The sequence below is a fragment of the Spinacia oleracea genome, chromosome 6 (genome assembly GCF_020520425.1).
Source record: "Spinacia oleracea cultivar Varoflay chromosome 6, BTI_SOV_V1, whole genome shotgun sequence".
Lineage (NCBI taxonomy): Eukaryota > Viridiplantae > Streptophyta > Magnoliopsida > Caryophyllales > Amaranthaceae > Spinacia > Spinacia oleracea.
Genome location: NC_079492.1, coordinates 43525288 through 43597376, shown reverse-complemented (window position 1 = coordinate 43597376; position 72089 = coordinate 43525288). Strand labels below are relative to the sequence as shown.

The 72089-nt window shown below is 37.5% G+C and overlaps 2 protein-coding genes and 1 long non-coding RNA gene across 4 annotated transcripts; 2 read left to right on the top strand and 1 right to left on the bottom strand.

Moving 5' to 3' along the window:
- Positions 1 to 13335: 13335 nt before the first annotated feature.
- Positions 13336 to 23658, bottom strand: LOC110788550 (subtilisin-like protease SBT1.4). Its single transcript, XM_056832144.1, has 3 exons — positions 23045 to 23658; positions 18132 to 18727; positions 13336 to 14635 (listed from the first exon to the last, which is right to left on the bottom strand). Exons 1-3 carry the CDS (start codon positions 23641 to 23643, stop codon positions 13461 to 13463), a joined length of 2370 nt encoding a protein of 789 aa, XP_056688122.1. The 5' UTR covers positions 23644 to 23658; the 3' UTR covers positions 13336 to 13460.
- A 379-nt stretch (positions 23659 to 24037) lies between these two features.
- On the top strand, positions 24038 to 28184 carry LOC110788546 (uncharacterized). Its single transcript, XR_002533388.2, has 4 exons — positions 24038 to 24106; positions 26597 to 26799; positions 26877 to 26972; positions 27971 to 28184. It is a non-coding gene; the product is annotated as an uncharacterized lncRNA (long non-coding RNA).
- Positions 28185 to 29953: 1769 nt separating this feature from the next.
- On the top strand, positions 29954 to 37038 carry LOC110788545 (probable amidase At4g34880). Of its 2 annotated transcripts, none has more exons than XM_056833375.1 (5): positions 29954 to 30619; positions 35618 to 35832; positions 35949 to 36182; positions 36294 to 36486; positions 36569 to 37038. In XM_056833375.1, exons 1-5 carry the CDS (start codon positions 30071 to 30073, stop codon positions 36917 to 36919), a joined length of 1542 nt encoding a protein of 513 aa, XP_056689353.1. In that variant the 5' UTR covers positions 29954 to 30070; the 3' UTR covers positions 36920 to 37038. The 2 variants fall into 2 exon arrangements, with proteins under 2 accessions (XP_056689353.1, XP_021848872.1); XM_021993180.2 differs by having other exon boundaries at positions 29955 to 30619; positions 35937 to 36182.
- The last annotated feature ends 35051 nt before the right edge of the window (positions 37039 to 72089 follow it).

Sequence of the window (72089 nt, the reverse complement as noted above, 5' to 3'; positions counted from 1 at the left end):
TTGGATCCAGGCCAACAGGGATGTCAAATGTGTGATGCTTGCATCCATGAGTCCCGAACTTTAGAAAACGTTCATTAACACGGATGCTTACCAAATCATCTCGGAGTTGAAGAACATGTTTCAAGACCAAGCCAGAATCGAAAGATTCGAGACTCAGAGGTTGATCCTTGAGACTAAGCTCAAGAAAGGAGAACTAGCTCTTAAAATGATTGAACTCTTTGAGAACATGAGAGCTCTAGATTCTGACGTCTCAAATGAAATGGTTATTGACATCATTCTTCATTCGCTTCATAGTGGATATGATCAGTTCAAGTTGAATAACAACATGAATATCATGGAGAAAACTCTTACTGAGCTTCACGGTATGCTGAAAACCGCTGAAAAGACGCTCAGGCAAGAGAATAAGCACAATGTGCTTATGTTGCGTAAGGGCAAGAACTTCAAGAAATCAGGCAAGAATAAGGGCAAGAAGGGTAAGGGCAAGGCTACGCCCTCATCCAAGTCCAACGGCACCAGTTCTGGTAAACAGAAGAGGGTGACTCGTCCTCCTGCCGACTTTGAATGCTTCTACTACAAGAAGAAGGGGAATTGGAAAAGGGATTGCTTGAAGAGAAAGGAAGATGAGAAGAACGGGAACGTTGCTTCTACTTCAGGTATATATGTTATACATTGTAATCTAGCTAATTCTACTTCTTGGGTATTAGATACTGGTTGTGGCTCACACTTATGTTCCAATTCGCAGGGACTAAGGAGAAGTAGAAGGCTTGATAAAGGCGAGATGGATCTACGCGTGGGAAATGGAGCACGGATTGCTGCATTAGCCGTAGGATCTTATTTTATTTCTTTGCCTAGTGGTTTTGTTCTGGAACTAGAAAACTATTACTATGTTCCTAGTATCACCAGAAACATTATTCCCGTTTCAAGTTTGGATTCTAAAGGTTTTAGTTTTCAATTTAAAGACAATAGCTGTTCTTTTTCTTTAAATGGAATGTTTTATGGTTCAGCACAACAAGAAAATGGTCTATATGTGCTAGATACGAGCAAACACATTTATAACATAAATACCAAAAAGGCTAAAACTGGTGATTCGGATCTCACATTTCTGTGGCATTGTCGATTAGGCCATATAAACACAAAGCGCATGGAATTACTTCAACAGAAAGGAATTCTAGAATCATTCGACTTAGAGAAGATTGATCAATGTGAATCTTGTTTACTTGGCAAAATGACAAAGCAACCTTTCTCAAACGTGGGAGAAAGAGCAACCGAACTACTAGGGCTAATACATACGGACATATGTGGGTCTATGAGTACGAAAGCTAGAGGTGAGTTTAGCTATTTCATAACGTTTACGGACGATTTTAGTAGATATGGCTATATTTACTTAATGAAATACAAGTCTGAATCGTTTGAGAAATTCCGAGAATTTCAAAATGAAGTAGAGAATCAACATGGCAAGAAAATCAAATCTCTAAGATCGGATCGAGGAGGTGAATATCTTAGCCACGAGTTTGATGACCATCTAAGAGAATGCGGTATTCTTTCTGAATTGACTGCTCCGGGAACACCTCAATGGAATGGAGTATCGGAACGGAGAAACAGGACCTTACTCGATATGGTCAGGTCAATGATGGGTCAGGCCGAACACTAGTAGAAAAAACCCCTGTTGCAACCCCCTTGTTGCAGCGTACATGTATTAATACGCTTCAACAAGCAGTCGGTCAACGCGGGTTAAACCCTTTAAAGGGTTGTTGCAACGTACAAATTAATTGTTCCCTGCAAAAAAGTTTATTGCAGCGTACGTTGTAAAAGCCCCCTGCAATAGCCCGTTACTGTTGCAGCGTACATTATAAAAGCCCCCTGCAATAACACATTGTAAAAGTTTTTCGCTGCAACCCAACCAGGTTTAGCAGGTTAGTTCAATTTAGACCAAAATAATCTCAAAACTCTAGACCAAAAATTTCATACTCCCGCCTCCCGCGCTCAACTCCCTTCTTCTTCCCTCAGCTTTCCTGCGTCGCAATCAATGTAGCCTTCCTCGTCGGTGGTCCTCCTCTCCAGTCGCCAGTGGGTCCTCTTTTCTCGCCTCCTCGTCAGTCGCCCTAGGGCTGAACTTAGAATATTTTCAATCTGATCTTCTTCCCTCAGATCTCCTCTACGGACCGGCAAGCACCACACTCAGTGGCGGACGTGAGGGCATACCCAGACGACCACGCACACTTCTTTTTCTCTCTCCTCTCACCTATACCGGAAAAGAAAACCCTAGAAGTCATGGGGCTGTTCCCGTGTTTCAATTGCTCAATATTCTGACAAATTCGTTCCAAAGTTGGAGTTGGGGTTTCAGAAAATTGGAGTTGGGGTTCCCATCTGCTGCAAAAGAAATGCATTGATTGATTTTGAGGAAAGAACAAGCGCAAATGAGGTATAATCTTGTTTGATTTGTTAAATTTATGCAATTATTGAAAACTTTGTTGGATTTGTTGTTTAAATATTATGGTAAATGTGGTTTGTAATAAATTTAATTAGTTCATTTACTTATGCATATGGTTCATGTAGTTAATTTCTTTGTTTAATTGATTGATGAATCTGAATTTGAGTTTGAATCTGTATGAAATAATCTGGGGTTCAGAAAACTAGGGTTACGAACATAAAGCAGCTTGTTACGGTAGAATTTCAAATTGGAGCCTAAAATAAGATTAGGATAGCTGGTACAATTCGATATCTCATACAATCAATAATTTATAGGTTGCAAAATTATAAACTGGCTCGCAAGTTTGATGGTTTAGGATTCTCTTATGTTGAATTGGATGGAAATTCTATAGCTTGTGAAATTTCAAAGTATAATTGGATGGCTTCTCCGGCATTGTTCCTAGATATTCGACTTCTTTTGTTTTTCACTGATTTCACATTTCGGATAGTTTACTTGTTTAGGCTGGGAGTTCGGCTGCTCACTTCCGTTTTCTAAATAAGCTTTTATTCTTCACTTTGCAGCCTTATTATCTTCTGTAGTTGGGTAGTATTGGTGGCAGTCACATGAAACATAGCTTCCTTTTACAGTGAACAAAATTACTTTCTCACCCATATATGGTTTGGTTTGGTGTCGGGTCTGAGTTTATGCCTGTTTTGGCTGTTTCTGTGCGCTTATCTTAATTCATGTAGCCGCGATGAAAAAGAAATTATAATCATGCCGCTGGAAAGCAACAAGGGTGTATGTTAAGGCCTTTCATGATTTTCATGCTTTTTGTACAGCTTGTAACTCGCCTAGTTTTTTAGCAAGGCAGCACCGAAGCAGCTGAAAATGTAGCAGATATCATGTCTATTGATTTTGTTCAAGAAGTTATCTCAGCATGTGTACCTCATGTTTATCCTTTACGGTGTGGCCATGGTTGGGCTTGTCTTCCATTGGTTGCATCCAGTGCCAAGATTAGCCTTGCAAGTCATTTACCGACATCTTCTGCTAGAGGGACTTCTGCAAGTGATGCCAACAGTTCCTTGGCTTCAGCTGGTATTGCTCAGTACCATCTTCAGTTAGACATAATAAAGCATTTGGTCAAAATTTCACCAGTTAGAGTTGTACTAGCATGTATCTTCGGAGCAGTATATTATACAGTAGTAATGAGTCATCCATCCTCAGTCCCTTGAATGAAGAGCTGCTGCATTCACCTGATACTGACAGGATATTCTTTGAATTCGCTCTTGATCAGTCAGAGAGGTATGCAATGTTAAGTTGTTGTATACTTGTATATGTCACAATAACTGACACAGTTTGTTTAGGCTTAATAATTGACTGTTTTTGTTTGCAGATTTCGAACTTTGAACCGATAGATTCAGATGCAGACTAATCTTCACCGAGTTTCTGAGATTGCTGTAACACCCAAGGATACAGATGATGCTGGTGGGATACAGAACAACAGGAAATCATCTGTTAAACGATCTCGAGAGAATGAAATTGCGAACAACAGAGAATGATTTTGATTTTCGAATGGATCCAAGTGACGAAAAAGTGAAAATCTACATAAGTGAATTGCGAACAACGAAGGTTAGTTGTAATATTTTAATTTGGAGTTGTATACTTGTATTAGCGATTTTATGTTTTTAATTTGATAATTTTATTGCATTTTGATTTACAGAGAATATATATGGAAAATTAATATGGTGAAGAACCCTAATTCGCAATTTAATTGGTTACTGGATTTGGATTGATTTTGGACAAAATGGTCAGATTTGGATTCAGATTTTTTTTATTATGTTATTGTAATAACTTTTGATTCAATCTCTTAGATTTTCGTATAAATTTGTATGAAAAAGGAACAGTCTTCTAAGCTATTGATTGGTTTAATCTCTGCCATTGTTGTGATTATATGTTTGTTTTTCTGTCATATCTTAATGTCAATTGTTTGTTTGAAATCGGCATAAACAGATCCTAATGTTGTTAGATTGCGTAATCATTTGATAAACTAGCTCATTTTCTTCCGTGAGTGGTAGGTAGAAAAGTGTAGTTTGCTGATTTTTCCTTCCCTGCTACTTTTTTCTTATTAAATTCCAGAGGTTTAGGGTTTTTTATGCTCAAATTTCATGTATTTCTTGCACATTTGATAGTATTGCTTGACGATTAGTTTAAATTGGTTGGAGATTTGATCGATTTTTTGCAATTATGCTTTTGTATGAATCATTTCGATTGAAGTTTTCTTTTGTCTGAATTTGTTATATTCAAATTCAGAGAAAAGCATAATTGCAAAAATTCGATCAAATCTCAGGTTCTTACCAGATGAGCTTCTATTTGGATGTTGTATCTGTGTGGTGTACGCCTGGCACCGTTCTAATGTGAAAATGTTCTCAAGCTCATATCGTTAAATAGTTCTTGTTATTGCATGCTACTTGGTCGAATTCTGATTAAAATTGCATGACATTTTGGCACTTCTTTGGTTCCCATCAATGTAGTTTTCTTTTGATTGGCCCTCTTAAAAGATCAAAAAAGTAAACAAATATGATGGTAGTAAAATAGTGAAAAGGGTGAGAAAACCTCTTGCTGCTGTATGATGTGTAATCATTTACATGTCAATGTGTAATCATTTACATGTCAATTGATTGGCCCTCTTGCTACTTTGCTTGATATTTAATCGTACTGTCGTCTATCGGTTACAATCAGTTTCAACCTTCGTTATGCCGACTGCAATTCGGGTTTATTTTGTTTATCAACTTATATTGTGGAATATTATGTTGGATGGCTAGATGCACTCCAATACAAAATTGTAAAAGGGGTCTGCAATTCTGCATGCAAAATATAAGTTATATTTTGCAAAATGAGGCATTGAGGAATATGATATTAACCAGCAAGAGAAAGCCCATCAACTGGTAATGGTAATATGAGGCATTGAGGAATATGACAAATTCTTTATCTTAATATGTTCTCATCATCTCATCCCATCAACTGGTAATCATTTTTTTTATTTACATTTGACATCATTCGATGTTTCAGGTACGGAAGCAATTGAAAGATATTTTCGTTCAGATGGGGTGGGATCTCATTCTTCTCTCTTATTTTTTGCTGTGTTGTAATTCTTTATTTTCATCTAAGATTTTGCACCTCATCTTCATTGATTATTCTTGGCCCCTTATATTTGTCTTGGTTTGCGTGCAGCTTTGAAGAAATGCCTACAAACAGTTTTGCTGAAAGCAGGTATTTTTGTTCTTTCATTTGATAATCATGTCTACCTGTTCAACAATTTGACTAGCTAAAATACACAGACATACAGTTGGTGCCTTATAAAATTTAATATCCCAGTGCTTTTTTTTCCATGCAAATGTTATTCATGCAGTAATATGTGCTATTGTTAAAGAAGTAAAAATCTGTTTGACTTGCTGAATTTAAAGGAAGACTTTCAAATCCGCAATTTCTTTTTGTATATATTAGAGCTTAAATAACATTTTCGCTCCCAACTTTGAACTAAAGAACCTAAGGACTCATTTGATTCTTATTACATGGTTAATATGCATAGTTTGAACTATCTTAAACTAATTCCAATCTATTTATGCACATTAAAAGCTCATTAGATCGCTATATGTCATATTTAGAGCTTAAATGACATTTCCGCTCCCAACTCTGAACTAAAGAACCTAAGGACTAATTTTATTCTTATTAAATGATTAATATACATAGTATTAACTTTCTGAAACTCATTCCAATCTATTTATGCACATTTAAAGCTCATTAGATCTTTATAGGTCATATTTAGAGCTAAAATAACATTTACGCTCCCAACTTTGAACTAAAAAACCTAAGGACTCATTTGATTCTTATTAAATGATTAATGTGCATATTTTTAACTTTCTAAAACTCATTCCAATCTATGTATGCACATTTAAAGCTCATTGTTTCGTTATTGGTCATATTTAGAGCTAAAATGACATTTCTGCTCCCAACTTTGAACTAAAGAACCTAAGGACTCATTTGATTCTTATTAAATGATTAATATGCATAGTTTAACTTTCTAAAACTCATTCTAATCTGTGTATGCACATTTAAGGCTCATTGGGTCGTTATAGGTCATATTTAGAGCTAAAATGACATTTACGCTCCCAACTTTGAACTAAAGAACCTATGGACTCATTTGATTCTTATTACATGATTAATATGCATAGTTTTAACTTTCTTAAACTAATTCCAATCTATCTATGCACATTTAAGGCTCATTAGATGGCTAGAGGCCATATTTAGAGCTTAAATCACATTTCCGCTCCCAACTTTGAACTAAAGAACCTAATGACTCATTTGATTCTTATTACATGATTAATATGCATAGTTTTAACTATCTTAAACTAATTCTAATCTATTTATGCACATTTAAGGCTCATTAGATCGCTATAGGCCATATTTAGAGCTTAAATGACATTTCCTCTCCCAACTTTGAACTAAAGAACCTAAGGACAAATTTTATTCTTATTACATGATTAATATACATAGTATTAACTTTCTGAAACTCATTCCACTCTATTTATGCACATTTAAGGCTCATTAGATCTTTATTGGTCATATTTAGAGCTAAAATAACATTTACCCTCCCAACTTTAACTAAAAAACCAAAGGACTCATTTGATTCTTATTAAATGATTAATGTGCATATTTTTAACTTTCTAAAACTCATTCCAATCTATGTATGCACATTTAAAGCTCATTGGGTCATTATTGGTTATATTTAGAGCTAAAATGACATTTCCGCTCCCAACTTTGAACTAAAGAACCTATGGACTCATTTGATTCTTATTACATGATTAATATGCATAGTTTAACTTTCTAAAACTCATTCTAATCTGCGTATGCACATTTAAGGCTCATTGGGTCGTTATAGGTCATATTTAGAGCTAAAATGACATTTACGCTCCCAACTTTGAACTAAAGAACCTATGGACTCATTTGATTCTTATTACATGATTAATATGCATAGTTTTAACTTTCTTAAACTAATTCCAATCTATTTATGCACATTTAAGGCTCATTAGATCTCTATAGGTCATATTTAGAGCTAAAATGACATTTACGCTCCCAACTTTGAACTAAAGAACCTATGGACTCGTTTTATTCTTATTACATGATTAATATGCATAGTTTGAACTTTCTTAAACTCATTCCAATATATTTATGCACATTTAAGGCTCATTGGATCGTTATAGGTCATATTTGGGCTAAAATGACATTTTCCTTACTCTTGACTCGTATTCTAGACTATTAGGACATTGTCATTAGTTGCTTGAATGTTAAAATGTGATATTTAATTTGCATTTAATCTAATGCTTAATTGAATTTTTTGTTTTTGTAAAGGTCTATATTCTGAGGAATGCGCCTTATGCTAGTGAGGAAATTGATGTGGTTCGTGAGCAATGGGCTAAGTTTTTTACCAGCAAATATTTATTATTGGCCTGAGCGCGCTTGATCGAGTTGGTTTAGATGTTATAGAACAATCTTTTATATTAAAATGTATGCGTACGTTGAAATTGGAACATATATTTAAATGTACGTGCACTTTGGTTTCATGTATACAAAACAACAATTATTGTTTTTATATTTGTTAACAGGTTGGGATATTTTATTATTGTTGTGATAGGTTTTTATATTTGGTGCAAGGCACTCTAGGTATCCCTAAACAAAACTAAAATTTTCCCGCCAAAGGTTCTTTTTTGCAGCGTACATATATATGTGCACGCTGCAACAAGGGTGTAAAATTTGGCAAAATTTCAGACTTGTTACAGCGTACAAAGATGTACCTTACAACAGGTGGGGTCTTTTGCAGCGTACATGAATTTGTACGCTGCAACAAGTCAAGATTTTGGCCAAATTTTTGACACTTGTTGCAGCGTACATGTATATGTACGCTGCAAAAAAGTACTTTTCGCAGCGAACATTGTACGATGCAACAAGTCCAGACTTGTTGCAGGCCCCCCATTTGCAGCATACGATGTACGCTGCAACAGGGGTCTAAAAGCCCGCTGCAACAAGGGTTTTTTCTACTAGTGGAACTTCCTTTACAATTTTGGGGACATGCGTTGCAAACTGCAGCACTCACACTGAATCGTGCTCCGTCAAAAGCTGTTAAAAAGACTCCATACGAATTATGGAATGGGAAACTTCCAAAGTTGTCTTTTCTGAAGATTTGGGGTTGCGAGGCATATGTCAAGCGATTAATTTTGGACAAGCTCGAACCAAAATCTGACAAATGTTTCTTCGTTGGGTATCCAAAAGAAACAAAGGGGTATTATTTCTACAACAAGTCAGACAACAAGGTTTTCGTTGCTCGTGACAATGTCTTTTTGGAAAGAAATCATATTTCCAAATTGATAAGTGGGAGAATAATAGACCTCGAAGAGATTCGAGACGAACAACGAACTCAGAACTCTTTAGAAGCAGTTCAGGTTGATGAACCTCTAAGGTCTTTAGAAGAGCCAGTGGGAATAGTTCCTCAAAACGTTATTGCCCCTCGTAAGTCAAGTAGAACTATATTTTAGCCGGACAGATGGACAGGCGTCCTCTTGACTGAAAACTTAGACGTTCTCATATTGGATAGTGATGAACCTATGACTTACAAGCAAGCGATGACGAGCCCAAGCTCCACTAAATGGTTAAAGGCCATGAAATCCGAAATAGACTCCATGTCTGAAAATCAAGTCTGGGATTTGGTTGATTTGCCGGATGGGTTTACACCTATTGGATGCAAATGGGTCTTCAAGTTGAAGAAAGACAAAGATGGAATTGTATACATATACAAGGCTAGATTGCTAGCAAAAGGTTATAGGCAAGTTCACTGCATTTACTACGTTGAAACCTTTTCTCCAGTCGCGATGCTTAAGTCTATTCGGATAATCCTTGCGATTGCCGCTTTTCATGACTATGAAATATGGAAAATGGATGTCAAAACTGCCTTCTTGAATGGTGTTCTTATGTTTATGACGCAGCCGGAGGGTTTTGTCGATCAAAAGAACCAAGGAAAGGTATGCAAGCTTAAGAAGTCCATCTACGGACTAAAGCTGGCATCAAGGAGTTGGAATAAACGATTTGATGAAGCAGTCAATAAGTTTGGCTTCATCAAGAATCAGGATGAATCTTGTGTATACAAGAAGGTCAGTGGGAGTAAAATTGCATTCCTAGTCTTGTATGTTGATGACATACTGCTTCTTGGAAACGACATTCCTATGTTGGAGTCTGTAAACACTTGGCTTGGAAAGTGTTTCTCAATGAAGGACTTAGGAGAGGCACAGTACATATTGGGCATCAAGATCTATAGGGATAGATCTAAGAGGATGATTGGACTAAGCCAAAGCACTTACATTGACAAAGTGCTAGCTAGGTTCAATATTATAGAAGCCAAGAGAGGCCATCTACCCATGTCACATGGCACATATCTAAGCAAGAATCAGTGTGCTAGAACATCTGATGAGCGTAGAAAGATGAGTGGAATTCCATACGCTTCAGCTATTGGATCCATCATGTATGCTATGATTTGTACAAGGCCGGATGTTTCGTTCGAACTTAGTGCAACGAGCAGGTACCAGTCAGAACCAGGTGAGGCACATTGGACTACTGGCAAGAACATCCTAAAGTACCTGAAAAGGACTAAGGATCAGTTTCTGGTTTATGATGGTACAAATGAGTTGATTGTTAAGGGCTATACGGACGCAAGCTTTCAAACCGACAGAGATGATTTCAGATCACAGTCTGGGTTTGTGTTCTGCATCAACGGTGGGGCAGTAAGCTGGAAAAGTGTTAAGCAAAGCACTATTGCGGATTCTACAACTTAAGCCGAGTACATTGCTACCTCAGAAGCAGCAAAGGAAGCTGTTTGGATTCAGAAGTTTATCGGAGAACTTGGGGTTGTCCCCTCCATTAAAGGACCAGTGGCTTTATATTGCAACAATAGCGGAGCCATTGCCCAGGAAAAGGAGCCTAGGAGCCACCAGAAGTCCAAGCACGTACTGCGGCGATTTCATATACTTTGAGAGATCGTTGAAAGAAAAGAAATCGAGATTTGCAAGGTTGGAACTGGCGACAACGTCGCGGATCCATTGACTAAACAGTTGCCACAAGTGAAACACAACGCACATGTAGCAACCATGGGAATCAAGCATGTTGGAGAATGGCTTTGATTTTCTAAGTATTGTTTTATAACATTTGTTAGATCTATGTTTAAAACAATTGGTTTAACCATTTCATATTTATGAAATTTATTATTTCATATTCATTTAATTTTTGTTTAGTATTAAATGATAAGTCCATGTGATTCAAATCATTCAAATGGGATGTCAAGATGGATTTTTCGACAAAGAAACACCCATAAGTGAACTTGAATATTGAAGTCACAAAGGATCCCTAATCCAGGTCATTGAAAGGTGGACGACCAATGACTAATGAAGATTAGATTGCAAGTAGATTACTTAGTTCTGTTTCTTGAACTAGAGTGACTGGATGTCAAAATCTTTGCATAGATACTTATTGGATCTTGTATCGGATTGACCATGAGAACACTTTAAGAGATTATAGTCATGTCATAGGTAGTTCTCATTAATGGTGATTAGAAACCGTTCCTCAGAACATGAGCGATTATGTCTGCTCGTTTGAGAATTAGTTTGCTTTGATGCTAGCTAAACGTCGCACCGTAAAAGGAGGCTTATAAAAGCAGTTATTGGGCGTACTATGAATCAAAGTGAGTATTCATAGATTGCAATAATGGATTGTCCTCCTATCTTTGATTGGATATGGTTGTTGTGTAACAAGGCCTCTCGGAGAGTTAGACACTATAAAATGCATGGCCGTGCTCATAATGGTTAAGGCTTAACCTTCTGTAAAAGTTTAACAGTTGAGCTCTGTAATCCGAGAAACACTTCTGGACCTAATAAGGATCGGATGGCTTGGATCTTACCTTATTTTCAGTAAGTAACACTAAGTGACAAAGGAATGTGAATGCACACTTATCTGAATGACAAGTGGGAGACTGAAGGAAATATGTCCTTCACCCAAGGTGCATTAAGTCTAATGCCAAGGTTCAGATTAATTGCGAACAATTAATTCAGTGAGATCAAGTGATCGGAACAGCTAGCTGGAGCAATGCTTCCGATCAGTGAGTTCTAATGAATATTAAACTCACAGCTTACTCTTGACTGGACCTACAAGGTCACACCAATGACACGTAACAGATCACCAGATTAAATGAATCGGAAATTCATTTAATAGCTTTTCGGGAATTAGTTGGAAAACGTATTATACGATACGACCTTGCATCGGAATCGTATATCGTATCGCGAATATTCGTAAGCTAGGCGAAACGAATAAATTGTATCGTACGACGGTGATTCGTCGTATACGAAACGATAAATAATATCCGGAACGATATTAAGTCGCAAATACGAAGAGCGGCCCACGAGTCGAGTGCGCGAGGCACTCGAGGCCCATGGGCGCTCGGCACGTAAGCAAGGCAACAACACGGTAGCGCTGGCCCATGGCCGAGCAAGCTGCGCGTGTGTGCACGCGGGCCACAGCAACGACACAGCAACAGCTGCGCGCGGCCCACGGCCCAGCACGTTGTGTGCTCGTGTGTTGTGCGGGCTTGCTGGCCGGTCATGGCCCTTGTGGCTTGGCCGGTTAGCAAGGTTATGTTAATAACCTTCTAACCCAATTTTCCAACAACACAATTCACACATACTCAAACCCTAGAGACTCAGAGAACCCTAATTCTCTCCGTGCCTCCAAAGTGAGTTCTTCCCAAAAACAAACTATCTTGATCGATTGTCTAAGCTACGACAATCAAGACGGATCTGATCGTGTCGGTGAACCAAGTAGAGGAACGACAAGTGGAGTTCTAAGTTCGTGTTCGTTGATAGATTATTGTGGAAAACACACTTCAAATGTAAGTATGCTTAATCTGTGCTTTATACATGCTTCCGGGCTTTGGGGATTGTTTCCGCACATGTTATTATGTTTAACTGTATTCCCCTACACTTGCCTGTAGCTAAAGCGAATTTCCCCTTCGCATCATAGACTCTTGAAATTAAAACCTGAGGGTTTTGATGCATTCGCCACACTTGTTTCATTAAAAATGCTTTATTAAGTATCGATAAATGACGAATACCCAAGCCTCCCATTCCTCTGGGTAAATGTAAAATATTCCTACGAATCCAATGCATTCCCTTTTTCCCCTGTTTTGCCCAGAAGAAAGTAGCAATCATTGAATCAATTTTGTTCGTAATTGTCACTGGAATTTCCAAGCTCATCATAACATGAGAGACAATAGCAACGACGATGGTATTAATTAAAACCAACTTTTGTACCTGGGGTAGCAACACCTCATTCCATAAAGTTATCAAATCCGAAACCTTGTCTATCAAATAATTAAAATGTGAACGTTTTGAGCCCATACAATCAATGGGTACACCTAAATGTTGCCCAAACTGTGAAACTTGTGTCATTCGGAATATTGATTTGAAAAGTTGTTGCTGCGGAAGAGATGTATTTGGACTGAACTTAATAAATGATTTAGCTAGATTTAGCTGCTGACCTGAAATTCGACAGTAGCGATCCAGAATACTTCTTATATTTGTGCAACGACGATGGTCAACAATATTGTTAATGTGTGAGTTAGTTGGTTTTTGCATTTAGTTCATTAACTTAGTCGTGATAATATGGTTCACTAGTTACAGTTATTGCTAAAATAAGACCTATATTTGTGTTATTGTTCAATTTGATTGAAGCAATACAAATATCATATTAATTGTTAATTTTTTCTCCCTGACTCGTCAATATTAAAACTTCAAGACGCTCAAGATGAATGATGATTAAGCAGAAAATTCATGTATTATTTAAGAAGCAATTGTTTAAAATACATACTAAGATAGATCATAGATATGTGTTAAACAAAGGTGAATTGCTATGCAGTACATGAATTTAAGTTAGAGATTTTGAAAGAGGGGCCAAACTGTCATATAGAAGCAATGAAATGTTGTTGAACCCCTTGAATCCATCTGACTGCAATAGGACTTCTCACGCGGTGACTTCCATCACTCCATATAATTGATCCAAAACTCGACGATCCTAAAACTGATTGATCAACTTGAGTACCTCTTATGGTCGTAAAAATGATCTCATAGGATAGTGTTAGATTGTTGGCACTAAAAATGAGCTTTCTCGGAGAAACATTAACTTTTACGTTTGGCGGAGCATTGACATTAACTTTATAAATCGCATTAGCTGAACGTCCAACGTTTTTCACCACCCTAGTGTATTTAACCATTGTTGTTCCAGACTCAAACACGACGGAGAACGAAGGATAATTCAGACTACCAGGGCTAGACAAATTCTTAGCCGCACAATCAACAACAGCAGACACTTCAAGAAAAACGGCAATCCTTCTCGGTTCGTACCCAATGGCACACAGAAAGGCAACATAGTCACTAAGATCAAGGTCATAGACTAGACCAGGGTTAAGAGCCTTATTCGGATCAACATGACCTGACCCATACCCAAATGGTGACGATTCCTTCCCTGTGGAAATATCTGTGAAGTTCTTCTTTGAATTATCAAGGTTATAAGTTGTAGTCATAAGCGCAGATTTAATAGCTGCAGGGCTCCAAGTAGGGTGAGCACTTCGAAGAAGAGCCGCGAGCCCGCTAACATGTGGGCAGGCCATGGAAGTACCAGACATTATATTAAACTGAACCCTTCGTTGATCAGTTATCAAGCCCGAGGGTCCTGCTGACCCGGTCCAACCAGCTAAGATGTTAACACCCGGAGCTATGACATCCGGCTTGAGTATTTCGGGTGTGACATGGTTGGGTCCTCTGCTAGAGAATGTTGCCACCCTTGGAGATGATGGAGAACGACCTATCACTGTCCCTTTGAACTTGATTGTGGCTGTTGGATTAGGGACCGAAGAAACATAGGCCTTTATTTTTTCCCCGGCTGTTTGATCCACCCATGTAGCAGGGATAATATGTGATTCTGCTATCTGTAACTCACCAGTTTCAGCTAAGTTTGCCAGAATCATTCCCACGCCTCCAGCTTCTTTAACAATCTCACCCATGGAAACTCGTCCAATCGGTCCTCCTCGATCACAAATCACAATATTCCCTGTTATTTTCGATGAATTAAGTTTACCTGTCACAAACAAATTAAACAAACGGGATCAGATCATCACTTACTGTTATAACAGATCGAAGCTTTCTGTCTTATAAACAACGTAAATAAAGAACACACTCATATGGTTAACTAACAATGTGTTAGCTATGTCTACATACAGATTACAAAATACAACCTACACACTACAGGTTATCCAGAGATCCCTGTGTTAGGGTTTGCAGAAAGGAACTTGACCGATTTAATCCACATATACATTACAAAACTATACTCCACTACTCCGTATTATATTCAAAACCAGTATAGCAAGTTAATAAAAAATACGCCTGTCATTTTTTATTATTGCAAAAGAATGTTATAGAATGTTACGGCTGTCAATTTTTTTATTATTATACGGCTGTCAATTTTTTTTTATTTAATTAAGCCTAATACATAAACTCATATTTCCTCCGTTTTCTCAAGAGATATTTGAATTGAGGATAGTGCATTAGGTGAGTAATAAAAGTCAAACTAAGAAAATTAAGATAAAGAAGCGATATGTGGTAAAGAGAAGCTAATATTGTTAAGATGAAAAGAAAAGGGCATGCTTGGATTGAGGGTAATACACTAAGGGGTTAATAAAAGTCAAACTAAAAAAATTAAGGTAATTAAAGGTGATGAGGAGGGGATGGAGTGGTGACAAAGAGAACAAACTAAGAAAAAATAAAAGCAAAGGGGAAATAAATGTTCTCATTATGGGGAAAATAGTTACCCACTATTCCACTAGGGTGATTATTACTCTCATCTGGGCGTAATAACTTTCCCCTTCCTCCCTTCTCCTCACAACACCACCACTACCACAATTTCTCATCACAATACCACCACACCACTCTCCTTGCAACCACCTCAATCACGTTCATTGTCCTTTTATTAAGGTGATTTCACTTTATTACCCCCATAATTCATTACACTCAATCCAAATATGCCCTAAGAAGCTATAGTTACCCTCAATATGCGTCCGATTGTTATCCACCATCCTACTAGGGTGATTATTTCCCTCTTTTTGGGTTATAGATTTTTCCTACATCCCTCTTCCTTACGACACCACTAGTTGCTCATCATAACACCACCACATCACCCACTTCGTAACCACCTATATTTTTCTTTTATTAAGGTGGCTTGACTTTTATTACCCGTAATTCATTACCCCCAATCCAAACATGAGTTTTCCCTACATCCCTCTTCCTTACGACACCACTAGTTGCTCATCAAAACACCACCACATCACCCTCTTTGTAACCACCTAATTTTTTCTTTTATTAAGGTGGCTTGACTTTTATTACCCGTAATTCATTACCCTCAATCCAAACATGACCGACCACTTGTAACACTTTCCTAAGACGATCACATAACAATACTAGACCTGATCAAAAGGCGGGTTGGGTCGGGTCCGGGTCGGGCAGGGTCGCAAAAAAGTGTCCATTATGTCGGGCCGGGTCAGGCTAAGCTTCGGGCCAAATTTATGTGCCCAAAATCCGCTTTTTTAGGCCAAAAATAGTGGGCTTTCGGGCAATTTTCGGGACGGGACAAATTCTAACTAAAATTGTTGTTTTACGTTGTCCAAACACCACGAAATTTTTTAAAAATTCCCGCCGGACCCGGAAATCGGGCTGAAATATTCTGCCTAAAACCCGGTAATTTCCGGGTCGGGCCATTGATGATCAGCTCTAAACAATACTTTCACCACACTATAAACGGAAAGCTATTTTGTATGCAATGACATTTATTCCCTAACTTTATTACTAACTCCTAACTTCTCACCCACCAAATTAAATTATGAAACTTTCCATTCATGCCCTCGTAATAAAGTACGGAGTAGTTTGATTTCTTTTAGGAGTTACATAAACCATTTTCAGATGCATTTTTTAGGAGTTATATTTCCCTTTGTAATAACTTCTTTATTAAAATATTACATCCAAGTTTCCCACCTCCACATTTTTTTATTATTTCTCATTTTCCCATGAGTCTCACTGATATGATAGACAATTGTCCATGAGTCTACATCCTCTTTTCTTTAATTATATTATTTACCCCAATTTTTTTCTTATATTTCTTTATTGCCCACTAGTCACTCGCATCATTATTATAAGAAATCGACTCACTTTCTTTAATATTTGTGTCGTTCAACACATAACTCCTAAAAATATCGGAGGAAGTATATAAAAACGGATGATTAGAGTTGCAATTTGAGTGGTATGGAGTTTTAGGAGGGTGAATCGTTGATTTAATTAAAATAAGATGGTAGTGGGCTGGGGATAGTGACTTGGTGAGCATTAAACAATTGTAAGAAAAGATAATGGTTAAGGGCCTCTTGCTCCTTAACCAAGGTCTCGGGTTCGAGCCTTGGGAATGGAAAAAATCTCAACTGGGAGGGATGCTGCCCATCGAGGTACCCATGCAAACTCCCACGGGAGATTACCTCGCCGAAGGCGGTGGGAACTCCTCGTAGTAGAACCAAAAAAAAAAAATTATTCAAAATATGTCAAAGACAAAGAAGAAATAAGAAATAGGTGATAGCGGGACCCTGAGATGAAAGAAATATATTATTAAAATGTAAAAGCATACTAAAAATGAAATTGTAACTCATATAATACATGCCGCTTACAGGGTTACAGTAATTATATCTCATTGATCATAAAATACGGAGGGAATAAGAATATAATCAACAAATATGGTTTCTATTAGTTTTTTATGCATAGTTAAAAATACACACAGTGATATAATGTTAATTTAATTGGTTAATTACTTACTTTTTTATTGATTATTTTTCCTAGTTTTAATTTGTTGATTTTTGCAATATATTTTAATTTGATTTCATTCTAAGTTGTAATATACTTTTGTTTTCTGATTTAAATAAAGGGTAAACAGACATGCAGTCACTTTTTCGACGTCGCCTCAGGCATTCGTTTATATAATAGTGATTTTTGGCTATTGTCTTTTACCATCTTACCCTGTTTTCTTATAATAATTACACACATTTTCATCATCTATCTAACACTTACCCATTAATTTAAAATTACCTACTACCTCCGTTTTAAAATGATCATTACACTTTTCGTTTTAGTCCGTTTCATAATGTTTTTTACATTTTGTTTTATTCTATTTTTTGATATAAAAATTTACTACCTTATCCTTCTTTCTCCATAATATTTACAATTTTCCATTCAATTTCTCTTATTTTATTCATTTTTTCATACACTCACCAACATTTTTACTCATCACTCTTACATTATCCATATTTTATTTTATTCAACCAACTTTTCCATTTTTGTCTTAATACTTGTGCAAATAATAACGGTAAAGATCTTTATAAAACGGATGTAGTATCTCTTAACTTTTCATCTTTTTTTCTTATAACCACTCACCACTCTTAAAAATGTGAGTATACCGTTAATGGGAACAACACAAATGGATCGTATAAAGGGAATAGTTCTATTAAGATGACCAGACAAAAACGAATTGAGAAAGGATAACTAACCTGGTAGGCAAAATCTACTACCAGAGTCTGCTGCGTAAACCAACTTGGGATAAACACGATCATCCAAAGGCTTGCCAGCATACAATGAACCGCCCTTAAACCTCCTTCCATCTCCCAACACTACGTACGCGGGGAATTCTCTATCAATGGTGGAAGCTCCAACTGTGAGAATCCAGGGAGCAATATTGACTGCACTAAAAGGAGTTGGTCCGGTATTTCCAGTTGAGCAAGACACCAACACCCCTTTTTGGGCAGCATGTAGTGCACCAATAGCAGTGGTATCTTCGTCATAGGTTGGAGCTAATTGACTGACTCCGACAGAGAGCGAAATCACATGTACTCCATCCACGATGGCCTGGTCCATTGCGGCCAATGTATCTGATTCTAAGCAACCACGGCTCCAACATATCTTGTAGGCTGCAATGCGAGCCATTATGGCCACCCCAGACGCCTCCCCTCGAGCATAATCGAATAACCCGGCATTAGGAACCACTGATCCGCCTGCTGTTGTTGCCGTGTGGGTCCCATGCCCGATTGTGTCTCGAGGTGATTTCGAATCTTGGGTCTCGTTCATTGGCCCATGGGCCGCTTCGTACCTATATAGTTGTTCAAATTTAAAAAGTCAAATAATATAAAAGAAGTAAGCTAGTACGGAGTAATTTAAATACCGAGTATGTACCATTTTAATAAATGGGTAATGATAAATGTCGTAAGTTGCGACAACATTTAGTTGACGCATTCATACGTGTCGTATTTTAAATGGTACATGGCCGTCGCGTAGGCCATACGTCATCAACATATTTATACTATCAATGCAATAGTTTTCTTATGAAAATATGTAAATAAGTAGATGATACAAAGAAAGAAACAAATATTTGATATACAAACACTACAAATAAAATGTACCATTAACGACGGGAAATCCCGTCGCTAAATGCCAATAATCGTTGATTAATAAACGGGATTTTCTGTCGCAAACCCGTCATAAAAGGGGGGGCCGTCGTTAATGGAAAATCCCGTCGTAAAACACATTTGCGACAGTTGTTCCTGTCTATGTTTGGTTGTTAGCCCCTTCGCAAAATGCTTTTTGCGACGGGATTTTTGACCCGTCGTAATTGGGTTTTCATTAAAGATACAAATTCTTGTAGTGAAATCAAGTATTTTTCTGAAATAATAAAAATACATTATTCAATTTGTAAATTAGAATATTAAGATTTTCCTACCTTTTTTATAACATGTATAATAGTTTATGTAAAAAGTTAAAAATTTTATTTACAATTTAAATCATTACACATAATCATGCCATGTCTTAATTGTGACACGATTTAAAGGCCGCAAATTGCGACATTTATCATTTTCCTTAATGATTAACTTAATAGATAAAAAAAAATTACGGGATGGTCATACTCAACTTTACCTTATTGCAATAAAAATGAATTCGGTTTATTTACTATTTCATCCCTTTTGATCTAAGACAATCTACTATAAACACACTTATTAAATTAATTTCAAAGGAATCTAACCCATGTGGGTATGATGGAGAAATAATTAAGGGATTCACTTGGATATTTGGATAACAAGTGGGTCATTCAGATATTTACTTGGGACGTAATCGGAATTACAATTGTGATATAAGAATATAGTGAGGATAAATGTTTGACAAATAAAGAAATATTTTAAAATGGACTAATAAAAACAAACAACTCAATACGGAAAGAGAACTAAAATTCAAGAACAGAGGAAAAAATAAAAGTTAATACTCCTTATGTTTTTTTTTTTAATGCATCACTTTGACTTTGGCGCTTTTCATATACTAAGTTTGATTTGATTTTTCACCAATATATGAAAATCAATTGTTATTATGTAAATTTTTGTTGGATTAGTCACAATACGTAATTTATAATTACAAGTTTTACAAACAGAAAATTAGAGATGTTTAATGGTCAAATAATGCATTGGCAAATGGCAAGTATTGAGGTCCAAAAGAAAACATGTTGCAAGTGTTTAGAAACGGCCAAAAAAGACAAGTGTTGCAAATTTTCAGAAACATAGGGAGTAATATCTCTAATTTTATATTCGTAAAAATTATAAAATTAATTTTCGGAAAGTACATATCGAGACGAATCAAACAAAATCTTACACGACTATTTTTTTTCTTACCCATACATCACAATGATATTCACTTCTAAGAGTTTGTTTATTTGAACTTAATTTAAATACTTATATATGACCTAGATCAAAACAAATCTTCTTATTAGAAACATGTAAATGAAATATTACGAATATCTTCTTATAAAACAAACAAGATCTACCCGATAATGTTTTTTATTACCTGTTAATACAGTCAAATTTAGTGAAAGTAGTAAGTTACATCAAAAAATCAAACAAAAAATATGTAGACCGCAAGCCTAAGATTCCATTTAATTCACTTTATTTCTTCTGATCTGATCTGATTTGATCTGAATTTATATTTTCCGATTTGATCTGATTATTAAGAATTAAGATTTAAATAAAAACCTACAATTATTATTAAATAATTAAAGTCAAAATCAATATTACTCGTAAAATAAATTTCAATCAAATTTATAATATTGTTATTGTAAATTACACGTTACTCATTTTTTAACTAATTCTTATGTTAGATAGACTTTGAATTCGTCATCAAAATATTTAATTTAATTTAGATCCATACGTATACTTAAAAAATAAAACATATTAATGTGAAATGTTGTATTATTATTAACACTGATGAACGAAATGAAAAAAAAAAGTTTTTTTACCTATTTTAGAACATACTAACAAGAGGCCCGGCATCCATTACCCTCCATGTATATATATATTTTTTAATGCATGTTCTGTGCATATTCCTTTCTGATTTGGACGTGATCTGGACAAATTATTTCTTATGTAGACGTGATTTGGACATATTGGTCCTAATATGATCATGATCTGGAAAATTTCGTTCTAATATAGACATATCAGTTATGATATGTACATGATCTAGATAAATCGGTTTTGATCTGAATATATTGGTTCGGATCTTGACATGACCTGGATAGATTTGTTCTAATCTGTACAAATTGATTTTGATTTGGACATGATCTAGACATGTTGGTTTTGATCTAGACATGATCTGGAGAAATTGGTTCCAATCTGGACATGATAGGACAAACCGATTTTGATCGGTACATGATGGACATATCAATTTTTATTATCGATATGGATAGATTGGTTCTGATCTCGACATGATCTGGACAAAACCGTTTGATCTGGACATGATCGGAACAGGTCGATTATAATATGGACATAATCTAGACAGTTCGATTTTTAATCTTGACATATCGGATCTGCTCTTGACAAATTGATTATGTGAATTTAAATATTTGCATTAATGGCCGATTTTTAATATACGTTAAGTAATACTCCATAAAAACGGATCACAATTACCACACCACCACCAAGAACAACAAAAAAAAATTAATAAAATGCTAGTATTACTCCCTTTGTATTTTTTAGGAGTTACACGTCGACTGACATAAGTATTAAGAAAGGAGAGTTGAATGTAATATAAATAATAAAGCAAGCTACAGGCCTTATAAGGAAAAATATTAAACAAATAGAAAAAAATGGTGGGAACAATATTTTAATCAAAGTAGAGAGAGGAGTTTATTGTAGCACAGTAGCAGTGACCCCATGGGGAATTGAAGTAAGATATACTCTGTATTAAATAATTTGTGAGTGGGTTAAAAACTTACAAAAATAGAAATGTAAACGCTAAATAAAATGGTATACAAAGGGTGTAATAATAATTCTATATTATCTAATCTGAACTTATTTTTTCAAATTTGAAATTAATAATTCTTTTGTTCTCTTCTAGTTGTAACGTTTTGACTTTCAGGCTTCCCACCACACATCTTTGGCCATTAATATCTCTAATTTTGTATAAGTAAAAGTTGTACTTCCTCCGTTGCACAAATATCGCACCATCTTGTTTTTTACACAATCACCCTAGACATTTGGTCATTTTTTGTGATTCATACAGAAGAAAAATTATACTCAAATGGGGTCTTGTTAGATTTGTATTGACATATATTTTCGAAATATCAACTTTTATAATTTCTAGTTATACATAATTCGAGATATTAAGAGTCAACATATTTGTTGGAAAGCGTAAAGTGAACCATGATGCAATATTTAAGGAACAGAAAAGTACAAAAGTTGATATTGTGAAAATATCAAGATAAATCTAACAAGATCCCACATACTATATTTTAGTTTAAGTATAATTGATCAAAGCCGGCCAAAAGAGTAGTATGTGAATAGTGCAAAAGACAAAACGTTACAACTGATAAAGAACGAAGGAAATAAGTAACAAGGTTATGAAATAAGGTGAACTAATCAGGACCTAAATTAGATTACAAAAACTTATATTTCCTCTGTTCCACAAATATCGCACCATATTGACTTTTACACTATTAATGTTGTGCCTTTGACCATCTTTTGTAATACATACGTAAACAATATGTAATCATGTGATATCTTATTAGATCGATCGATTCGTACCGATATATATACTTTCTAAGTATAATTTTTACTAATACATAATTCGAGAAATAACGAGTCAAAGTTGTATGTTGGGAATTGAAGCGTAAAGTCAACATGGTGCAACATTTAAGGAACGGAGGAAGTATGTGAATGTCTTATGCATGTATGTTATACTTTATAATTAAATAGTTAAACATTGTGACTAAATAGTTATATTCAATAATTATAATCAATCAAATAGTTATACTTTCTAATCAAATTGTTAAACTTTGTCATTGCATAGTTATATTTTATAATGATAATATCAGTGAGTCTTATGCGGCCAAATTTCAAGTTATATGCACAAATTTCAAGCGAAAAAAGTCAACGTTTCATGATATGGCAAACCAAAATATATATATATACTTGTATGACGGAGTACGTACCCTTGATAAAAGGCACGAGCGCCAATGATTTTCCGATTACAGGAGGTAGCCGGGAAATCAGGGCCCACGTCGCAAGATCCTTTCCAGGTGGCAGGTACCTGAGCATACCCTTTGTCAGAGAAGCTAGGGTGTTCAGGCCATATCCCAGTATCAAGTACACCAATTATGGAATCAGAGGCGTATCGAGATCTGGGCCAGAGGCCGGACTTTTTATTGAGACCCAAGAAGTGTGGAGTACGGGTAGTGTGGACGTGGTGGGCCTTATCAGGGACCATGGAGAGGACGGCGGGGTGGCGGCGTAGTTGAGCCGCTTGGGCCGTGGATAGGTGTGCCGCAAAGCCTGTGGCAGAGAGAGTGTAGGAATAGAGGAGTTTAGGGGTGGTAGTGGTCGAGGAGAGAGAGTTGAGGATGGAGGAGTACCAATGACTAGAGGAGGAGAAGATTGTCGGCTTGTAGGATTTCGACACGTGGACAATGTAGGTGGATTTTGATAGTGTAGAGGGCAGGAAGAGGAGGAGGAGGAGGGGGGAGAAATTGGCCATTTTGGAATTGGTATGAATATGCACTACTACAAAAATGTCATTTAATAGCGTTATTTTAATAGCGCTTTTGCCTATTCCGCTATCAAAAGTATAAAAAATAATATTTTATAGCGCTTATTAAAAAAACGCTGTCATACGGGCACTTATCATAGTGCTTAAATTATGTGCGCTATCGTATTAACACTTTATTATAGGGCTTCTTAAAAAACCCCTATTAAAATTTTAGGAAAAAAAACCCCTATTAAAATTAAGAGGAAAACCGACTGACTTTCTTCCGTCCTTCGATTTCTTCACTCTGCAAACCTCAAACCTCAAACCTCAATCTTCAATACTCTCAATAGACGGTGAAACTAGCCTAACAAAGTTCTTCACACGACGGCGATGTACGGTGATTGTGATTTTCTTCAGGGGGCGGCGTTTCCTTTGCCAGGCGGTTCTTCTCACGGCCAAATCGAATTTCAAGGTAATCCATCCATAAGATTTGCGGAATTCTGTTGATTTATGTCTGTTTTTTTAAATTTGCGTTCTAGTGTGGGATTATTTTTAATTAAATTTCTTGAATTGGTGTTGTGGGGAAGAGGGTTTAGATTCAATTAGGATTTGTTTAATTATGGGTTTTAGGTTTTTGTTCCTCTGAATTAAAATACGTAGGCAGTGAGTATTTAGATTGTAATTAGGTTCTAATTCTTTATTTTGATAATGGGTTGTTGAATTATTTGATTTCAGAATTGCACTAGAGTATTACTTTTTTGCTGAATTATTATGAGATTAGTGCACAATAGCCTATATTAATGGAAGAAAAACTCATTTTTAGATTGATGACAAAGCACTTGTGTCAAGTTAATGAGGTTTGCTGATGGAGTAATAATTTGTTTTTTTGTTTTCTGGAGTTCTAGGAAACTGCAGTAGCTCACTATTTCATTTTTACGAAAATCTTATACCAACTGGAACTGAGATACTCCGTATTTTTTAGGATGTTTATCACTTTATCATACTAGTCTCAATTCTCCTTTGACGACTCTTGATGCACAATTCTCCTTTAGGAAAGAGCTTAGAATTCAATTTCAGAAAATTTGTTCATCATGTAATTAGAGTCGATCGGGGACTTTTGGTTGGTTGTTGATGAGATTGATGCCATGACCTGTATAATATATTGTTCTCTTAAGTGTGAGTTTCGATTCTTTTCTTGTCTTACTGTAATGAAGTTGACGGGGCGGGACCATAAAGTTCTAAACTTGCTTTTTGCGGTTCTGTTTCTGTATGTGACTATGAATCAATAGTGGATACTCATCTGACCTGCTACTCTTGCCTGCTCTGAATATTGATCTACTAATCTGCTGCTAATTGATTACTTTCTGTGCATACTGGTCTACTAATATGATGCTTTAATTTGAATACCGATCTACTGATATGCTGCTTCGAATACTAATCTACTGATATGTTGCTATGAATGTTGATATGCTGTGAATACTGATCTGCTGGTCTTGCTAATTATCCTGCACATTCTGACTACTGATACAGTATGAATTGATATGTTGTGATTTATCACCGTTATTTGTTCATTGAGTGAACTACTATCATACATATATACTATTACCTGTGTTACTCTGAAACGGTGGCTAGCATTCTTACAAGCAGGTAGCTACTGTCAAGACCTCAAAACTTGGGGTTTCAAGCTTGTAAGTATATCAGTAACATAGGTACACGACCTTAATTGCATTTGGAACAAGTTAAACTTCGTTATTTATGCTAAAATTTGGTATTATGTTGAAAAATATATTTTCTAGTTACCAAGTCAGAAATGAATACATTGAAGTATTGAATACATATGTTGTTTTTTCACTATCAAGTTTGTTTTGTTTACCAGTCATATTCCGTATATTTGCTTGATTTGCTTCTTGGTTCATTTTTTTAATCCTTTTCCTTCCTCTTCTTCTCCTTTGCCTTTCCCTTTGATGTACCCTTGCTATCAGCTTGAATATCCTTCATAGGAGCATTTTTAATGTCAGAATCTCTATTCTCATCAAAAATCTCTTTTTCCTTTCCTTTAACTTTGTAAGTACTCTTCTCAACTTTACTAGATAACACCGTATCATCATGCTTCTGAGAACCTTCTACTCCAGGGGTTGTTTTAGGAGCACATTTAACTAAGTTTCCACCAACACTTGCCTTGTCTTCATCTACCTTAGCATCACCTACGTTATCACTTAACTCTCCACAATTGTTCATGTTTCCATCCTGGCTCTGCATAACAGTCTTGTTCTCACTATTGGCTACTACTCCACCAGCGCCCTTCTTTTTCGGTACCGTCTTGATGATTTTCCTTTTGACTAGTCTTTTTACAGGAGCATCCTGCACCACGTTAACACCCGTTGTATCTGGTTTCACCTCCGGTTTATCTTCAGTAGAGTTCGGATTCTTATCGCTTTTGACACCAAATTCTTTGTCCAATTCTTTCACAACAACATCAGTTTCGGACAACTTCTTTGCTACTTTCTTTCTGGTAAAAAATTTGACACTAGTGACACCTGCAGGTGATGCGTCTTGCTGACCAGCAGTTTCTGAGTTTACACCCATTGGCTCAATAACCCTATCCTCCAACTTATTACTATCTTTACCTCCATTTTCACCAGTGACTATTTTATCAGCAACCTTCTTCTTGACAATTTTCGAGTTAAGCTCCTGAATTTAGCTTGATTAAGGTATAATAGTGCTTGAGTTAAGTTCGTTTCTTGACAAATCATTTACCTTTTGACCTTTAATCATATCTTAAATTCTGTATCAGCTCTTTCTAAATTTGGTCTATATCGCTCCCTTAAAATTTGGTCTAAACAGAGGGAAAGAACACAAATTTGAAAACCTATTGACTCCAGCAGGCTGCAATACTTTTTTTATTTTGATAACCTAACCTTTCTTTTGTACTTACATTAAAGTTTCACTTGTTTTTTCTCAGATCAATGACTTCGTCACAGCAGCATAACACTGAATTTGTTTCCCTCCCAAAGAAAGGAAAAGAAGAAAAAGGTTGTGGAGCCATTAGAATGAGTAAAGGTGTTCGAGCAAGGAATAAGGGGCTCAAATTTCAAGTTAATTGGAATAAGTGAAACGGAGCTTGCCACAAAGTTGAAAATGAACACAAAATGGCTAAAAATACTAGTAAGCATTTTATATATTATTTTATTAGTTTAATCTTAAAATGTATGTTTACCGACCTTTGGGTTTTTTTTTTGTAGTGTCCTTGCCAAGAATATTACATAGATTGTGGATATTATGTGATGAGATTCATGAAGGAGATAATCTCACACAAGCGACTTCAAATTCCCGAAGTTGTAAGTCTTTTTTGCTGAACTTTTTTGTTTTTGCAAATCTGAACTTAGTTTTGCGGTGTATTTTTCAGACACTTGCAAAGATTATGATAACTAGCCTTAATAGCTGAACTCAGTTGTATTTTCCATTCATTTTCTGCATATCTGTAGATTGGTGCCCCATATTTTGCATTCTGCCCAGTTCTGCATATCGGCATTCTGTATTTAGTTAGCAGATCTAGGTTCAGGGTGGTACACTAGGCTAGCATTGTTAAAATCAAGCAACCACAATCATCATCATTTTATCTATTGTAACTGATTGTAGAATTGAAAACTACCCTTGTCCTTAATAACAATATTAAATACTAGTCCCTGAAGCACGTACTTGCAAGTCAACCCATTAGGTGCAAAGCCCAATTTTAGCATCTTATTCTATAACTCCATTAATTCAGTAGTGTTGCTTTGCTCTTATCTTAAGAAGTTCATTATAAATATTGTATCGTAAAGCTGATACTTCACAGAAAGTGAAAGAAGCAAGGATTCTACTTTATCAAAATTATTTTCTGTACATTACGCAAATACCAAAGCACTGCAAATATTGTTAAGTTTAAGGTCAAATAAGTCCATTTCTTACATCAGAACTTCTGCCTCTAAGCATTTTCTCAATCTGCACAAGCAGCTTATTAGGTTTTGATAAATGGATAAACATGGTATAACCCTCCTTTCTAGCATTGTTAATTTTTTTTCCTGAGTTGTTATGGTCAGCTTATGCTATCCCTGGGCGATATCTGCATACCATGAGCTTTTAGATGAATAAAATTTACATATTTTACTTCTATCATGCACTCTTTGTTCGGTTATGGACTCGCTTCTGCTGTGAACGTATGTTGGGACTTTCATCCATCGTTAGTGCAAAGAACTCACAAATTCACTTAATGTATAGCACTTAATGTTTATGGTAATACTAATTCTTTCTGGTTTTTTTCCTTATGTATGAATTCTTATACCCCATTGTTTTGCAGTACTTTTCAGATTGTCAGTTTCCAAGTTATGACAAAGAGCAGATTGGAGAAGTAAGAACCGAACGGGTGCCCCATGTTGTTCAACAATTGTATAATTGCTAGGTTTTGTTGAAGGAACCAACAAACCTAAGCCTCTACTGATTAATGTATTTTACGTAGTTTTATGTTTAGAGTTTTAGTTTAGATCTATGTAATTGGTTTTATTAGGGTGACAATTGCAAAATTCTTTTAATTGAGGTTTGGAAATTAATTTTGAACTATTTACTATTCTTCAATATATGGTGTTATTTATGGCAAAAAAAATTAATATATTTTTCAGGTATATTATATATATATATATATATATATATATATATATATATATATATATATATATATATATATATATATATATATATATATATATATATATATATATATATATATATATAAACCTTTGATAGCGTTTCATATACATCCACTATAGAAAATAATTTAAAAAGGGCGCCAAATTTTAATAGTGTTTCTTTAATAGCGCTTATAATGTGCTATGAAAGAAACATTTGAATTATCCTAATCTTACATATGAAAGCGCTTTTGAAAAGCGCTATTAAAGGTACCTTTTACTTTTAATAGCGGAGCCATCAACAGCGCTTCAAGAAGCGCTGTTAAAAGCATTATTAAGCGCTATTAAAAGCATTTTCTGTCGTAGTGATGTAATATGTGTGGGTTTTTTCTCCCATTTTAAGGGGATGAATGTGATATAAACAAATAAATAAATCAAATATTATACTAATAAACCAAAACGAGCAAGAATAAACAATTAATAAGCGAATGAGTAGGATGGATTTGATTCTTGATTTCTTTCGATGACACCGTTGACAAATTTTATTTGGCTCTTTGGATCAGAAAAATATTATCAAGTAATCATTGAAAATTACCCCATAATCATTATCAAACTTTGAAAATTACCATGCATGTTAATTACCAACAAAGAACATCACGAGGAATAGTTAAAAACTAGTTTTTGGGCCCGGGCGATGCCCGGGATACTACATTAATGATATTAAGGCAATCATAACATGAACATATATAATAGCTTAGTGGTAAAGGCTTTATTGTTTAAACTCAAGGTATTTGCTGAACATATATATTTGCTGAACTATTAGAGCGCCACCTAGGATTACTAATGGTTTCGGCCAATGAAAAATAAGATTTCTAATTTATTTTTGAATTAAAAAATTGAGTGCCACATAGATAATTAATTAGGTGCCACGTAGATATTTAAATTAATTAATAATTACTAATATATACAATTCCATCCAAAATCAAACGCTCTAATAATTAAAAAATAAATCTAAAATAAAATTCATCAAAAATCAAAATAAAATCTAAAATAAAATTCAATCCAAAATCAAACATTAATCCAATATTAGAGCGCCACGTAGGAAATCTAATGGTTTCGGCCAATAAAAAATAAGACTTCAAAATTATTTTTGAATTAAAAAGTCGAATGCCACGGAGATAAATAATTAGGTGCCACGTAGATATTTTTATTAATTAATTATTAATATTTCTTATATATAATTTCATCCAAAATCAAACACTATAAATAATAAAAAAATAAATCTAAAATGAAATTCAATCCAAAAAAAAAAAATCTAATCTAATATATAAAATATAGCAGTTGATATATATAGGAGTTTTATTTTAACGTAACAATTCAATAGAAACCGTACATCGCACGGGCTAAAATGTAGTATATAGTATAGATAGCGAAAAAAATATCATTTTTAGGATACGTAGAGCAAATCATAGCTTTTGGGCGGAGACTTTTTAAAATTATTAGAATAAATTTTTTAGAATAAATTTGTTTCCAAAATAAAACAAAATTATCCAACCAGCGAACTAAACTTGTTTCCCTTTTAATTGAATAACTTATGTCCATGTGAGTGGTGAGCATGTTTTTTTTTAGTATGACAACTATTAACCCACTAAATTACTCCACACCAGCAGTTGTTGACTTTTAGAAGATGATCCCATCCCCTTCCTTTATATTAGCTTCTTATCATACTCATCCAATCATCCTTGACTCTTGAGCAGATTAATTTGCATTTTGCAATGTCAATTTCAAACTCCTTAACTAAATTGTTGCTATTTCTTCTGGGCATATCACCAATCACCTTTCTACACCCGAAATTTCCAATCAAAGAGGCTACCATACAAGATCTCCAAACTGCCTTTCAACAAAACAAACTTACATCAAAGGAGCTAGTACAATTCTACCTACAACAAATCCAGAAACTCAACCCAACCCTCAGAGCGGTCATAGAAGTCAACCCGGATGCTCTGAAGCAGGCGGAAGAGGCCGATAGGCGTCGAGCAAAACTGAACAAGGGTCATCACTCATCCTTATATAAAGCAGCTACTTCACTGCTAGATGGGATACCAATATTGTTAAAGGACAATATTGCAACAAAGGATAAACTGAATACAACTGCAGGATCATATGCATTGTTGGGTTCAGTTGTCCCAAGGGATGCTGGGGTTGTCAAGAGACTAAGGAAGGCTGGGGCTATCATTCTTGGGAAGGCTAGTTTGAGTGAATGGGCTAACTTTAGGTCTACTGCTGCGCCTGGTGGCTGGTGTGCTAGAGGTGGTCAAGGCCAGGCAAGTTCCTTTACTTTTTGCATTACAACCCTTTTTATTTTTATAAACAAATTAATTCATTGATAAAAAGTCATACGACATCTATTTTCTCAACCGTTTTTAGATAAGAAAATGATAGAACAAATATGTTTTTTATTTTCTCAACAAAATTATTATATTATAATTATATATGCTTTCATGCAAAACAAAAGGTCTTACGTGCACCCGTGTATAATAAATTTGTTGTACGTATGGCCATACGGGTTACTTAGGGTGAGTTTATCCCCAGACTCACCTTCAATCTTCAGACTCTGTCACATCAGCTTTCCACTAACTTTTTCATTATCAAGACTCACACAAAACTCACCCTATTTTTACACATTATCCCCAGACTCACCTAACTCTTAAAATAATATTTTAGTTATATATCTTTTTTTGGGTACATTTTCTAAATAATATTGAAATTATGTTTTCTTATATTCAAACAAAGTAATTTATAATTCGAGAAAAAAGATGAAAAATAAAACAGAAAATGTTAATTTCGAAATTGACATAATATTCTGTGCAAATTAGAAACAATAATACAACATATTAAATTCAAAAGATCTAGCAAATAAATTTGAAGGCAAATGAAACAAAATAATACATAAACCATCAATAATTTAGTTGGGAGAAATAAGGTAAATTAAGTGTGATGACGTGGCATGATTTGATTGGAGGAAGAAAAAAGTGGAGTCTTAAGTGAGTCTTGAGTGAGTCTTGGATTTTCAAACTGACTTCAAGACTTGGTGTAGTCTTTTACCACATTATTCAAAGACTTAGGCTTGAAACTCACCTCAAGACTACCTTCAAGACTAGGGATAAACTCACGCTTAGAGCAAGATTAGCGCTAGTATAAGCTAAGACTTCCACATCATCTTTTTATTAATCAGATTCATGTCGAAACCCTTTCAGATTTACTTAATTTTTCCACTTCACCCCTCGTACTCATTCAAGACTCCTAAAATAAAAAATAAAAAAAAAATTAATAATAAGATTCAATTTACAATTTAAACGTCTTAAGTAGAGTCTTGGAATTCCAAGACTCTTGCTCAGACTTTTGTCATACTCTTCCACTTAAATGGGAGATCTTAGGTTAATACTTAATAAGACTATTGCTCAGACTACTGCTCAGACTACTGCTCAGACCAGCGCTAATCTTGCTCTTATAATTAGGTTATTTAAATTAGTTACTCCTATTTGGAGTACAAAAATCTCTTATTCCTAGGTTATTCAAAATTATCTGTTTGGAATCCAACGCCTCTCCAATTATCTCTCAACCAAACACTCTTAATTAAAGGTTGAGATAAAAAACATCTCCTTTACCTCAAACGTCTCTTTTTAGCCTCCTAATCAAACACTCCCAAAATATCTAGTACTCCCTTCGTTTCTTTTTGATCTTCCTGTTTGGAGTTTTGGGTGGAAATTAAGAAACTGAAATCTTTTAATGATTGGGTGTAAGAGTAATGATTGGGTGTAAGAGTAATGATTGGGTGTAAGAGAAAATAATAAATAAATGAAGAAAGTAATAAAGAAATGAAGGAGAGAGAAGATATTTTTATGAAAGTAATAAAAAATCATAAAAGTGGGGTTGGGTGGGTGAATAGGGAAATGTGAATGAATTAAATAAGGGATGGTGGGGAAATTTATGGTAAAAAGTCATGTCCCAAAATAGAAACAGGAAAATCAAATAGGAACGACATTTATAGAAACAGGAAGATAAAAAAGAAATGGAGGGAGTAGAATTTATTCCCCAGTCTCTTAAAGATTAACCATTGCAATATTTATGCTTTGAGTAAAACTATAAAAACTTTGACCTTGAGTTCCATTAAGATTAACCTATAATAAATAATATAGTCATATAATATTGATAGACACGTTTCAATATATATTTTTAGTATATCAACTTTCAATAACTTTACGCGTATAAAATGAAGATATTTCAGAACATTTAAGGGCTTGTTTAGAAATCGTAAAAAGTCTAATTGTAGAATTTTTATGGGACAAATAGCAATTTTCGGTTTAAATACTTAAATATGTCAAAATTCCCGAAATATGTAATTTTAAATTTTTTAAATAAATTATCTATCTACCTTCCATGCCAATATTGGTATAAGAGATTAAACTTTGTGACAGTCAAAATGCACAATTTAATAAATTAGTATTGAGGGATCGAGTACATTGTAAATATTTGTATAGACTCTACGTACCCTTAAAGATACATCAAGTAATCAGTGAGCCTATTGTCTGGTTTATAGCCTATTTTGTTTAGGCTTAATTTAGCTTAAGCCTGCTTGTAATTTTGAATCTTTGTTGGTTTTTTCGGGGTCCTTTCTTGAAGGTTTGTCATTCCTTCAAAAATTTAGGCAGTATTTCATATTTTGGAGAACTATAACATTTTTGCTTAATTACCAAAAAAAAAAAAAAAAAATAGCCGGATGAGTACTAAGGCTTTGTTTGATTCAATTCAATTTGACTGGAATTAACTTATCCGAATTTATTTTTTCCTATGTAAACAAACTGAGGGATTCAGTGTAAACAAACTAAGGTATTCGCTGGGAAGCAAAGGCCATCTCTTGGTTCTTCTTAACTCATCAAGAAAAATCCTACCTGGTGAATATTAAGTATTCAATATTGAAATCAATCAGACCAGAAGGTAGGCATTAGGCAATTAACTATTCAATATTGAAATCAAAGCAACTACAAGGAACATAATCCATCATTAAGCACATATATTGTATGGATTTAACTCTAGATTAGAGGGTCAGCTAAGTAGCTATGCATGATGTATAAGTAAAATGAACTGCTAACTTTACTCAATAGCAAAAGTTGGTACGATAGATATATGCAAGAAAAAAAAGTAATCTCATGAAGTAACTCGTCACACCAGAAAGCTCCACAAATGAGAGAGATATGTTAGCCTCCCTCATGACCACGCAATAGGTCAACAAAAGCTTAACCCGTAACACAAATAGGTGACTGTATACCGCATACATGGAAAAGAACTGTTTGTCTTCATACGTGTTGTGTAGACTCAATTAGCTCACATCACTCTTCCTAACATAGGGGAGGGATAACGGGAGAGAGGGGGAGATTAGGAAGGATAATGGGAGAAAGGGAGAGGAAGGACATGTGAAATTGAGTTATCATATGTTTTCAAACAACTCTCCTCCCCCAGTTCTACTATTTTCTAACTCCCTACGTACGTTCACTCTCTTCTAGGAATACTACAACTCTTTTTCTTATCTCTCTCACATCCACACTCTCCATCATATATTCCTTCCTTCCTTCCCCCTCTCTCCCTTTCCTCTCTTTTCTCATCTAATCTAGTATTTGCACATTTAATCTTATAAAAGTGTTAATCTACAAGCATGGTCCCCGAAGATATTAAAAATTAATTAGAAAAAGAAATTATAAAGTACCTAGTTGCATAATAGGTTTAGGAAAACCAAAGAATCATTTTGTTTATATTATAATGTATGGCATTAATATGTAGTATGGATTTTGAAAACACATTGTAAGTATATGATACAAATTGATATATGCATGTTCCGTTGAGCAATTTTCATTATATTCGAGTTAAGTAGTTCATCTTTACATCTCAAGTGCATTTCCAGAACATTTTTATGCATGCCCTGATATTGTTTGTAATTGAGTCAACTGGTAAATGAACTCCGAAGTATGTATTTACAAGTTACAACCATTCCTAAATGAAGAATGAGGTAGAAGGGAAACCATAAATCCTAGCAAACGAAATATAGGGCAAGGAGTAACGATTAAAAAAACTATTAAAAGTCATTCGAAAACTACATCATCCAAATTTCAAGGGAAAATCCATATATATCAATTCCAAAACGCTTATCAATAAAAACATATCTTAAAATGCTAATGTACACATACGTTTCTGTAGACTGATTTTAGCCGATGCTTGACTTTATCTTTGTTCTAAAACTTGGCAATCTCCTAAGTACCAGGGACAAAAATCCTAACAGACTAACACCACTAATATTGATAACACTTGACAAGCATCCAATATCATCCTGAGAAAAAAATCAAGAAAAGTTGCCTAAAGTGACGGACAAAATATTCATAGATAAGACACCCAAAAGCGTGAAAATCCTAAGAAACCAACAAAAGAAATGAAGCATGTTCCACGGGGTCTTTATTACAACAAGTTAAAGACCATGATGAACCTGAGAGAGGCTGTATAAGGTAAAATATTTTGAAAACTTGTAGAGCCATAAAGGTAGACTAAACCTGAAAGTGCACAGAAGACTGGCATTTGACATTGATCTAACATTAAAGTAATGATTGCCCACCTAGGGATCCTAAAGCTGTAATGTCAAGATCTGTGAATGGAAACATGAACTTAATTAGACCTATCATTTTGATTATTTTTTTCAAATATCAATAAAACAACCAAAAATCGAATAAAATAGCAGGAAAAGAAACGATTAAAGTAAAGAGATAGAAATTGGAAACCTGAATCTAGGTATCGGGTCAGATAAGGGCGTGAGATCTTTGGAAGAGAGGTAATCAATGGTGATTTCAAGAGCAGGAGCATTTTTCTCAGATCTGAGTATCGAGGTGAATTTTAATGCCCTAAACCCTAGAAATGGATTCTATGTTGATGCTCGGTGACGTCTCCATCACCATTGTGTTTCCGATCCCAATCTGCCATGGCTGGAGTGCGCAGAGAAAATGAGGAGAGATGAAAGAGCTGAGAAGTAGCGTAGTAGAAGAAGAGGTCGGGGAGAGCTCATGCAAAAAAAAAATGAAATACGGAAAAAAACATAAGGGGCAACAGACATTACACTCTCTGTAAGCTAGAAGACAAAAAAAATTGTGCATGAAAGTGGGGGTATTACGTTAATTCTACAATTATAGGAATAGTAATCAAAACTCCTTGCTTTTATATATATATATACAAGTGTTAGGATTTGCCAAAGAAATAACATTATGGAGTATCTTTAACTGCAGAACCCTTACAATCTATCAGCAAATCCTTGTGGCTCAAGCAGTGGATCAGCCATAGCAGCAGCTGCAAACTTGGCAGCAGTTACTCTTGGGACTGAAACAGATGGCTCTATACTTTGTCCTTCTAGCACCAACTCAGTTGTGGGATTCAAACCCACCCGCGGTCTGACAAGCCGTGGTGGGGTCATACCAATCACTCCTACACAAGACAGTGTTGGGTAATCTATTTCTTTTCTAGCTAGCTGTAATTTTCAAGTTCTGAACATTTCTGTAACTAACATTGTAACATTATATATATATATATATATCGAACTATGAACAGACCTGTCTGTAGGACTGTGGCAGATGCAACTTATGTTCTGGATTCCATTGTAGGCTACGATCCTTATGATTCTAAAGCGACAAGGAATGCAAGAAAATACATACCCCAAGGTGGATATGCTCAGTTTCTAAAGATTAACGGTTTAAAAGGGAAGAGGTTGGGAATCGTAAGAGATCCGTTCTTTGATTATATTAAAGGGTTTCCCATACAGGACACAGCCTTTAAGCAACATTTCGATACTTTAAGGTATGCAAGAAACATCATCCACATACTTCTTGTTAATTTGATTGTGTTATGTATAATAAAATAACTTCATCTTGCTTTTGTTTTTTGGTTGGTTGGAACAACAAATTATAGGGGAAAAGGAGCTGTATTAGTTGATAATATAATAGTACCCAACATTGAAGCAATTATGTCACAGAATAATGAGCTTACGGTGATGCTAGCTGAGTTCAAATTATCTTTGAATTCCTACTTAAAACAACTGATCAAGTCCCCAGTTCGATCTTTGGCCGATGTAATAGAATTCAACAACAAACATGCCCAAAAGGTACGATTATCGATTGGTCGATGATTAGTTACTTGAGTTACTCCATACTCAACACTTATTTCTTTGAAATATATGTGTGTAGGAAATGATCAAAGAATATAATCAAGAACTATTCATTGCTGCTGAAGCAACAAATGGAATCGGACCCAAAGAGAACGAAGCCCTAGCAACGTTAGCCGAATGGACGAAAGACGGGTTCGAGAAGGTTATGGCAGAACATAAGTTAGATGCAATTATAACACCTGCTTATTATTTTTCAAGTGTTCTTGCCATTGGAGGATTCCCAGGAATAAGTGTTCCTGCTGGATATGAAAAAGATGGTGTGCCATTTGGTATATGCTTTGGAGGCTTAAAGGGCACTGAACCTAAACTTATCGAGATAGCCTATGGTTTTGAGCAAGCTACACAAATTAGAAAGCCTCCTGTACTTTAATTAATTAATATTTGTTTCCCTAAAACTGTTATCTCACAACTTGGTTTTTGTATTATTACAACATTTACAGCCTATTTATATTGGTAGGCACTAATAAATTATTTTTTGGAATGTGTGAATTCAATTTTCTTTTTTTTTCTTTTAATGAGCTACAAGTGCAATATATATTACAATTGGTGCAAATTATTGGAATCAGCTGAAACCTATTGTACACAGTACATACTCCAATCTTAATCAATAAAGTAAAACCTAATGGGCTGCGCTGAGTGAATTATGAGCTTGAGTTTAATGTTTTCAAAATGTGTTTGTGTATAAGTATCATTACAAAATCTATACACACGTATCATAGTGCGAAGTACTCCTTCCATATTTTTTAAGAGTCACAATTATTACTTCCCGCCATAATTTTTGAGGAGTAATAATTTCATTTTTGGTAACTTTTATATCCACTTCCCATTGTTTATTATTTTTACTTTCCTACGAGTCACTTAAATCATAATAATTTCATTTGTGGTAACTTTTACCCCACACTTGTTATATATATATTTATTGTCAAGTACCCCACTTACATCATTATTATATCAAATTCAACTGTCACTACAAGAATTTGTATGTTTAACGACAACCTAATTACGACGGGTCAAAAATCCCGTCGCAAAAGGCTTTTGCGACGGGGCAAACAACCAAACAATGACGGGAATAACCGTCGTAAATGTCTTTTACGACGGATTTACGACGGGATTTCTATTAACGACGGCCCCCTTTTATGACGGGTTCGCGACAGGAAATCCCGTCGTTAATCAACGATTATTGGCCTTTCGCGACGGGATTTCCCGTCGTTACTAGTACAATTTCTTGTAGTGTATGTTTCCTTAATAATTGTGACTATCAACATATGCAGGGGCGGATGTTTGTTTGGGCCCCCCGACCGAAATTTTTTGCAGTGTATTTTTAGTTAAGTCCTCCCCAAACTTTGTGTATAATTGTATAATTACATAATATATTGCTCAATTTTCTTCTACTGGCCCCCTCGTAAAACCGTTTAAGGTTCGTTACTGAACATATGACTCCTAAAAAAAAGGAGTTAGTATATGTTATTAATACTTAATTAGTTAATGGCTTGTGCGGTGCCATGAGTTATATGTGGCAAGTAAAATCTATATACTCGTATCATAGTACTCCGTACGTACGTAATACAGGAGTAATATTTTTAGTTAACTTGAGAATTTAACATAAATTGTTGATAAGAAATACAAAGTAAATTAATAAAAGAGAATTATTGGTGCATTACAAAATATTGTACCATTAACGACGGAAAATCTCGTCGGTAAAGTCCACTAGTGGTGAGATTTTCTGTCGTGAATCCGTCATAAAAGGGGGTCGTCATTGATGGAAAATTCCATTGTTAGCCCGTCGTAAAAGACACTTGCGACGGTTATTCTGATATTTTTTTAGTTGTTAGTCCAGTCGCAAAAAGTTTTTGCAAGGTGATTTTTAACCTGTCATTATTGGTTGTCATTAATAATACAAATTCTTGTAGTGGTGCATCCTCGCATATATGTACGTTAACCTAACATTGTTTAGATTCATCCAGTTTTGTTTATACTACGTACGTATATTATCATTTAGCTACGTAATACTCCATTCGTATTTAAATAAGACATACACTTGGTCGGACACGAGTATTAAGGAAGAATAGTTGAATGAAATAAAGTAGGAAAAATTGATATTGACAGTTCCAACTATGGCCGTTTAACTTTTAAAGGTCCCAACTTTTGATTATTCTAGAGTGGTCTCAACTTTAAGGTGTGTTTTCCAAGAATGGTCCTTTGGTTTATTAAACTATTAATTAAGTTGATTTAAGCATATCATACTGTTCCATTTACTTCATTTAATTAAAAAATATGATTATTGCACGAGAGATATGAGTGTTAATTAAGTTATTTAGCACTTAATTTTAACTAAGGGACCATTTTTGGAAAACACTCTCTATAGTTGGGACCACCCTGACATAATCAAAAGTTGGGACCTTTTAAAGTAAATCGGCCATAGTTGGGACCGATAATATCAATTTTTCCAATAAAGTAAGAAAGCAAGTGGGGTTGGGATAAATATTTTAATTAAGTAAAATAAGGGGGACCATTAAATTTTGGAGGGGTGTGGGGTGGGGGTTTATGAAATTAAATGTTTAATGTGGTTGAATGAAATAAAATAATAAAGCAAGTGGGGTTGGGGTAAATATTTTAAGTGGAGCGCTAAAAACCGTCCCATATTACTCAAACCGCCCCACTATTTTTTATTAGTACCCTTACTTAATCTTACTTTCAAATTTTCTCCCACCACCGCCGGCCACCACCTCCGACCACCATCACCGGCCACTACCTCCGGCCACCACCATCACGTCGTCGTCGTCAAAATGGCCGAGCCTTCACAAGAGTTCATTTTTTTTTGTCTGAAATTTTTTTTAGAAACTTATGCATTTTTAGCTTGTACCATGGTACAAAATTTTGAATTTTAAGCTTGTACCATGGTACAGACTTATGAGTTTTTAGCTTCGACCATGGTATTGACTTATATGAGATGAAGAATGCTTCGAGGACTGCCTTGGAGAGCTCGGTCGGCATAGCTGCCTTGTGGGGAGTGCTGGAGGTTTTTGGAACTCCTTGAACTTGTATCTTGTACTTGCATTTTGTAGGTTGAATTTTGTATGCATAAGACTGACTGATGCCTTGTTTGCTTGAAGATTTGGGCGAATGAGCATTTTCCCGGCTTGGCGCCTGCTCGCCCTAGAGTTGCAGCTTACCCGTTTGCTGCCTCTTGGGAAGGGGCGGAGCGCTTAGGATGACTGTAGCATCTTTCCGCAGAGATTTGCGGGTCACGCCTTTTGTGGAGTCTTGTACTAGTTCTATTTTGTATATTGATGTGCCGCCTGCTTTATAGGTGCGTTGACGCCTTTTTTCTGATGTGCCCATGCTCGCCTCGATTGTCCGAGCATATTTCTTGTCTGGGCGACTGGTGCTGATTCCAGGGGTGTATAGTCCCATGTGCTATCTAGGTGAGTGGGTGACTCTCCAGCACAACACTGCAGGTCGGCTTGTTCCTTTGGATCCTACAAAATCCATGATGATGAAGGCTACCGGGGCTATTCGAGCCTATGCGGATGCTGTAGAGGCGAGTGGCGACTCCCTTTGTCTCCCGTGGGAGAACTTTGTAAACAAGGATGCTAGCTACAGAGACTTCTTGCCGAGGCTTGCTCCGACAGTTCGTTTTGTGCCACTGGTAAGCTTTGAATTTGAACCTTGTATTCTTGTGTATTCTGTATGACTTGGATCTTGTATGTGTGTTTGCAGGTCGAGGAGGTCGTCCCGGAGGATGTCCCTCATACTGACAGGATCCTCCGTTATGTTGACTTGGATGGGAGGCAGGTAGAGTTCGCTGTCCCGGTGGCCTCTCCTTCAAAGCGGATGTCAGCCAATGCTTGTCCTGAGCATTACGCATCTGTGAGTGCTTTTGTATTTCTTGAAATGGTTGTATATAGAAATTGACTTTTGAATTTGTATGTATGCAGGCGCCTCAAGCAAGAGTGCACCGCTGGATGTTCGTAATAGACTTTTTGAAGAAGCATTGCGTTAAGCTGACTAGGAAGCTCGCTGGTCGAGACCGAGCTGTAGGTTTATCATCTTCGTGTTGTTTGTATCTTTAAACTTGTACATAGATATCTGAAGCTTGAATTTTGGACTTTGTATAGGAGCGTCGTCGAGGCCGTAGGGAGTCCGTGGATATAGCTCTCCAGACCGGTGTTTCAATGGAGCAGACTGGGCAGAACTTGGGTCCGGGCACTGGCTCTAGTGCTGAGACTCGTCGGAGGCGCTCAGATGCTGATCTAAGGGATGTTCCCTCTTCTTCTATTCAGACTGGAAGGTACTCGTACTGCTTTGTAGATACAGGTAGTCAGCAGCTTCAGGGGCCGACTACAAGTGGCTATAGAGTCATGGGTGGATCTCCATCATTGAGTGTCGGTTTCACAATGTCGCTTGTATGAGGAGATGGAGATGTAGCGTCGATTTGCTGCGGCCCAATAATCCTATCAGTTCTTTTTCCATCAGCAGGAACCTCAGCATTTTTCCAGTACACTTCGTATTTCGGAGCAGGAGCCAGCTACCCCAGGGACAGAGTTTGACCAGGACTTGGAGCAGTATATGAGTCGGAACAGGGGCAAGGGACCCGTTGAGACTGTGATTGATGATGATTTGGACTGATCCTGCATGTTAGCGAGATCTAGTTTTGCCTTGGATGGGCTTTTGTATGTGGGATTTTTGAATGGATATTTGTATCTTGTATTTGTGTTGATATTTGTAGGTTTGTACTCGGATTGGATTTGTACGGTTTTTGACATTTGGAATTTGTACGGTTTTTGAATTTTGGAATTTGTACGGTTTTGAATATGTTACTGCGTGTTTTTTGCATGGTTTGAATTGAACTTGTATGCGTTGTGTGTGCATATTGTAATTTGTGGTTACATGTATGCATGCAAAATGAAAAAAATTGCCCATTTTTTTGGGTTTATATAACCATTATAAGCCCCCACTTTGACTGAGTTTTTTTGGTTAGAAAAAGCGCAAGTCAAAGTATATTCGACTTTTTCTAATGCATATGATGACTCGACTTAAGACGGCGATCTAAGACTAGAATGCTTGAATTATGAACAAATAACCCAAAATTGACCGGGGTGCTGATTCGAACTACTTGAATTTGCGCGACTTGCGGGTTTCCGGAACATTCGTCCCAAATCATTGAGCTGATTCGTTTGTACAATACAATGAAAAGAGGCGTACTTGATGCCATAAAGTGAAAGTTGGGCTAGTCCTTCTGGCAGGCCCAACGCCTGGCACCGGCCTTGCGCGTAGCGCAGGTGGTACTTCCAAGTACCGCCATAAATGTTGGATCTTGTATAAATAGAGGGCTTTGCGAATCATTTTCTTTGCACCTCTTATTTCCTGTTCTTTTTCGCTCTCTACTTCTTCTCAAAAAAAGAAAATGGCTATGTCTTTTGGAAACGCCTTGAACTCATGGCTTGGTTCGCTAGGCAAACTGGAGAACAAAGAGCTAGATGCCATGCATCCTGGCGTGCTTGTCTCTTTTGCGATTTGTAAAACTTGATTTTCACTTTCTCCATGTTTCTTTAGAGGCTTGGGATCCGATGAACCACGTTTTTCGCTTCTGAACCAACGAGGTATGTCCCCTCCCTGAAGAGTTTAGTGCTATATTGGGTTGGCCCCTTATGATAGATCCTTGCTTGTTTAGTGTTGAAGAACATTTCTTTTTGACTTTTGAAAGATATTTGGGTCTTAAGCCCCCACTCTTGAGTGCTGTTGTATATGGACGGGGGGTGGACTTATCCCTCTTTATTGCTCATTTTTCTATAGTGGGCATCCCCAAGGTCTTCCGTTTCAGGGCCTTGAATTTTTGTATCTTTGCTCGTTTCCTCTTCTTGAAACATGGGTTTGGCAATGGTGATGCCGCCATAATAGAGATTGTAGAGCAATTTGCTTGTGGCCAAGACCCCATGCCGCTTGTAATTGGCGAGACATTGCTAGGTCTTGATATGCTGAAATCGGATCCATCTTCCATGCCTTCACGAAGCCCGGTGCTACTCCAAGTAAGAATCTAGAGTTCCTTGTATATTGAAATTTGTATTTGTATTTAGAACATTGAATATTGAATTGTTTTCTTGTATTTTCCCCAAGGTCAGGCTTATGGAGAGGCTCATGTTGGTGGCACCACCAGAGAACATGGCGAGTTATAATAGAAAGGAGTTCACCGTGCGGCCCATGTTGTACGTCCGACTTTCTTTGAGTGAGTGGCATTGCGCACTCTCGGAGATTGGATCTTCCATCAGGTGGGTAATTCCATGGTGGGGAATTGCTTCTATGAGGCATGCACCTGGTTCTTCTATGTTGAGGGTGCCTAGCCTTTCTGCATTTGTCTTCTACTCTCCTGCTCGAGTGATGATACAATATGGCTTGAGGTAAGAGGTTTCGGATTGTGCTATGGAGCATCCGAAGCCTGTTGTTCTGAATACTGACCGTCTTACACGGTGGAGGAGGTACTGGATTGCTAAACCCTTTTTTAATATTCAATTTCCACCTGAGCCTGCTATTATATCCATGGGGTATGTTGTATGGATGAAAGGTCCAAGCCAGAGGGACGCTTCTCTCTCCGAGCCTGTGGAAGTCAGAGGTTCTAAGGCTAGACATCCTGCATTAATTGCTTTTGAGGAGGGGGACGAGAGCGTGGCCAATTCGGTGCTTGATCGTTCCAGGTCCAGAGGAGGCTCATCATCATCCCGCCTTGGAAGGTTTTCTAGGTCCTTCTCCCGTCGCTTAGGCAAGGAGAAGATGGATGAATGATTGCGAGAAGGGCAAGGGGATAGTACTCAAGGTGCTAGGACTCAAGAGCATAGTCTCCCAACCCCAGATCTTTGTAGGCTTTGAAGTGTTTGGAATTGTATTTGTATGAAATGCGTTTTAGAGAAATGTGATTAGAAAATGTGTTTGGTGGAAGTGAAAAGGCTTGAAATAACTTTGCTTCACTTGATCCCAACCTTGTAATCGAATTAGCTAGCTTGGATTGAGGCTTTAGAGCCAAACTAAAAGTTATTTGAAAATTGTTCAAAATTCCGCTTGAAACATGCTTTTTATTTGATTTGCATATTTGGAATAAGAACAACAACAACAATTGAACTTTGAATTGGATTTGATTTTTAGGATTCCCTTAATTGAGGAAACTTTGAATTTTTTGAATATTAAGGTGGTCGGGCCTCGGAATGAGGTTGTCTACGTGTCCCGTTAAGGATTCAGGCCGAACATAGTTCTAACTTACAGAACTTTTTGAAAATTGACCTTGAACTTTGAATCTAGACGAAGAACTTCTTGAGTTGGTCCAGGTTCCTCAAAGAACGAAACTCGGTCCCATCCATGTCTGTTAATTCAACTGCTACCCCAGAAAGGATTTTCTTGAAAATGTACGGCCCGACCCAGTTGGGTCTGAATTTTCCCCTTGGATCCATGACACTCTTGCGAAGGGCTTTCAGGATAAGCTCGCCTTCTTTGATATTTCGGGTTCTAACCCTTTTGTTGAAATGTCTAGCCACTCGGCGATGATAGACTTGTACATGGTTAGCGACTTGAAGTTGGAGCTCATCGAGCATAACTAGCTCATCGGATCTTGATTGTATCCATGCAGCTTCTGGGATTTTTCTTTCGTGGACTATCCTTAAAGATGGCAGTTCCAGCTTAATAGGCTGTACCGCTTCCCTTCCATAGACCAATGAAAATGGAGTTGCACCATTTGAAGTGAGAATTGAAGTTCGATACCCCCGCAATGCAAAGTGTAGTTTCTGGGGCCAGTCTTTGTAATTGGTTGTCATTTTCATGATGATGGTCTTGACATTTTCGTTGGCCGCTTCGACTGCCCCATTGGTCTGTGAGCGATAAGGCAAAGAACGATGATGCTGAATTTTGTACTTGGTGAATAGATCATCACATTCGCCTTGAAAATGGGTCCCTTGGTCACTGATGAACTCGTGAGGAACACCGTATCTTCATATGATCTTTGCTTTAATGAATTGAGCCACTTGCTTGGAACCCAATATTTTTAAAGATCTGGCTTCGACCCACTTGGTTAAATAATCGATTGCAACCAGTATGAACTCGTGAGCCCCTGTGCCTGTTGGAGTGACTTTGCCGATGACGTCGATACCCCAAGCTGAGAACGTCCATGGTGATGATTGTGAATGTAGCAGGGATGGAGGGATGTGCTTTAGGTTTGCACACTTTTGACAAATAAGACACCTCTTGACAAAGAATTAGCAGTCTCGCTCTAGGGTGGTCCAGTAATACCGAGCCCTAATGACTTTGAGAGCTAACATCCTCCCATTCATGTGAGTGCCACAGACCCCCGGCATGTACGGTGTCCATGACTTTTTATGCTTCTTGTTTATCAACACATCAAAGATTGAGGCCGTCGGGAGACCTTTTTTATAGGATACCACCTTCTAGAACAAAGTTTTCTGATTGAGGGAACAAAGCCCTTTGATTCTTTCTTGAAAAGTGTGGCGGATATTCGGAAGTTTGTAGGTGAAGGAAATAATGCCCTTGGTCCAAGTATGCATTCTATGTTAAGTCTAATAAATGCGGTTCAGTATTAATTAACAAGTTAATAATTCAGTGAGATCAAGTGAGCTGAATGCCTAGCTAGAGGCCGCTTCAGTTCAAGTGGAATTAATGATATTAATCCACAGCTTACTCTTGACTGAACCCGTAGGGTCACACAAATAGTACGTAAACGGATCAAGTATTTAATGGCATTAAATACTCCATCTATGAATATTCGGAACCGACGGATCTTGGTTTCAGTGGGAGCTAAGATCGTCACAGGCAAGGAATGAATACTCCGGAAACGATAATATTGCCGGAAACGGAAATATGGATCGTATCGGAAATATAAATATTATCCAAGTCGTATATGTTGCCGGAAACGGAAACATGGTACGTGTCGGAAAATATTATCGGAAATGGAAATATTGCCAGAATCGGAAATATTGCCGGAAACGGAAATATTGTCAGAATCGGAAATATTACCGGAATCGGAAAATAATTCCGGAAACGGAAATATTAAATATTTGTTCGAAACGGAAATTAATTCCGGAATCGGAAATATTAAATATTGTTCGTATCGGAAATGAATTCCGGAATCGGAAAATTTAATCGAAAGCGCATCGTACGAATAAGCATCGGACGAGGCCTGCCGGACGAGGCCCAGCACGAAGCCAGGCCATCGCCCAGCAAGCCAAGCGCGCCGCACAAACAGCCATGCCAGGCCCAGCGCAAGGCCAGGCCCAGCAGGCTGCGCGCAGCGCGTAGCGCGCACAGCGCGCACAGCACGCACAGCGCGCAGCGCGCACAACGCACACAGCACGCGCAGCGCGCAGCGCGCGCGGGCGCTGAGTGGGCTGCTGCTCGCGCGCACGCATGGGACCCATCGTGGCTTCCGTGCGTGTGTGTGCAAGTGTTTGTGTTCGTGCACGTTTCCTAAAACATGCAGAGTTCGGTTAATGATTAAATTCCTAATTCTATTTGATAAATTAATTAAATTAGAGTTCTTGTAGGATTCTAGGTTTAATTAATTTGTATCTGAATAGGATTTCGATTCCCTTTCCATACCGCTATAAATATGAGGCTAGGGCTCACAATTTATAACACAAGTTTCAAAGTATTCAAAGTGAGTTTTTGAGAGAAAAATTCAGTCACACATTTGCCTATAAAGTGCCGAAAATAATAGTACCTTAAGGGCGATTCTAGTTGGTCAATCTTAAGGCGGATCCGGACGTGCTGTGGACTATCTACGGAGGGACGACACTTGGAGTCCTAAAGACTTGTTCTTGTTCGGTTCGGGCGCAGCTAGGGAAGGCACGCAACAAAGAGTATGCATCTAATCTATGCTAAATGATTATGTGTAAATAATATGTTTTCCTGGGTTTATGGTTTTTCCGCATGATTTATGAATTGTCATATGTATCATAACCCAACAGTAGGTACCTTAGAATGTCCGAAAACCAAGTTCTGTCTTCGTCAGGCTCGACATCGTCAATAGCATGGACATATGCTGCTTCATGACGGGTTTCAATTGTAAGTGGCATTTCAGCCATGCCATTTGGGATGTTGATCATTGATGCTACTTTTGCCAGTGCATCGGCAAACTGATTCTCTTGCCTGGGTACATGACGGGTTTCAATTGTAAGTGGCATTTCAGCCATGCCATTTGGGATGTTGATCATTGATGCTACTTTTGCCAGTGCATCGGCAAACTGATTCTCTTGCCTGGGTACGTATGTATAACAAAGCTCTTCCACCTCCTCGGACCACTTCTCGAGATAGGAATGGTAAAGGGCCAACCTTTCACTCCTGACCTTCCCTTTGCCGGATATTTGGTTCATAATTAGGGAAGAGTCCCCATACACTGGAAGTTTCTGGACCCCTAGACCCATGCTGCAGGCTTCATATTCGACCGCATTGTTTGTAAATTGAAATGTAGCTTTGCAGTGATTGGAGTGTGAGTGCCGTCATGAGCTATTAGGATTACCCAGACACGCATCCGCATTGATTGGAAGCACCATCAAAGTGCAACAACCAGCTGTCGTTGTTTGTCATTAGAATTTTCACATCGGGTAGGTCGTCACTCTCCTCCTCTGCCTCGATAGGACAGTCAGCTAGGAAATCAGAGACCGCCGAAATTTTGACAAAAATAGTATTTTTCTGCCGAACCCAGAATTCTCAAATTCGAAGCCTAACTATGACTTTTCGAAGGTTTTAGTTTTTCGAATGCAAAATTTCGTAAATTTAAGATGTTAAATTAAATATTTGCGATTCTTGTTGATAAATCTTGAATTTTTGATTGACCTACTGCATATGTTTAACAAGTTTGAATGCCTAGTCTTGTTAATTATGCAATCTAATTATTAATTATGATTAATTTGTTGAAAATTAAAATAATTTAGAATTAATTTGATTTTCATAATTAATTGTAATTTAATTAGAAACCTATGATTAAAAACCACCATAAAAATTGTAAATTTACGATAAATTTTAAATTTTTATGACCTAGACTTGAATCCATAACAATCGGAAATCAATTGGATAATAAATTTTCGATTTTTCGCCCTAAAATTATGAAATTAATATTATTTATTAATTTGTCATTAATTTTAAATATAAATTTAAAATTTTTATGCGATTCGTTCATATAACTTGCACGCACGAAGCAATGGACGCTTCGTGTTACCCTTAAGGGGTGTTGTATAATGCGGGCATGCGACGACGAGCAAGGGAGCTCGTCGCCCGTGCGGCACGAATGCAATGAGCAAGGGCGTAGTGCACGAGCACAAGGCAGCAGCCCTGCCTTGTGTCGTGTGCCACGACCAATGGACGAATGGGCATGGGCGTAGGGCGAGCCAAGGCAGTCGCGTGTGGGCAGCAAGCGAGCTGCGCCACAACGCGCGCTGCCTCGCACAAGAGCGCGCAGCCTCGCGCGCAGCGAGCGCAAGCTCGCGTGCCACGAGCGCTGCGCCTAGCATTGCTCGCGCGCACAGCGAGCGATGTCGCCCGCCCAGCGAGCGATGTCGCGCGCCCAGCGAGCGATGGCTCGCGCGCCCAGCGAGCGATGTCGCGCGCCCAGCGAGCGATGTCGCGCGCGCACTGCGAGCGATAGCCCGCGTGCGATGAGCGCTGGCGCGCGCAGCGAGCACCAATGCGTGCGGAGGCTTGCGATAGGGATGCAGCAGCTATGCGACGAGCGCATGGGCTGCGCGCGCATGGCCAGCGATGGCTGTGTGCGTGCGGCCCATGGGCGTGCTACGCGTAGGGTGTTTGCGTTACGATTAGATCGTTTTGAATGTTTAATTTGAAAATTTCAGTTCACGTAATTTTAATTAATTTTAAAATTAATAATTTAAATTATTTTCTTGGATTTTAATTATGAATATTATAATTATAATAAATGTAATTTATTCTAATTATTTTACTAAAATTAAAATCATGAATTAATTTAAATGCGACTGAAATTAAATTAAACTTTTTGGATTCAATTATAAATTTATATGAGCTTTAAATTTTAATTAAATTTGTATGTTTCCGGTTAGACTAGAAATACATTTTTATGTTTAAAATTGGTAAAGCATATGAATTTATTGGTTTAAGTGGGAGCGCTTTTTAGTCATAAACTCTTGATTAGGTCTACAAATCCTTAAGGTTAAAACAACTTGATTAGAATTAATAAGGACTGAATAATTGGTAGATTATTGGTGCCCTTGATTAATTGCTGCAAATGTTTACGTGATGCATAATGTGTTTTACTAACCAGCTATGTGGGCCATTCATGATAATGAATGGGTGAATGGTATATATTGTATATGTACTGTTTTGCAGGTTATGAAGTGACTAGTATGGCCCAAATAGGATAGAAAATATGGTCTGCGTACCATTAATTTGAATGTAATTGGTCTAAAGTACCAAAGTTATTTTTCAATTCAAATATGGTCTGCGAACCATCAAATAGTTGTAATTAGTTATAGCTTATCCTATTTGAAGAAAATGGTGCCTCCCACGGAGATTTTCAAGACGGACTTTGAAGTCAAAGCTTCAAGATGAAGTCGGGCCATACTAGATCACAAATATCTTATGCATGTTTTAAGTTATTTATTGTTTTAAATATGTCTTAAAATGCATGAGATCAAAAGCTTGATTATGTTGCATGATTAAGGATTTTAGTTCACTTAAAATCTAACCAACATAGTAAGAGCCTTAAGTTCCAAACTTAAAAATTGAGTTAAAAGGTGCCATGCCAAAATATACACTTGCTTGGATATCCTTTACATCAATCTAGTAATAGTTTTCGCTCAGCGAGGTGTTACTTATTGGTCCTAAAGGGGCAAGGTACACAAATAATTGTGAGTACATGTTAGTTTTGGTGAAACTCAACGATATAAGTAAGGAGTCCTTTTATGTCGTGGCAAATTCGATAGGTTTACCTAATAAGTTCTTAGACGTACCTATCAACCAAGAATAGTTTCTAGACTATTAGCAAAAGGCTTTTGCTTACCTAAGATGTTCTAGGATTAAGTCGACATAATGTGCTTAATTCTTCAATGATTTTAGGATCTTGGAATCATTTTATTCACACCTGCCGGAACACATAATTTGAATAAAATGCTTAATAAACATTGAATTATGCATGTATGCTAGAATTTAAGTTTATTAAGAGAAACTGTGAATGGTTATTTATTTGTTTATTCTTTTCAATTGTAGTTTTTAATATGGCAAACAACAATTCATTCAACATTCGATCAATTCTCGAAAAAGAGAAGTTGAACGGGAAAAACTTCCTTGACTGGCAAAGGAACTTGCAAATAGTTCTTATGCAGGAAGAAAAGGAGTATGTCCTAGATGAGGCGATGCCCGAAGCTGCAGGCGACGGGGTCACTCAGGCAGCCCTCAATCGTTGGATTGATGCCAACAAGGATGTGAAATGTCTAATGCTCGCCACCATGAGTGCGGATCTGCAGAAAACGTTCATCAACTCAGATGCTTTCACAATCATCAGTGAGTTGAAGAACATGTTCCAAGATCTGGCTCGAGTCGAAAGATTCGAGACTCATAGGCAAATTCTTGAGACCAAGCTTAAGAAAGGCGAGCCCGTAAGTCCACATGTTCTCAAAATGATTGGACTCATTGAGAATATGAGTCGGCTGGATCAGCAATTTTCTCAGGAAATGGCTATAGACACCATCCTCCATTCTCTTCATAGCGGGTATGATCAGTTCAAACTGAACTACAGTATGAATAGTCTGGACAAAACGCTCACTGAGCTTCACGGTATGCTGAAGACCGCTGAAAAGACGCTCAAAAGTGATAAGCAGGATGTGCTTATGGTGCGTGGGGGCAAGTTCAAGAAATCTGGAAAGAAGAGGAATGCTAAGAAAGGTGGCAACAAAGCCAACCCAACTAAGCAAACTGGCGCCAAATCTGCAAAGAGAAAGGTCAGTCAACCCACTTCTGAATCCGAATGCTTCTACTGCAAGAAGAAGGGGCATTGGAAGAGAGATTGCTTGAAGCTAAAGGAAGATCAGAAGAACGGAACAGTCGTTCCATCTTCAGGTATTTTCGTTATAGACTGTATACTTGCTAATTCAACTTCTTGGGTATTAGATACAGGTTGTGGCTCACACTTATGTTCCAATCCACAGGGACTAAGAAGAAGTAGAAAGTTAAGCAAGGGTGAAGTCGACCTACGAGTGGGAAATGGAGCACGGATTGTTGCATTAGCTGTAGGAACTTACTATTTGTCGTTGCCCTCCGGGCTAGATTTGGAACTGGAAGAATGTTTCCATGTTCCAAGTCTTACTAAAAACATCATTTCAGTTTCTTGCTTAGATGCTAAGGGATTTTCCTTTATAATAAAAGACAATAGTTGTTCGTTTTATTTTAAAGAGATGTTTTATGGATCTGCTAGATTAGTCAATGGACTTTATTTATTAGATCACGACAAACAAGTATATAACATAAATACCAAAAAGGCCAAAAAGGATGATTCAGATCTCACCTATCTGTGGCATTGTCGATTAGGCCATATAAACTTGAAACGCTTAGAAAGACTTCAAAAGGAAGGAATTCTAGAACCATTTGACTTAGAGGATTATGGTAAATGCGAGTCATGTTTACTTGGCAAAATGACGAAGCAACCTTTCTCTAAAGTTGGAGAAAGAGCAAATGAACTATTGGGTTTAATCCATACAGATGTATGTGGACCAATGAGTACAAATGCTAGAGGTGGTTTCAGCTACTTTATCACTTTCACTGATGACTTCAGTAGGTATGGTTATGTCTACCTAATGAAGCATAAGTCTGAATCCTTTGACAAATTCAAGGAATTTCAGAGTGAAGTAGAGAATCAATTAGGCAAGAAGATTAAGGCACTGCGGTCTGATAGAGGCGGTGAATATCTGAGCTATGAATTTGATGACCATCTGAAAGAATGTGGAATTCTATCAGAATTGACTCCTCCTGGAACACCACAATGGAACGGTGTGTCGGAACGGAGGAACAGAACCTTGCTAGACATGGTCAGGTCAATGATGGGTCAGGCCGAACTTCCATTAGAATTTTGGGGACATGCACTAAATACAGCTGCACTCACTATAAATAGAGCTCCGTCTAAAGCTGTCGAAAAGACTCCATACGAATTATGGTTTGGAAAGCCTCCAAATGTGTCTTTTCTTAAGATTTGGGGATGTGAAGTATACGTCAAACGATTAATTTCAGACAAACTTCATCCAAAATCTGACAAATGTATCCTTGTGGGCTATCCAAAGGAAACAAAGGGGTATTACTTCTACAATACATCTGAGAACAAAGTGTTTGTTGCTCGAGATGGTGTCTTTTTGGAGAAGGATCACATTTCCAAAATGACAAGTGGGAGAAAAGTAGACCTCGAAGAAATTCGAGTCGAACAACAAACTCTAGAGAATGCTCAAGATGACATTCAGGATGAAACTCAGAGATCTTTAGAAGAATCTGGTGAGAATCATGGTCAATCTAGAAATGTTACCCCGCGTAGATCGCAAAGATATAGATCTCAACCGGAAAGGTACTTAGGTATTTTGACGAACGAGAGCTATGACGTTCTATTACTTGAAAGTGATGAACCTGCGACTTACAAGCAAGCTATGACGAGCCCTAGCTCCAAGCAATGGCAAGAAGCCATGCAATCTGAATTAGACTCCATGTCTGAAAACCAAGTATGGGATTTGGTCGATTTGCCAGATGGCTACCAAGCCATTGGAAGCAAATGGGTTTTCAAACTGAAAAAGGACAAGGATGGGAAACTTGAAGTTTTCAAAGCTAGATTGGTTGCAAAAGGTTACAGGCAAGTCCACGGTGTGGATTACGATGAAACCTTTTCACCAGTTGCAATGCTAAAGTCTATTCGAATACTGTTAGCAATCGCTGCATATTACGATTACGAAATATGGCAGATGGATGTCAAAACTGCTTTCTTAAACGGCGTTTTAACAGAAACTGTGTTTATGACACAGCCTGAAGGTTTTGAGGATCCAAAGAATGCTAAAAAGGTATGCAAGCTAAAGAAGTCAATCTACGGATTGAAGCAGGCATCCAGGAGCTGGAATATACGTTTTGATGAAGCAGTCAGTGACTTTGGTTTCATTAAGAACGCAGACGAATCTTGTGTATACAAGAAGGTCAGTGGGAGCAAAATTGCTTTCCTGGTATTATATGTCGACGACATATTACTTATCGGAAATGACATTCCTATGTTGAACTCTGTCAAGATTTGGCTTGGGAAATGTTTTTCGATGAAGGATCTAGGAGAAGCACAGTACATATTGGGCATCAAGATTTACAGAGATAGATCTAAAAAGTGATTGGACTTAGTCAAAGCACTTATATCAATAAGGTGCTTGATAGGTTCAAGATGGCGGACTCCAAGCGAGGCTACCTACCCATGTCTCATGGAATGACTCTAAGCAAGACTCAGTGCCCAAAAACACTTGATGAGCGTAGACGAATGAATGGGATTCCATATGCATCATTGATTGGTTCAATAATGTATGCTATGATATGTACACGCCCGGATGTTGCGTACGCACTCAGTGCTACGAGCAGATACCAGTCAGACCCAGGAGAGGCGCATTGGACTGCTGCCAAGAACATTCTGAAGTACCTGAAAAGGCACAAAGATGACTTCCTGGTCTATGGTGGAGATGATGAATTAATTGTTAAAGGCTATACGGACGCAAGTTTCCAAACCGACAAAGATGATTTCAGATCACAGTCTGGGTTTGTCTTCTGCCTCAACGGAGGAGCAGTAAGCTGGAAAAGTGCTAAGCAAAGCACCATTGCGGATTCTACAACTGAAGCGGAGTACATTGCTGCACATGAAGCAGCAAAGGAAGCTATATGGCTAAGGAAGTTCATAGGAGAACTTGGTGTAGTCCCCTCCATTAAAGGACCAATAGCCCTGTATTGTGATAATAACGGAGCTATTGCACAGGCAAAAGAGCCTAGACACCACCAGAGAGTCAAGCATGTACTTCGTAGATTTCACCTTCTACGAGAGTTTGTTGAAAGAAAAGAAGTCGAGATAAGCAAAATTGGAACTGATGACAACATATCAGATCCATTAACTAAACCTCTGCCGCAAGCGAAGCACAACTCGCACACTGCAGCTATGGGAATCAAGCATATTGGAGAATGGCTTTGATGTCTCTGTTTAATGTTTTAAAGTTTTAGAGTTTAAATCTTTGTAAAACATTATTGGTTAATCATTCACAATAAATGAAAGGAATTCATTTTTCCATTTAATTTGTGGTTTATTAAATGATGAGTCCCTTCAATTTGACGATATATTCAAGATAGACTGTCAGGACCAGTCCTGTGACTAAGAAATGTCTATCAAGTGAACTTGAATGTCAAAGGTTGAAAATGGTCCCTAAATCGGAGTTTTCTGTAAAATTGGACGCATAGAAAACGTTAGACGATTAGAATGCAAGATGACTAGTAGTTCTGTTTCTTGAACTATGTGGACATGGCAATGTCATAATCATTTGCATAGATACTTACTTTGGGAAGACTAGTATCGGACAAGACCTATGAAACTTTACTGTAAGAGATGAAAGTCTGTCATAAGTAAATTTCATTAAATTATTAGACACTAGATCCTCAATACCTGAGTGATTTGAGATTACTTGTTTGAGAACTGGTTGCTTTGACGTTGACCAACCGTCGCACCGTAAAAGGAGGCTATAAAGGCAACGCTCAGGTAATCACCTATCAAACGAAGTCTAATCTCAAGATCGCAAGATTGGGATTGTCCTCCCATAAATCAGGATGAGATGCTTAAAAGTTGTACAAGGCCACTCGGAGAGCTAGAAACTGTGAAATGCATGGCCGTGCTCGGATGAATCATAGGCTATGATTATCTGTTTATTTGATCAGTTGAACTCTGAAACCGAGGAACACCTCTGGACGTAATAAGGATGACAACTCTTACCTTATGTTCAAGAGCAAGCATCGAGCGACAAAGGAATTAGGAAATGCACACTTGTCCCTAAGGACAAGTGGGAGACTGAAGGAAATAATGCCCTTGGTCCAAGTATGCATTCTATGTTAAGTCTAATAAATGCGGTTCAGTATTAATTAACAAGTTAATAATTCAGTGAGATCAAGTGAGCTGAATGCCTAGCTAGAGGCCGCTTCAGTTCAAGTGGAATTAATGATATTAATCCACAGCTTACTCTTGACTGAACCCGTAGGGTCACACAAATAGTACGTAAACGGATCAAGTATTTAATGGCATTAAATACTCCATCTATGAATATTCGGAACCGACGGATCTTGGTTTCAGTGGGAGCTAAGATCGTCACAGGCAAGGAATGAATACTCCGGAAACGATAATATTGCCGGAAACGGAAATATGGATCGTATCGGAAATATAAATATTATCCAAGTCGTAGATGTTGCCGGAAACGGAAACATGGTACGTGTCGGAAAATATTATCGGAAATGGAAATATTGCCAGAATCGGAAATATTGCCGGAAACGGAAATATTGTCAGAATCGGAAATATTACCGGAATCGGAAAATAATTCCGGAAACGGAAATATTAAATATTTGTTCGAAACGGAAATTAATTCCGGAATCGGAAATATTAAATATTGTTCGTATCGGAAATGAATTCCGGAATCGGAAAATTTAATCGAAAGCGCATCGTACGAATAAGCATCGGACGAGGCCTGCCGGACGAGGCCCAGCACGAAGCCAGGCCATCGCCCAGCAAGCCAAGCGCGCCGCACAAACAGCCATGCCAGGCCCAGCGCAAGGCCAGGCCCAGCAGGCTGCGCGCAGCGCGCAGCGCGAACAGCGCGCACAGCACGCACAGCGCGCAGCGCGCACAGCGCACACAGCACGCGCAGCGTGCAGCGCGCGCGGGCGCTGAGTGGGCTGCTGCTCGCGCGCACGCATGGGACCCATCGTGGCTGCCGTGCGTGTGTGTGCAAGTGTTTGTGTTCGTGCACGTTTCCTAAAACATGCAGAGTTCGGTTAATGATTAAATTCCTAATTCTATTTGATAAATTAATTAAATTAGAGTTCTTGTAGGATTCTAGGTTTAATTAATTTGTATCTGAATAGGATTTCGATTCCCTTTCCATACCGCTATAAATATGAGGCTAGGGCTCACAATTTATAACACAAGTTTCAAAGTATTCAAAGTGAGTTTTTGAGAGAAAAATTCAGTCACACATTTGCCTATAAAGTGCCGAAAATAATAGTACCTTAAGGGCGATTCTAGTTGGTCAATCTTAAGGCGGATCCGGACGTGCTGTGGACTATCTACGGAGGGACGACACTTGGAGTCCTAAAGACTTGTTCTTGTTCGGTTCGGGCGCAGCTAGGGAAGGCACGCAACAAAGAGTATGCATCTAATCTATGCTAAATGATTATGTGTAAATAATATGTTTTCCTGGGTTTATGGTTTTTCCGCATGATTTATGAATTGTCATATGTATCATAACCCAACAGTAGGTACCTTAGAATGTCCGAAAACCAAGTTCTGTCTTCGTCAGGCTCGACATCGTCAATAGCATGGACATATGCTGCTTCATGACGGGTTTCAATTGTAAGTGGCATTTCAGCCATGCCATTTGGGATGTTGATCATTGATGCTACTTTTGCCAGTGCATCGGCAAACTGATTCTCTTGCCTGGGTACATGACGGGTTTCAATTGTAAGTGGCATTTCAGCCATGCCATTTGGGATGTTGATCATTGATGCTACTTTTGCCAGTGCATCGGCAAACTGATTCTCTTGCCTGGGTACGTATGTATAACAAAGCTCTTCCACCTCCTCGGACCACTTCTCGAGATAGGAATGGTAAAGGGCCAACCTTTCACTCCTGACCTTCCCTTTGCCGGATATTTGGTTCATAATTAGGGAAGAGTCCCCATACACTGGAAGTTTCTGGACCCCTAGACCCATGCTGCAGGCTTCATATTCGACCGCATTGTTTGTAAATTGAAATGTAGCTTTGCAGTGATTGGAGTGTGAGTGCCGTCATGAGCTATTAGGATTACCCAGACACGCATCCGCATTGATTGGAAGCACCATCAAAGTGCAACAACCAGCTGTCGTTGTTTGTCATTAGAATTTTCACATCGGGTAGGTCGTAACTCTCCTCCTCTGCCTCGATAGGACAGTCAGCTAGGAAATCAGAGACCGCCAAACCCTTGATAGACTTTTGATTGATGTATTTCAGATCAAATTCAACTAGCATAACCAACCACCTGGACGACGTTGAGAGCCGGTTTTTTGAATAAGAACTTGAGAGGATCTGCTTTGCATGCCACGCACGTGCACTGTATGGGAGAGCATGTGATGTTTGAGTTTCTTTGTGGCCCAAACCAAGGCGATACTAAGCCTTTCGAGTTGAGTATATCTGGGGTCTTACTCGAGTAGTTTGTTGCTCAAGTAGTACACGTAGCTTTCCTTGACTTCAATTTCTTAGGCGAGCATAGCCCCAAATGCTGAGTCATTCGTTGTAAGATAAAGCCTAAGTAGGATACCCGGTATTTCCGGCTTCAACACTGGCATAATTGAAAGATAGCCTTTCATGGTGTCAAATGCACGTTGACAGTCTTCGTCCCATACCTTAGGCTCACTCTTGCGGAGTTTTTGAAACACTGGCTCACAGATCATGGTGAGCTTTGATATGAATCTACTGATGTATTGTAACTTGCCAAGGAACCCCCCAAATTTCTTTTTCATTCGCTGGTGGTTTCATTTCTAGGATGGCCTTGATTTTGGAAGGATCCGCCTCGATGCCCCGAGAACTGATGACATACCCGAGCAACATGTCTGACGTTACCCCAAATGAATTTTTTTGAGGATTGAGCCTCATATTGTATTTCCTGCGTTTGCTGTAGAATTTTCGAAGCACTATTGTATGTTCATGATGCTTTTTGAATTTGACGATCATGTCGTCGACATACACCTCGATTTCCCTGTGAATCATGTTACTCATGATAGATGTGGCTGTTCTCTAATAAGTAGCCCCCGCGTTCTTCAGTCCTAACGGCATAACTGTGTAGCAATATGTACCCCACTAAGTGAAGAAGGTTATTTTCTCCATGTCGTCCTCTGCCATGGGAATCTGATTGTAGCCTGCGTACTCTTCAAAAAAAGAGAGTAAGGCATGATTTGCTGTGTTGTCGACCAAAATGTCGATTATGTGGAAGTGGAAAACCGTCTTTAGGGCTGGCCCTGTTAAGATCTCTGTAATCGACGCACATCCAAACTTTTCCATCCTTTTCCGTAACCGGGACGACATTTGCAATCCATTCTGGATACTTGGACTCTCGAATAAACCTGGCCTCTAGTTGCTTAGAGACCTCTTTTTGAATTCTGAATGAAACATCCGGTTTCATGCGACGGAGTTTCTGTTTGATGGGCTTTGAACCTGGAATGAGGGGAATTGTATGCTGACCTACGCTTGGATCAATCCCTAGCATATCATGATAGAACCATGCGAAGACGTTATGTACTCTGAAAGTAGCTCGATCAGATCGTCCTGCTCTGCTTGAGATAGAGTTAAACCAATCTGAACTAGTTTTGAATCACTGTTGTTAGAAAGGTTAACTTTTTTTGTTTCCTCAGTTATAGGCGTCCCGTTTTCATGATTTTCGATAACTTTTAAGATTTCAAGGCCAGTGTCTGGAGAAGAAAAGTTGTTTGGATTAGGAATTTGTTTTGAAGTTGGACTTGAAGAGTAGGATGAAATTGAAGTATTATTGAAATTAGCAATCATTACATCGACAACTTTGACTTGAAGTTTGACCTCTAAGGGAACTTGATTGATGCAAGAGTCTAGCCCTAGACTCTTTGACTCATCACTAGAATCAGATCTAGATTCATCCTCAGACTCAGAATCGCTCATCATAGATCCTTCGCCCACAGTAATTTTGAACATCTTGCCATTTGGAGCAGTAATCTTGAGGGACTTCCTCTAGCCATTGATCATCTTCTCGCTGGGAGGAATAATCTTGGATGGATCAAATCTTTCGATATGAGTGATCATTTGGACCATGGTGTCTTTGGAGATGATTGGTGCTACTTCTTGGACGAACAGAAGACCAAAAGCTGATGAATCAAGACATTCAGAGACGACCTTGTCTTGTATTTGAGGGGCATCTTCGAGGAAATGGCAGTCATGAAAGATCTCGAACCCAAGGTAGATGATCCCTTTCGAAGCATCATAGACAGGTTCCGGAAATTCAAAGTACAAGTCATCTTCACCTTCCTTCAGGAATTTTCCATTGATTGTGCGCTGATGGGGATGTAGACTGAATTGATCGTTACCTGCTCGGCGGGCCCATACCTTGGCCTCTTGTTGCTTGTCATCGTGCTTAGTTGGCTTGTATCCCAGACCAAAGCAATTAGTATGTACTGAAGTGTAACACCCTGATAATTCCATAATTACCTTTTTCCGACTAATATAAAAGAATTACCAAGATATTTCCGCCACCGTGATAACGACTAAGGCTATTAACCAGAATTACGCAGCGAAAAACTAACTTTCAAAACACATTAAATAGTTAATGGTAATTTAACAAAATAGAACCATTGCGGCCCAAACCAAAGTATTAAATAGTTTAAAATCCATTAATTATAGTTTAATAATTAAAGTAGTAATAGTGATAGTCATGACTAAAAATCAAAATAGATAAATGCGAAAGATGGAATAGTCTCTCGACACTATTCCCATGAAAACTTTTTCCGCAAGTTATCTCTACCAACTTGCTTATTGAAAACTACTCCCCAACAATGCAAGTGCAATGATGGATCATCATAGGGTCATTAAGGCAAAGGCCATGACCGAAAGACATGAAGCACGAAGTCAGCAAAAGATGAGTACGAACAAGCTAGAATGAAATCCTAGTCTAACATGCTTCACTAAACAATAATGATAACCCACATGCAAAAGCCATTCAAGTAAACAATTAATCATGAAGACGTACTCGAGACTTGACACGACTCTAACTCATAGATTAATAAGAATCAGCTTCGACAGGGTAAAATATAATAAGAAAGACCACTGAGGGAAACTGAGGGTGTTGGGATCCCACCAAGCACCAAATGAATAAGGTCGGGCTTTCTACCGACAGTCGGACCATACCGACGGAAATTCCTGCGCATTTTATAAGCGATTAACCAAAAGAATGAAACAACGTCTTGTATCATTCAAGGAGTACGAGTTTCTCCGACGCGACTCCCCCCATTGTTCATACTCAAGGTATATACGTTCCAAGAGTTTTGAAGCTCATTCGGGTTACACTTTACGTTCATTAGTATGTTATGTTCAAGACTCAACCCAATGACATAACATGCAAGCAATTCAACAATTAAACAATTAAACAATGACACTTCATTTTAATCCTTTAGGACTTGTGATCAAACATAGGACTCAAGTGAATTTACTCCTATTGTTCCTTCTCAAAACACGGTTGAGATAACCCGACATTGCCTGTTAACAAGCGGGGGGTGCCCTTACACTAGTAGAAAAAACCCCTGTTGCAGCCCCGGCCCCTTGTTGCAGCGTACATGTATTAATACGCTTCAACAACCAGTCGGTCAACGCGGGTCAAACCATTTAAATGGTTGTTGCAGCGTACAATTTAATTGTTCCCTGCAAAAGTGTTTGTTGCAACGTACATTTTAAAAGCCCCCTGCAATAGCCCGTTTTTATCGCCGCGTACATTTAAAAGCCCCCTGCAATAACCCGAATAAAAAAAAATCGCTGCAATATTGGTTGAATACTACGGAGTAATTAGAAACAAATTAAGCATCTCAAAATTTCAGCTCTCGCGCTCAACTCCCTTCTTCTTCCCTTAGCTTTCCCTGCGTCGCCCCCTAAAAAAAAAAACCATTCCTGCGTCATCAATCTAGCTTCCTCTTCGAGTCGTCGGTGGTTCTGGCCTCCTCGCCAGTCGCCGGTGGGTCTCTTTTCTCGCCTCCTCTCTAGGTGCCGTTTTGTTCAATTCGTTTTTTGGGTTATGTGCTTCGTTTTAGGTTTTTTTCAATTCGTTTTAGGGTTTGTTTTATTCGTTTGTTCAATTCGTTTTTAGGGTTCAATTCGTTTGTTCAATTCGTTTTTAGGGTTTGCTCATAGATAAAGATGGGGTGGTGTTGGAATTAGAGAATGGTGGTGGTGGTGGTGGCGGTCGTGGTGGGGTGGAACAGTAATTATAACAACAATTTCTGGGTTTTCAAAATTTCAAATTTGTGAGACTTGAGATGTTATTCTACAGAGGTATGCGATTATGCAGATTGGCTTCTTTCCTGTTCTTGCTCTTCAGTTCACAGATTGGTAATTCTTCATTTCTTCTGAAATTATGATACTTTTAAGTTTAATTTGCTGTTATTGTTGTTTTGAATCAGTAGTTTGAAAGTGTTGATTTAATCTTGTTCAAGTTCATCTTATATCGGGAAATGATCTTTTGGGGTTTGCGGAATTTTATTTTTTTGGGGAGTTGGATGGTTTTGCAATAGTTGAAACCATTTTGAATAGTCAATTAATCAAAATTTGGTGCTGCTGGTGGTTGTTTCTTGGTGTTGGGGCCTGTTTATTAGAAAAGACGGGAATATATTAGGAATTCCATTTATTGATTGGTAGGCCGAGGAGCAAAAGGAGGAATGTGGCCGAGGATGGGATTCTCTAGCAAGATGTAGATGGTAGGCTCAGTATGCTGTTGAAATGGCTGCGAATACTCAGTATGCTCAGTATGCTGTGGGGTTACTCTTGGGTTATTTTGCCTTTGTGATCATGGTAGAAAACTTACAAGTTAGAGTATCTAATTTTGATGAATCAGTAGGGATTAGTGGATTAGTATCAACCATATTTCTGGTTGCTGTCCACTATGAAGTCATGGAATCGTGATCTACCTTTCAGTTTTGCTTGTTTATATTGAATTATTGATATTAAGTTCATTGTGATGACCTGAACTTGTTTCTTCCCATGGTCTGGTTGGAGTATTTTTGGAATCTCTTATGTTGAGTATATTGATATTAAACTAGTAGTCTAGTAGTATGCATCTTTAAGATATTGAAGCTTACCGATCTTCTGTGATCATATTCTTAGAGCTACAACAACAACAACAACAACAACAACAACAACAACAACAACAACAACAAAGCCTTAGTCTCAAAATGATTTGTGGTCGGCTAACATGATTTGGGGTCGGCTAATATTCTGAGAGCTAGAAGATATAAATCTTGACTGTGCTATTTCTGTTCCTTTTGTGGACATATTCGTATAGGTAAGTGTTTATCATTGCTAGAGATAAGGAGTTAGTATTTACAAATCTCTTTCCTTGAATCAAGGACAAGCCTTTTGTGCTTTTAGTGTAAAATTCAATAAATGGTTATTTGATTATATGTGGCACGCCATTTGTTTAATTGAAGCTAATTATGTGTTCTATTCAGCTGGTGGGGTTTACTTGGTGTATTATTACTAACTCGTTCCAGATTTAGCTGTCACCATACTTGTTTTTCCCCTACTTCTCTGTTAGTGATTTAGCATTTCTGAAGGTTTTTGTGTAAGTTGAAAATGTCGGTATTATAGTGATATCTGCTTGTGGTTTACTAACACTTGAGCTTGATAGGTTTGTTTTTTATATTCGAATTTTGCTGTAAAAGTTTCAATAGAATGTGTGTTTTGGTTATTTTGAAGTGCTTATTAAGTATTTTGATTGTTCAATTGATCATGTGTATAGAGTAATTAAATGTTTCTATGATGACTTCATTTCTGCTGTTATATTTGGATCAAGTGTAACACAAAGTTTGTGTTTGATCAGTTTTGCGAGGATCTTGTTTATATGGCGGCAATCCTAGCTTCACAAAGAAGTTATTGCCGCGCTGTGGTGTTATATCAACATAGAAGAGTAGTAGATGACATGTCATCTGATGCAGGGTTTAGTTAGGCTAACAACAATTACATTCTGTCCAAAGGTCTACTGATGTTTGGTCATTTGCTCTTTCTCTTCGTGTAGTGTTTCATTAGAGAATGCGAAATGGGATGTGTTGGTAGATTTGATGAAGAGAAGCAAGTAAGTATCATGTCCTTTTGCTGTCAATTTTATATTTTTTTGAACCCTATTGCTTCCATCCTGCCGCAATCTTGTTTTCCTGTATTTAGTCACACCTTTAGTAGTATTGTCTGAAAGTTTAGATTCCAACATCCTCGGTATTGTTATGTGCAGACGAAGAGAAGGAAAAAGACTGTTGCATGGCTGAGAGCATGAGAGAACGTGTGCTGCAGCATGGCCCAACCTTTATCAAGCTTGGGCAACTGTCATCTACAAGAACTGATCTTTTTCCTCGAGAGTATGTGGTTGAGCTTGCCAAGTTGCAGGTAGAAATATATAGAGTCACTAGATCTTTTCCTTTTTCATTCATAGCAGTGTCTTCTACAATACAGACTGTAATTTGCAAACAATGTACTTCGTATTTGACATATGGAATTGTTTGCAGGATAGGGTACCTGCATTCTCATCAATGAAAGCTACGGAGTTCATTGTTGTTGAGCTTGGAGCTCTGTTGATATTCTGTTTAACGAATTTGAAGATTAACCCATTGCTGCTGCAAGTCTTGGTCAGGTCTCTGTTTAACTTGAGTTAATTCCTGGTTAATAGTGAGGCTAATATGTTTATTCAAGGACTGTATCTATTTCTAAACAATGTAATGCTCTATATACTGTATTGTTTACCCTGGCACTTCAAGTGCTTACTTAGTTCAGTTCAGTTTATAATGTAGGTTCATCAGGCTATCCTTACATAATGGAGAGAAAGTAGTCGTAAAAGTTCAAAGACCTGGCTTGAAGAGACTTTTTGACATTGATTTACGTAAGTGATGCTTGACTTTTGGTTTGATTTTTAAGAAGCATATTATTACACCAACATCTGTAGAGATCTAACAAATACAAGGGACACTATTTATTACAAGAAAAAATTGTTTACTCAACACACTCGCCAAAACTGCAAGTCTGATTGGCTTTTTCTCTCAAGTACTGCCTTAACATAAGATAAGATTCACTCTCATTTAACTGATCATAAGGAAGAATTTTTTATAGTTTATCCCATCAAGGGAATTTCCAGTGATGCACAGCTTATATTTCCAGGGAATTTCCATGGAGCAACTCTTTTTTTGTTCCTGCATATATTTATACCCCCTGCATATATTTTCTTGAGCCTATTTGTGTCCCATTCGCTGCTTTCCTCCTACTATTCGCTATGAGTTACGTTTCCTTCTTTTTGATGGTTCTTAGGTTCACCTTGCTGATGGGATTCAGTTTCTCAAAAATCTTACCATTTCTAGTCCCCAGGAAGGGGGTGATATCACTGGATCCAAGGAGAGTATTAGTGGTAGTAGTTCTGGTGCCTCTAATGTGAGACACCAGCATGTCCAGAAATTTGGTGCATCTAATGTGAGACACCAACATGTCCTGTTCTGGTAATAATTCGCATGCTCCATGGTGTATGCAATTGAACAGGAAGAACATACACACTGTCGATTCAAAGTATTCAAACTGACTAGTTCACCCAGTGAGCTCTTCTACTTTCTCTCTTTTACTTTTATTCATACATTGAGGGCAACGTGTATGCTTCTTATTCTTTTATCAGTTAATGCAGTAACTACAGAACCTAAGGACTCATTTGAGAGCTAAAACGACATTTCCGCTCCCAACTTTGAACTAAAGAACCTAAGGACTCATTTGATTCATATTACATGATTATATCCATAGTTTTAACTTTCTTAAACTAATTCCAATCTATTTATGCACATTTAAGGCTCATTAGATCGTTATAGGTCATATTTAGAGCTAAAATGACATTTACGATCCCAACATTAAACTAAAGAACCTAAGGACTCATTTTATTCTTATTACATGATTAATATACATAGTATTAACTTTCTAAAACTCATTCTAATTTATGTATGCACATTTAAGGTTCATTGGGTCATTATAGGTCATATTTAGAGCTAAAACGACATTTCCGCTCTCAACTTTGAACTAAAGAACCTAAGGACTCATTTGATTCTTATTACATGATTATTATGCATAGTTTTAACTTTCTTAAACTAATTCCAATCTATTTATGCACATTAAAGGCTCATTAGATCTCTATAGGTCATATTTAGAGCTTAAATGACATTTACGCTCCCAACTTTGAACTAAAGAACCTAAGGACTCATTTTATTCTTATTACATGATTAATATACATAGTATTAACTTTGTAAAACTCAGTCCAAACTATTTATGCACATTTAAGGCTCATTGCATCGTTATAGGTCATATTTAGAGTTAAAATGACATTTACGCTCCCAACTTTGAACTAAAAAACCTAAGGACTCATTTGATTCTTATTAAATGATTAATATGCATATTTTTAACTTTCTAAAACTCATTCCAATCTATGTATGCACATTTAAGGCTCATTGGGTCGTTATTGGTCATATTTAGAGCTAAAATGACATTTCCGCTCCCAACTTTGAACTAAAGAACCTAAGGACTCATTTGATTCTTATTACATGATTAATATGCATAGTTTAACTTTCTAAAACGCATTCTAATCTGTGTATGCATATTTAAGGCTTATTGGGTCGTTATAGGTCATATTTAGAGCTAAAATGACATTTACGCTCCCAACTTTGAACTAAAGAACCTATGGATTCATTTGATTCTTATTACATGATTAATATGCATAGTTTTAACTTTCTTAAACTAATTCCAATCTATTTATGCACATTTAAGGCTCATTAGATGGCTATAGGTCATATTTAAAGCTTAAATGACATTTCCGCTCCCAACTTTGAACTAAAGAACCTAAGGACTCATTTGATTCTTATTACATAATTAATATGCATAGTTTTAACTTTATTACTAATTCCAATCTATTTATGCACATTTAAGGCTCATTAGATCGCTATAGGTCATTTTTAGAGCTTAAATGACATTTACGCTCCCAACTTTGAACTAAAGAACTTAAGGACTTATTTTATTCTTATTACAGGATTAATATACATATTATTAACTTTCTAAAACTCATTCTAAACGTTTTAAGGCACATTGGATCGTTATAGTTCATATTTAAGGCTCATTTAAGGCTCATTGGATAGTTATAGGTCATATTTAGAGCTAAAATGACATTTACGCTCCCAACTTTGAACTAAAGAACCTATGGACTCATTTTATTCTTATTACATGATTAATATGAATAGTTTGAACTTTCTTAATCTCATTCCAATATATTTATGCACATTTAAGGCTCATAGGATCGTTATACGTCATATTTAGGCTAAAATGACATTTTCCTTACCCTTGACTCGTATTCTAGACTATTAGGACATTGTCATTAGTTGCTTGAATGTTAAAATGTGATATTTAATTTGCATTTAATCTAATGCTGAATTAAAATTTTTGTTTTTGTAAAGGTCTATACTCTGAGGAATGCGCCTTATGCTAGTGAGGAAATTGATGTGGTTCGTGAGCAATTGACTATGTTTTTTACCAGCAAATATTTATTATTGTCCTGAGCGCGCTTGATCGAGTTGGTTTAGATGTGATAGAACAATATTTTATATTAAAATGTATGCGTACATTGAAATTGGAACATATATTTAAATGTACGTGCACTTTGGTTTCATGTATACAAAACAACAATTATTGTTTTTATATTTGTTATACAGGTTGCGATATTCTATTATTGTTGTGATAGGTTTCTATATTTGGTGCAAGGCACTCTAGGTATCCCAAAACAAAATTAAAATTTTCCAGCCAAAAGTGCTTTGTTACAGCGTACATATATATGTGTACGCTGCAACAAGGGTGTAAAATTTGGCAAAATTTCAGACTTGTTGTAGCGTACAAATAGATGTACCCTGCAACAGGTGGGTTCTATTGCAGCATACATGAATTTGTACGCTACAATAAGTCAAGATTTTTGATAAGCGTGTTTTCCGTCGTTGATAGAAAACAACCTATGCAAACAATATTTATAAAACCACTCAACTACCGGCTAGCGGTAAGCAAAGGGATCGTCCCAAAGAAACGGTGGTTATTGAGTTTGAAAGTCAATCAAGTTCGAACAAGGATTTGGTTTTGAATTTGTCACTTTTAAGAATCTAAAACTAAGAATTATGCTAAATTGAATCAAGAAAGGGAAACGTTTGGGAGTCGGGGATAGGCTAGGGAAACCGGGGGAAATGAATTCAACTATCTAGCAATGGTGATCATGCAACGAAATGGTTATTAGGCAAATGGCATCTAAAGACGAACCCGCCACCTCTCGGATAGGGAACGCTAAGCGTCTAATCCACGGAAGAGCTTTCGCCTAATCCTAGATTAAACTAACTAGCATATAATAGGCACCGCCATTTGATCACACAAGATAGGCCCACAATCTCTCGCCAAACCTATCCTATGGTTCCACGTAACTAGCATGGATATCCTATCATCAAATCATATTTAATCACAAGAATCAACCAACAATCAATCAACAATTTCCCCTAATTAAGCACCTATATTCTCCCCTTTCCCTAACCTAATTCTACTCACTAATCATTCTAGAAATCAAGCAATCCATTAATTCTAAGCTAGCAAGCATGAAATTGAAGAAGTAGGAGAAGAGAATTAAGAGTTCAACTGCACAATCAAATCACAAATTGAAAATCAAAGTAACTTCAATCAATGAAATCAAGAATTCAAGAAACTAAGGAATTGAAGAACAATCAACAACAAAGGAAGAGCAAGAATTAAGAAACTAAGAATTAAATTGCAAGAAAAAGAGAAGAGTTGAAGGAATTACAGAATTGAAGCTTGAAAATCAATGAGTTTCTCTCTCTAGAACACTAGCTTGAAGAGCAAAATATCTAAAACTTCCTAAATTCTATCTGAAATTGATTGTCTAATGAAAATAAAGAAAATTCTATTTATACTAAACCCTGAAAATAAGAGATTTAAACTCGAAAACTGAATCCCGCACAGCCGTGCAAACGCGCATACCCAGCTGCGATCGCACCTGTGCGATCGTGCTGTGATCCATGCGAACGAGCTCAGCGACGAGCTCAGCATCAAGCAAAGTTAACTAAGGGAAAGCACTAGTCAATCCCCCTACATCCGGGCATACCACGTCAAATCTCTAGATCTTATCCACCCTTGAGAATAGCGTCTCAAGACACCGCGAAGGCGCCAGAAAATCAATATTAGGCTACCCGACATCTTAGCATGACAACCTCGTTCCTTAAGCTTGACCAAATCCTCCCTCCACCGACAATGACTCAACTCTAAAGGGTCAAGAGGGCTTTTAGGGCGTAACGTAGGCTAGGGGTAAGGTGCGGAAAAAATTTGGCAATTTGGTGCTCATACCTAAAGTGAAGCGCAATAAGAACTCAACTCAAGCAAAACGAACCAAATACAAACTCATACCACTTATTTGGGGTACCCCCAGGCTTATTCAACAACAATTCTAAACTACAACTCTTTTTGCATTTTCTTCTTGATTTGATTTTCCTCTTTTTTGTGTTTCAAATGAAACTTTTCATGCCTTGTTTTTCTCTATTTTTGGCTTTTTCAAAACTTAACTCTCTTTTTGCTTTTGCATCAATTTTCACTATATACAACATTCTTCCAAAAATTTTCCATTCATACAAAACAACATTCATTCCTCAACTTTGCATAATCAATCCAAAACAACTAGCATCATAACTCTAAGCTTCACTATCACTTCTAAGGGTGAAAACAAAACAAAGGCTATTAGGCTTGTAATGTGCTCATAAGAAATGAAGGGTCAAGGCTCAAATGGCTAGCAAAGGGGCAAATGCAAATAAAAATATATGAGAAAAATAGAAAATAAAGTCCTAAACTAAAAAGAAAAATAGTCACCGAAAGAAATGCCTTTATCGTCTCCTAAAGTAGTTCGGTCGCGGTCTCGCGAAGGAAATGGTCAAACTCGGGAGACAAGAAAGTCAATGCTAAGGATCCATGCCACTCAATATATGAAAATGTGTTTGGGCTTATTTTTGAACATGAACCTCACAAGGGAGCAAATACCATTCTCTTCGGCTTTCAAATCACTAGAGAGATCGACACCATCTTACCACAAGCCAAGAGTTCATGACGCATGCTACCCATAGTTCAACCAACTTTCTTGACACCAAATCCTAGACTCGACCCAAGAACATTAAGAACCGTATAAAAATCTACCAATTTGGAATAAAAGCATTAAAATCTACAAGTTCCAATTTTATATGCCCAAATCAAGAATATTGCGTAAGAAAACCTAGAAAAACTTGCCTTGACAAAAGGAAAGGAAAAAGAAGAAAAAGAAAGAAAATAAGAAAACACACCAAAAAGGAAAACAAAAAGAGACAAACAAAAAGAAAAGAAATTAAATCAAACTAAAAACAAAGAAACAAGCACATAATGGTATGATTTCATAGCAATGAGCATCAACAAGTAGGTATCCACACACAAAACTCTCCCCAAGCTACAATTAGGCCATGTCCTCAAGGCCTAAAACCAAGCAAGGAGGGGCACAACTACCCATCCAACCAAAAGCCCCAACATGATGTATGGCCCGTCCCCTAAAGTATGCAATAGAGTTAGAAGGATATTACCGGAATTGTCGTGGGAGCAAGTCCCGCAAAGAGCCGTTAAAACCCGAACAAACTCACCAAAATAAAGACGGACAAGGCAAAAGGTGGAAAGTGTGAACCCACCGCAATGAAACATACCAAAACAATGCTCAAAAGGGAGCAAGAAAAAATGTTAGTAGACAAGGGCCAAATGGCCAAAACACACCAAAAGTATCATCATAGACTCATCATCAACATATATACAACCACACGATGTGGCAAGAAGGCCAACAACACCAACAAGCTTCAAAAGATCCCTAAGCAAACACCCACTCCGCATTTCCCCCCCAAGGTAATCGCAAGCATACCATCACATCAAGATGGGGGAGAAATGGAGAGAACTCTAAGAAGAAGGACCCGGGGCATGCGCCTTACCCTTCGAATCATAAATCCTCCAATAGTCATCCAGCTCAAGGAGATGAGCACGAGTCTCATCGGTGGTGAACAGGGTGAAATTGTAGGTGGGGTCCACATCGGGCCCCGAAGCATCGGTATAAGGCGGCCAACCATATTCGGGCCAAAGGGGGTAATTTCCATGGGGTGGCTCTCCTCGGGGACCATCCCAACCTCCCGTTTATCCCCTAGGCCACCCGGTGAAATCCTCGGGCCAACCATCTGGCCGATCGACCGGTGGGGAAGTGGGATACATGGGGTCACCACGGTAGTTACTCCCGCCCATCATGGTATAATCATAAGGCGGAAAAGAGGGAGGAGTGACACCGGGTTAGGATGGGCCCGTCCAATACGGGTAAGTGGGTGTACGCTCCTCATTCCAACTATGGATGGGCCCTTGTTGGGGAGGGTGATAAGGATAGTTGACATAGGGGGCAAAGTCCCCTTTGTCAACATGGAAGTCGTACACCCGCCTACCGTAGTAGGACGAGTCATAATCGGGATAAGGATCCCCTATGCGGCTCCCTCGAGGAGCAAGAGAAGCCAAGGTATGAGCTTGGTTCTCTTGCCCTTGCAAGATAGCTGCAAGGGTAGATTGCAAGCCATGGAAATCAAAAGGAGAGGAGGAAGAGGACGTACCACCCTCATTAGGGGAGGGCTCCGAGATAGGAGGAGGACCACGGGGAGGAGATATCCTATGAAAGATAGAAGGACAATCCATTCAAGCAATCTATGAACACTCACTTTAATTCATAGTACGCCCAATAACTACTTTAATAGCCTCCTTTTACGGTGCATTAGAGCGAACTAATTCTCAAAGGAGCAGACACAATCACTCATGTTCTGAGGAATGGTTCTAATCATATTAATGAGAACTACTTATGACATGACTTTAATCTCTTAAAGTGTTCTCATGGTCAATCCGATACAAGAACCAATAAGTATCTATGCAAAAGATTCTGACATCCAGTCAAGATAGTTCAAGAAACCGAACTACAAATCTACTTGCAATCTAATCTTCATTAGTCATTGGTCATCCACCTTTCAATGGCCTGGATTAGGGATCCTTTGTGACTTCAATATTCAAGTCCACTTATGGGTGTTTCTTTGTCGAAGAATCCATCTTGACATCCCATTTGAATGTTTTGAATCACTTGGACTTCATCATTTAATACTAAACCAAGATTAAATGATCTATGAAACGTAATTTCATAAATGATAAATGGTTAAACCAAATGCTTACCAATTTATGGGCCCTTAACCCAAAATCAAGCATTTAATGTTTTACAGATATATGCCTTTTACCCAATACTTAAAACATTCATGGAATTCAAACTTGATTCCATTTCTGCATATGAATGTTGTGTCTCATTCAATGCAGAGGTTTATTTTATCATACTTTGCTATTCTTAGCATCCTTTCTATTGAAAGCCTTTGAATATAAGATGAAAAGATCTTTGAATATGTTTATAGAATGATCTAGTCTTTCATTGTTGTCTAGAATGATAATCATATTTAAAATAGAAAATCATCCAGATAGCAGACTTGTGATCAACCTGAGTTCATTGACGAACTCCCACTAGAAACAATTCCCTTTCATCCCTTCTTAGGAAATAATGAGTTCATTTCAATTATGTAGAATTGCAAATGATGCTACCCTTTTGGAATACTCCAACCAGTTCACAGAGATGTGGGAGATACATCTTTCAACTGAGAACTTGGAAACTAATCATTGATTCAGTTTCCTATGCATCACATATAGTTTAGAACCTATGTTACCACCTTTTAATCACGACGCCCAATTGCCCGTGTATGTTTGTGGTTTGCCTAACAACAAGATTCAACTTTTGCTTAGGCAAATGCATGTAGCATCAAACCTTTAGTTCATCTTCATTTCCTCTTATCAAGTGCTCATCCTACATATCCAAATGTGTTGGATGTTCTTGATATTGTTCTAATGATCTTTGATCTAGATCAATAGAGATTGGTATAAACTCGTCATGATCTAATGTTCACGAGTTATCTTGGCGATCTATATATCACATCATACATGATTGATTGTAATGCAAAAACCATTCGCATTTTAAAATCTATCCATGTAACTTTTAGCTTTATTCTGTTTCAAGAGATACTGAATCTTGCTAAAATCTTTGCATTGCCATGTATATAAGGTGAAGGAACCTCTTCAAGGTCCTTCATGTTTAACTTTAGTGATAACAGCCTAGCTTTATACTTTAGTTAAAGAATTAATTTCTTAGACTTACTAATATGGGATAAGAGTCTCTTATGAGTCTCTCTATTGTGTTTGATTCAGTAATTACTTTTACAGAATCCAAACAACGCTTCAGATCCTATCCAATAGATCTTTAACCCAGTATGTTCTAAGTTTCGCCATGGTTCTAACATTGACAAATACTTTCAAATCTTACCATTTAGAATTTGAATGTCATTTTCAATAG

Excerpts from the sequence above, each read along its gene's own strand:
- LOC110788545 (XM_021993180.2), top strand. The coding sequence starts at position 30,071 with ATGTCAATTTCAAACTCCTTAACTAAATTGTTGCTATTTCTTCTGGGC. Across the intron at positions 30,620-35,617 it reads CTAGAGGTGGTCAAGGCCAG|AACCCTTACAATCTATCAGC; the intron begins GCAAGTTCCTTT and ends CTTTAACTGCAG. Across the intron at positions 35,833-35,936 it reads CCTACACAAGACAGTGTTGG|ACCTGTCTGTAGGACTGTGG; the intron begins GTAATCTATTTC and ends AACTATGAACAG.
- LOC110788550 (XM_056832144.1), bottom strand. The coding sequence starts at position 23,643 with ATGGCCAATTTCTCCCCCCTCCTCCTCCTCCTCTTCCTGCCCTCTACA. Across the intron at positions 18,728-23,044 it reads GGTTTGCCATATCATGAAAC|GTACGAAGCGGCCCATGGGC; the intron begins GTTGACTTTTTT and ends ACAACTATATAG. Across the intron at positions 14,636-18,131 it reads TAGTAGATTTTGCCTACCAG|GTAAACTTAATTCATCGAAA; the intron begins GTTAGTTATCCT and ends TGTTTGTGACAG.